The sequence below is a fragment of the Budorcas taxicolor genome, chromosome 17 (genome assembly GCF_023091745.1).
Source record: "Budorcas taxicolor isolate Tak-1 chromosome 17, Takin1.1, whole genome shotgun sequence".
Lineage (NCBI taxonomy): Eukaryota > Metazoa > Chordata > Mammalia > Artiodactyla > Bovidae > Budorcas > Budorcas taxicolor.
Genome location: NC_068926.1, coordinates 71,469,014 through 71,537,121, shown reverse-complemented (window position 1 = coordinate 71,537,121; position 68,108 = coordinate 71,469,014). Strand labels below are relative to the sequence as shown.

Genomic DNA, 68,108 nt, shown 5'->3' with positions numbered 1-68,108 from the left:
ACCGTGGTTCAGCCCCGGGCTGGGGAAGATCTCTTAGAGGAGGGAAAGGCAACCGGACCCAGTGTTCTTGCTGGAATCGCATGGACGGGGGGCCCGGCGGGCTAGTCCACAGCTGCAAAACGCTCAGACACAACGGAAGCAGCCCCCTCTCACCCAGGCCCTTTCCCTCCCTTCACAAAAACGCTCAAAACACCGTCATTAAAAAAAAAAAGCCGTATCTCACCCTCGAATAAACTGTTCTCTCCTTCCTGTCACTCCAACCAGATCTCACGTTGGCCCTTCTGTCCCCCTACTCAATTCACTCTGGCCACCATACCCTGAACTCCTACCAGGGACCAGCTCAGCCCACTTTAACGCTTTCCCGAGTTCCACGTGCGCTTGTGAGCTGACCCGCTGCGACATTAACTGCCGGCCCGCACTCTGACCTCGGGTGACCTGCTCCTTTCTGCATCTCCTCCAACTCCCCTGAACGTTCTGTCTCACCGCTTTCCACCTCTCGCCTCTCTGCGTCCTGTCTCTGGGTGATCTCTTCTACGCCCGTGGACTCAGCAATCACTATGTGCTTATTAGAACTCCGACTCACTCTCTCTAGTCCCAGTTCTAAAGCTTAGGCCCCAGACCCAAGTTTCCATCTGTTCACAGGGATCTGTCTTGGGAAGACCCACAAGCATCTAAATTTCCAAAGTTGCTTCTTCACTCATGGCTCCTGCTTCCTAAATGGTGTCACCATTAAGCCAAGGCTCAGGAAGGAAGCCTACTCATCTGGAACATCCCGGTCTTCCATACGCCATTTCAGTGAACACAAGTCTCGTTGATTTTTGTTTCCACAGTGTCTTCTGGATTTAGCCTCCCCCTCTCCTTAGACTAGGGCTTTGTCGTGTCTCAGTTGATGCTGCAGACTGGGGGCCTTTACTTCTAGTTGCTCACCCTGCTTGCCCTCTGCACAGACCCGTGATCTATCTAATTAATAGATCCGAGCACATTAATCCTCTTCTCTTAAAACTTCCGTAGCAGTGACCAAGGGACACCCTGAATATTTATATTCCTAGCTCCCTATTAGAATGAAGGCACCTCGTTTTCAATTACTGTATCTTGCTGCAAATACATATACTTTCTAAAGCACATTAGTAATCTGCATCAAAAAATATGCATCAAGAAAGGTTATCAGACGGCAGATGGCAGAGTAGAAAGATGTGTGCTCATCTCCCCTGCAAGAGTTGCTTAACTAGCTGTTAAACAACCGTCAACAGGAGCATGCTGGAACCCCCCAAAAAAGAGACCCCACGTCAAAAGACAAGAAGCTGCAGTGAGATGGTGAGAGGGGCACAGTCATGGTAAAAATCACATCCCACACCCACCGAGGGGCGACCGCACACTGGAAAACAGTAACAGCAAAGAAGTTCTCCCCCTGCTGTGAAAGCTCTGAACCCCACATCAGGCTTCCCAGCCCGGGATCCAACAAGGGGACTGGGGATCCCCAAGGAATCCAACCCTGCAGGCCAGCAGGATTTGACCGTAGGACGTCCACAGGACTGCAGGAAACAGACTCCAGTCTCAGAGGGCACAATCAAAACCTTGCCCACACCGAGCCCCGGCAGAAAGGAGTGGCGACCCCGCAGGAGGCTGAGCCAAAACCACCTGCTGGTGTTGGAGGGCCTCCTGTGCAGGCGCGGGCGAACAGGAGCTCAGCCGGGGGACAGGGCCCTGGCCGCAGCAGCCTGGGAAGGTCCCCCCTTGGCATAAGCCCTCTTGGAGGTCGCCATTAACCTTACCGTAGAGCCCTGCAGACCCCAGGGCTGGGTCTCTCAGGCCAAACAATGCCCAAGGAGGGAGCACAGCCCCTCCCATCAGCGGATAATTGGACTAAAGCTTCACTGAGCAAGGCCCTGCCCACCAGAGCAAGACCCAGTTTTTCCCATTGCCAGTCCCTCCCATCAGGAAGCTTACAGAAGCCTCTGAGCCTCCTCCATCAGAGGCCAGACAGAAGAAGCAAGAAAAACCACAGTCCCACAGTGGCTAAAACAAAAGCCACAGTATAGAAAATTAACCAGGATGAGAAAGAAAGTTAAGTCCCGGATGAAGGAACAAGGCAAAACTCCAGAAAAACAATTAAATGAAAGGGAGACAGGCAACCTTCCAGAAACGAATTCAGAATAACGATTGTGAAGATGATCCAGGATCTCGGGAAAACAACGGGGCAGATGCAGGCGACGTTTACCAAAGACCAAGATGAACTAAAGAACAACCACGGGTGAACAGGACACCAGAAGGGATCTGCAGCAGCGGGACTGAGGCAGAGAATGGGAAACGGCCTGGAGGACAGGGTGGTGGAGATCACCGCCACAGAACAGAGCACAGAAGAAAGAACGCAAATGAACCAAGACCCCTAAGAGGCCTCGGGGACGACATTACACGCGCCAGCATTCGCTCTACAGGGATCCCACAAGGAGAACAGAAAGGCCCGGAAAAATATTTGGAGAGATAATAGCTGAAAAACTTCCCTAACGTGGGAAAGGAAATGGTCATCCAAGTCCAGGAAGCACAGAGAGTCCCAGGCAGAATGAACCCAAGGGGGAGCACGCTGAGCCGTGCAGAAATCAGACTGACAAAAATGAACGACGGAGATAAAAAGCATGAAAAGAAACGAAGGAAAATGACAAACAACGTACAAGGGAACTCCCATCAGGCCGTCAGCGGATTTCTCAACAGAAGCTCGACAAGCCAAAAGCGAATGGCACAAGATGCTTAAAGTGGTAAAAGGGAAGAACCTGCAACCAAGAATACTCTTTCCAGCAAGACTCCCATTCAGGTTGATGGAGACATCAAAAGCTTTCCAGACGAGCAAAAGTTAAGAGAATTCAGCACCACCAAACCAGCTTCCAACAAATACTAAAGGAGCTTCTCTAGGGAGAGAACAACCTACAACAGACCCTGAACAATTACGAAACAGTAATGAGGTCACATACATCCATAATCACCTTAAATGTAAACGGGTTAAACACACCAACGAAAAGACACAGGCTGGCTGGGTGAACACAGCATGTGCGTGTATCCACTTTCACTCACCACAGCTCTCTGCTGACACCCCCCAGGTCAGTTCAGCTCAGTTGCTCAGTCGTGTCCGACTCTTTGCGACCCCAGGAATCGCAGCACACCAGGCCTCCCTGTCCATCATCAACTCCCGGAGTTCACTCAGACTCACGTCCATGGAGTCCGTGATGCCATCCAGCCATCTCGTCCTCTGTCGTCCCCTTCTCCTCCTGCCCCCAATCCCTCCCAGCATCAGGGTCTTTTCCAATGAGTCAACTCTTTGCATGAGGTGGCCAAAGTACTGGAGTTTCAGCTTTAGCATCATTCCTTCCAAAGAAATCCCAGGGCTGATCTCCTTCAGAATGGACTGGTTGGATCTCCTTGCAGTCCGAGGGACTCTCAAGAGTCTTCTCCAACATCACAGTTCAAAAGCATCAATTCTTCGGCGCTCAGCCTTCTTCACAGTCCGATTCTCACATCCATACATGACCACTGGAAAAACCATAGCCTTGACTAGACGGACCTTTACTGGCAAAGTAATGTCTCTGCTTTTGAATATGCTGTCTAGGTTGGTCATAACTTTCCTTCCAAGGAGTAAGCGTCTTTTAATTTCATGGCTGCAGTCACCATCTGCAGTGATTTTGGAGACCAGAAAAATAAAGTCTGACACTGTTTCTACGGTTTCCCCATCTATTTCCCATGAAGTGATGGGACCGGATGCCATGATCTTCGTTTTCTGAATGTTGAGCTTTAAGCCAACTTTTTCACTCTCCTCTTTCACTTTCCTCAAGAGGCTTTTTAGCTCCTCTTCACTTTCTGACACCCCCCCCCCAACTTGTACGTAGTTATTTTTTATGGTTAGGTTAATCATGTTTCCATTATGGCTTGCAGCTGTAATTATTTTTTGTCTGACTGTTGATTATGGAAACTGAGAAACATCTCTTACTGTTGTGATTATGCAACTGTTACGTAACACTATTGTATCATGATGGGTCAACAGAAAAATAATATAAGTCTAGATCACCCAAACTACCGTTTCATAGAAAACCTTGTAGCCATGTTTTAAAATCCTGCATAACAGAATTATTTGGTATTTTTTGAAAAATAGAGATGCCCAGGCACTGCCTTTCTCTCCGGAGCTCCAGATACACTTTGTAAGAAACGCTGCGGGAAGAAGGAACCCCTATGGACCGTTGAGCAGAGCCTTTTATTGGGCGGTCGCTCTCGGGCAGAACTCCCGGGGTAAAGGGAGTCTGCGGGGAAGAAGGAGTCTGCGGAGTCTGCGAGGTGTGAGGGGTGGGGAAGGGGTTTTATAGCCCGGCCGGGGCTCCCATATAAGGAAGAAAACGTGGGCTCAGCGGTGATTGGTGTCCAAGGGCTCCGTGTCAGCTCCTGATTGGACGGCGAGGGCTTCGTGTCGGCTCCTGATTGGTCGGCTTGGTTGCCGGCCCGTCTCCGGGGCTTGTCTGCAGCGCCCTCTGCCGGGACATGTCCCGACATGCCCAGGCATGCCTCAGCACGCCTGACCTTTCCCTGACCTTTCATCCTGACCTCGCCCTGACCTTTCACACTTCTCAGGAGCAGCCGTGTTTAAACCAGCCGGACTCTGTGATGAGCCTTCACGTTTATCCTGTTTGCCCCACTTCTTCTATTTCATATTCAGTGCTCCCATTTCATCTAGTTTATGTTTCCGATTTTCCCGTCTTCGTGTGTGTGTGTGTGTGTTCTTTCTCAAGTCTTTATCTAGTAGAGAAGCTTCTGTATGTATATATAGATAAAAATATGCATAATATATATGTTTTAGAACACTTCCAAATGTTTGCCTGACTAAAAAATTTATGACAGTTTGATTCCATTTGTTTGAACTTAGTGTGAATAGAATGCTAGATTTCTAATATAAAAAAATAGGCAACAAGCCACAAAGGTTTACTGTATAGCGCAGGGAACTATCGTCAGTATCTTGTAATAACCTATAGTGGAAAATAATTTCAAGAATAATATATGTATATATGTACAACTGAATCACCTTGCTGTGCACCGGAAACATTGTAAGTCAACTATATGTCAATAAAATAAAGAAAAAAAGGTTATTATATGAATACAAACCCGGTACCATGCCGTGTACAGGAGAGAATATGAAAGAAACACAGCGTGATCCCCGTCCTCAAAGAGCTTTTACTCTTTTTGGAGACAAAACAAACCCAAGGCACTATTAAGTACCTCTGCTGAGATACAAACTCTAAATGCCAGAGGAGCTCAAGCAGAGAGGAGGGAGCGCGAGGCGGAGCTTCTGGCGGGGACCTCAGAAAGAAGGCTTCCCGAGGACCTGAGGGGAGGGGAGGGAGCCACAGAAGGCACGGACGCTCCCAGGCGGAGAGGGCAGAGCGTTTGCCAACAGGAAGAAGCCTGGGCTAGCGGCAACGGGAGGTGTTGCTGGGGACCAGTGAGACCAACCCGGAGAGAAGAAGGGCGTCAGAAAACAGAGGCCCTCGAAGGTCAAGGAAATAGGAGTCTGACCAGATAAACCAAGCAGTAACTTTTTTGAGTGCTCTAACAATACAGAAACGGTCATATACAAAAGCTATAATAATACAGAAGCTCCCTTTTGACACACACACACACACACACACACTCTTTCAATGCAGCAGCGCTTTGACAGACACTACTATCCTCGTTTTGCAGATGAAGAAAGTGAGACATAGAGCCGTTCAGCAATGTGCTTGGGGCCACACAACTGTGTGCAAGCCCTGAGCACTATAGGCAAACGTAAAGGAGGCCACTCCTGCTTCCAGAGAGCTCAGCGTCCAGAGATCAGGCGCCAATGATTATCTCAGAAACAGGCACGCACACAGCAATGTGCTAGGTGCTGTAACAAATATACGACCACGTGGGAGTGAAAGTATTAGGGTAAAAGCAAAAGGCGCTGTCAGAGAAAAGCACCGACATCGGAGAAACTAGGAAATCAGCCTCCTGGCTACTACGGTCACCCAGGCAAAATCCAGCGGGTGGAGAGACGACGGTGGATGCGGTAAGACTGGGAAAGAGGCAGAGGAGAAAACCTTCTACAGCAGAAACGGCTAACGCAGGAGACGCAATCGGACGCAGCTTTGTGCCTGGAAAGCTGAGAGGACAGCCGTCAGAGGCGAGGAACTCATCTCAAGGCGGCACCGAGTGGGAGACGAAGCAGGACTGGGAGGCCGTGCTCGGCCTTGGGACGGAAAGATCTGCTTAAGCGCCATTTCACTTCTCCTCGCTGTGCCGGGTCTCGGTTGCGGCGAGGGCTTTCCCCCAGGATGGTGAGCAGGGGCTGCTCGCTGGCTGTGGCGCCCAGGCTCGTGCGGCAGCAGCCTCTCTTGCTGTGGACTCTGGGCCCGAGGGTGCGCAGGCTCCAGCAGCTGCAGCCCCCGGGCTCTAAAGCACGGGCTCAATAGCTGTGCCCCTCGACTTAGCCGCTCTGTGGCACGTGGGATCTTCCCAGATCAGGTGTCAAACCCGGGTCCCCGGCACTGGCAGGCAAATTCTTTACCGCTGAGCCGCCCGGCGAGCCCAATACACTAAGGCTTGGAAACAGAATTTTTTTTTTTTTTTTACATTGTTAGCACGCAGCCCTAAGTTGTACATAATGAAAGAATTTCAAATATTTCAGTAAACTCTCTGCCAGGAGGATGGCCTCTGTGTTTTATTTCCTCCTCACGTTTTGCTAGTCTCTATCATCAGTTCTGTCTTGCATCATCCTTCTACAGAAATGAGGCAGAACATAATAAAGCTGAAACTCACAAGAATTTATCTATCCAAAACCGATCCCCGAAACGCTGTTTGCTCATCGCTTCTCTGGAACTTTTCCATCAGAGTTGCTTTCATGATCAATCTACAGTCCAGACTTTATCATCACACTCTGTTAAAACCTCATCATCCAATAATTAAGCTCTTGTTGTTTTTTCAAAAATAAAATCCACTCTCAAAAAAAAAAAAAAAACCCTTATCAGCACTAAAGTTGTTCCAGAAGCTGTAACACAGGCTCTGTAGGCAACATCCACAGGGGCTTTCCAAATATTCCAAGGAGTGGCCCCATCGCTGTGGGGAAGCGATATCCCTACGGAGAGTGGGACATCATACTGCTGATTATTTCACAGACCCGCTTTTCGTTTAATTCTTGAAGTAGCCACAGAAGCAAGTATTATCATCTTATGCTAAAGAGTAAGAGAAGGTCCAGACAGGAACAGAGACGCAGGCGTGCAGAACAGACTCCGGACACGACGGGGGAAGGAGAGGGAGAGACAGACGAGAGAGCCGCGTGGGAACATGCACACGGCCACACGCAACACAGCTGGCTGACGGGGAGCTGCTGCGCAACGCAGGCACAGCCCCGCGCTCTGCCGCACCCGGAGGGGTGGGAGGCAGGGGGAGGCTCAAGAGGGAGCGGACACATGTATAATCCTGGCTCACTCACGCTGCTGAAGAGACTACCGTAAAGCAACGACCCTCCAATTGTTGTTTTAAAAAAGTGAAAAGAAGGTTCAGAAAAGTTACTTTCTCAAGGTTATAAAACTAATGCATAGCAGAGTTGGGAATTTTAAAACTTACGATTTCACCACTGTACCACGTTGCTTTTGATAAAATAACCCAACGTATGGGGACATGATTAAACAGCATCGTTACTGCACAATCTTATCTTGTATGGCCATGATTGCAATAGCCTTTTAATTTCATTTGTTTCCCCATCATTTTCTGTCTTTACTGATTTGGGAAAATACGGACAACCAGCCATGAAAAATCTGTCACAGATCTCAAATTAAGTCTACCTCATAAAAATATAGAACATTAGAAACAGAAATATCTTTAAATCATCAGGCCTGTCTCCTGATGATATGGTTTTAAGTACATTACAAGCCAGGTCAACAGGCAAATAGTGTTCCCTTCTCCTTGGGATAATGCGATCTGCTGAAGGCGCTCGTGTATCTGCCAGCAGGGGCTTTATTCATGAACCCTCTGCTGAACACAGAAATTTGTATTTATCCCTCCTTTAAACTCTACTCCTTCAACACTGGAAGACCATACACATTTATATATAGCAGCTGATTATACTATCTTAACCTGGGTTGGAAGCCTGGCAGGCTTGAATTATTTAAGAGAAAAATATTTCCACTTGTCCTGCCAGACACATGGATCAAAGTTCATTTAAGTGCTGCAATCACCTCCTCGTTTTGCAGGGCTTCTCTCTCTTCAGGTGGCTAAGCAGCCTGCAGTCTTCCTTTCGGCGGATAACTTTCAGGCTGGTCTGACCCTTCCGGTTTTTACAACTTCATGCATTTTCTCCCGTGAATACAGTAAAAGGTTTCATGGCTAGAATCTATCTTCAGCACATGTCTCTAGGACGCTATCTTCCCGCACACTGGTGCAGCGTGACTGTTTATCTACCCTGGTGCCCCAGGCAGACCGGCTACTCTGTAATGGGCACCTTTTTCTGCTTGCAGTCCTGCTTTACCCCCTTCTTGGATCGACCTTCCTGTGTCCTCCACACCTCCTTCTGGCTCAGACGCTTGTTCCCCACCCTCTGGACCTGTGTGGCCCTTTTGGTAATGTTATTGCCAACATGGTAAACACAGCTACTGTTTATTAAGCACTAACCATGTGCTGTCTCTGGAGCCTCAGGTCTGTAATACAAACTGCCCAGCTTTTCCTCAACACTCCTCTGTGACACAGTGACATCCTCTGTGAAGTGTGTCACTTAGAGGCCTGGCACACAGCAGGCACTGGATAAACAGGCACCTTCTTAGATTAGAAGAGCAAGCACCATAGGGCTTATCCGTGTTTGACTCCAGTGCCTGGTCCAGTTGTCTGGCTTACTCAATACACGTTTATGAAGCGAACCAATGAAGAGAACAGATGTTGACTGTCTGTATGAGCCTTGTGAGACAAGCTGTGCAGCTTGCCGTGGACAGCCAAAACTTAACTCTTTGGAGTCCAGACAGGAAAAGCACCCAGTTAAGTAAACAGAGATGGGGCTGGGGAGCCCAGAAGCACTCCCCAGAGGTTCAGAAGGACGCATGGTCTCGAGTTCAGGAAGCTCTTGCTGGCTAGTGACGGGAGAGGCCGGTATTGAACACGGCCTCCTGCGGAACGCTCCAGGCGCAAGCCGGCACCAGGTGGGCTCCCACAGGGAGAGGGCGTCGTCAAATCAACTCCCTTGACCAGGGAGAAACTTAGGACTCTAAGAAAGCCTCCTGATGACGAAGGGGGTGCTTCATGTCTTAGAGAATGGAAGCCTAAACCTGCAGCACACACAGGTCCAAAGGTGTGCCTCTGGGGCACTGGGATTTGGCAGGGGCAGGAAGTGGTCTGTGTTGGAGTCTGTCAGCAGCTAGCAGGGCCCAGCGAGCAGAATGAGACTCAAGCCCTCGGCAGTGGTAGGTTTAAAAGGAGGCAGTACACTGGCATGCCAGAAAGAGACTGGATCTAAGAAACAAAACCTAAACTCAGTTCCTGAACTGGAGCGCAAGTGTGTTTAGTGCCCCAACCGTGGCAGGCTGGCTATCTGACTTGGGACAGTAATTATCCAGGCGGGGCCAGCAGCAAGCCTGGAGCCTAAGGCGGGCCTCAGATTCCGGGACTAAGGACAGAACTCGCACTGCGAGCCCTTTGCAATGGGTAAGAGGACACAGCACAGCCTCCCCGAGTACGAAACCGACCTGGCTTCAGCGCTGAGGGCTTTTAGATACCAGCTGTCTGTAGATGGCAAGGTGCAGAACACGAGCCTGTTTGGTCTGGATTAACAGATATCTTTCCGTCCATATTCACTCGCGTTGGCCTTGGGCTGTGCGCAGCTGTGAGCCTGCGCAGGCTCTCAATCCCCACACAGTGATTCTGCCCTAACTGATCGCCAGACACAACCACTTTCCAGTTGAAATCACTCTTCACAACCACAAGTTAGTTGTTTCATCCTGATTCTGGGACCAAAATCCTATTCAGTCACTATTAGGTGCCAGGATCTAAGTCCACACTACTAGCAACTAAAGTGGTCCCTTTCCAATTGAAACCAACCAAGCCGAACAAATACTCTCTGACAAACACGGCTTCTGCTGCTACTACGCGCGTTACTGAAATCTCCCCGTCGCCCGGCTCTTCAGCAGCAGGTTCCTCCTGACTTTCACTTCTTCAGACACCAAACCATCTTACTGGTCTACAGTCTGTTTGCGGCTCTCTGGATTTGATATCCCTAGGGGGTTTTGTTTGGTTGTTTGTGTTTTGGTTCATGTTAAAGCAATATGTCCAAATCCCGGACTATCTGGTCCAACTGCCCATCTGATGACGGACTTTCTTCTGCAACACCCCCACCAAGTGGCCGTGGGGACCGCGCTTGAACACTCAGAGCAGCTGAGCACTCACTGCCTCCAGAGGCAGGCAACTGCATCCTGACGCCCCGCTGGAAGTAACTGGGCCTGAAGCGCACCTCCCGGTGTTTCTATGCGTCGCCTCCAGCGCCTCTCCGTAGGGCCATTCGGAACAAATGTAAACCTCTTACACACGGCCCACTTCAGAGATCTGACTCAAGTGACAGTATCATTCCTGTGTTTGCTTTGCTGGATAAATGTTCCCTGTGCCTTCAACCATTTGCTGCTATGAGATGGTCTCACCGGCATCATCTCTCTCTTTTCTGGCTGTGCTCAAGATGGTCTATATGCCACACACGTAGCCCAGAGCCAGACAGATTGCAGGTGTGTTCTGGACACTGACCCTCTCATAATGCAGCCTTCTGAAGACTAAATCAGCTTCTCTGCAGCTACAACACTCAGTCGACTCACGCTGAGTTTATGAACAGCCAAATACCCCTAAATGCCACACATATTGCTGCCGAGCTCACCGCATATTCATGTCACTGTTTTAGGGAAAGCGGGAGGTTGAAAGGAAGGTTCGTTTAAGCAGAAGGTTCATTTTACCATGTTGAAGCTTCATGAAGTTTGGGTCCCAAAAATTCAGCCCAGGATTTTGCATTGTGCTTAGCTTGCTAGCCCAAGTGATTAGACAAGCTAATGATGGGCCGTGGACTAGGCTTCAGCTTAGGCTAGTCAACTCCGATTTCACGGCTTCCCTCAGAATGCCGCCTTCCTCAAAGTTACTCATCTTTTAAATGTATGCTTTTGATTCCCAGAAGAACCGGCAGAAAGAGTATAAATGATTCAATACAAAGATACTACCACCACTGAAAAATACCCCGAAGATGAGCACCCAGGACATTAAGGGTGGTAAATTTATGATTTTCCATGGGAATATTATACCTGAACACCTTTTCCTTAATTACAAATATCTTGAAAAAATACTCCTGTATAGATTTTCAAAGATATTTCCACTTCACTTATTTGATTATTTCAATTCAAAGAAAGTAGAGTGGGTACTGTCATACTCATTTACAGACGCAGAAACAGACCTAGAAAGCTCATGACTTGTCCTGGGGGAGCCAGGACTGAACCCCAAGCCCTGGGATTTCTGGTCTAATGCAGTTCCCCCGGGGCCATGGCGCTCTAACACAAGAGGGTCCCGGTCCTGGCCTCAGGGCACCACTAGCCAGGAGCGTGCCTCTAGCTGCATGTGCGCCACCCGCCCTTGCCATTTGGATTAAAAAGGGGGGGCCTCAGTGAAAAGCTGTCACAACAGTTAAGAGATCCCAAACTCTAGCCACCATAAAATGTATGAGAATTAGTCCAATACCTTTAACTTTAGAGATCAGGAAGAGATATCAGGTAATTTATCTAGAGCTGCCGTTACCTAATAGCAAAACCAGGATTAGAATCTATTTATATACCCAATTCAACGTTCTTTCTATTACACCATATTGTTTCTCAAGACACACGTAGGCAGCTGTCTGTTACCTTCGCATATGAAGTCTTCTCAATCCTGTCCGACTCTTTACAGTCCTGTGGGCCGTAGCCTGTCAGGCTCCTCTGTCAATGGGATTCTCCAGCCAAGAATACTGGAGTGGGTTGTCACGCCCTCCTCCAGGGCATCTTCCCGACCCAGAGATGGAACCTGTGTCTCTAACATCTCCTGCGCTGGCAGGCGGGTTCTTCCCCTCCAGCACCACCGGGGAAGCCACAGGGATCTGTGTGTTACCTATAGCTGGGACATTTCTGAAGATGAGGCCTGACGTGTGTTACGTACAACTCGAGAAAGTGATGGCTAAAGATCCTGCCAAACTCCTAATCTAATCCAGGGGACTGTGGGTGAGGAGACAATCAAAGAGGGATTGACCGTGACACGTCGGGCTTGCAGCCTCCCAGCAAGCAGAGCTGTGCTGCAGGAAGCAGCCCCTGAAGGCGGACTTCCTCCTCTCAGCCATGCTGTCACACAAATCGCTCCAGGACTTGGACAGACGTGTGCACCCACCCAGGACTTGTGTCGGAGACGACCAGGGTGTAAAGGCAGCGGAAAAGGAGACAGTTATGAAGCGGCCACAGCTATGGGTGGTCTTTTTAAAAAGCAGGCTAAATATTTAGCTACAAAAGGACCCTGTGACTATAAAAACACTTATATTTATATGGTGTTTAATTTACTTCAACAATCATTTGTTGAGCACCAATTATACACAAAGCACTTTATTTCCAAAGGCATGTCATACTGCTATCCTCAAGAAACTTCATAGCTTCAATAATATGGAAACACAGAAGTGTTTGCTCCACAGCAACCCTGAGGAGCCAGGAGAGGATTTGTTGGAGAGGAGACACCTGAATTGAATCTTAGGGTCTGGGTGAGAATTTTCTGGGTGAAGAAAAAGCCGAGCAAAGACAGAGGCATGAAACGGGGCAGTGTTTGTGCAACTAGAAACAGTCTGATGGGGCTGGAGCCCAAAGTATGGGCAGGGAAGAGTTATAGCATGAAACGAGGCCAAGTCAGGGGGCCTGGTGCCACGCCATCTTGGACTTTGGCCTAAACTAATGAAGTGCCGCTGAAGAACAGATCACTCTGGGAACCAAGGCTAAGGAGGAATTTGAAGTTGGGAGGCAGGAAGACTGATCATGAGTTGGTTGAAGTAATTCAGATGATGAGAGCCTGTGCATGGATGTGTAAGTAGCAATAAGAATGTGTAAGACGGAGGAGATGGGTCATATTCCAGAAAACAATGAGGGGTGAGGGGTGAGGTCTCCTGATTCAAATATTCATCTTAGGATTTTTTCTCACACCTGACACTCCTGTCACCAGAGCTTCCTTCCGTAGGATCTCCCTTCCGTAGGATCTCCCCCGCTAAATGGAGGTGATCACTGCATTTTAATGTTGCTCAGCTAACATCAAGATGGATTCTGCAAGAGTAAAGAAGGCCTTGCAGGGATGGGCAGGGCTAGTCATGAAGGAAGAAGCAATGGATTCAAAGCAGAAACAAAGAACAAAAGTTTAAGCTGCTCGAAAGGAGACGATGAAACTCCATCAGTCAGTTCAGTCGCTCAGTCGTGTCTGACTCTTCGCGACCCTGTGAACCTATGACCAGGCCTCCCTGTCCATCACCATCTCCCAGAGCTTGTTCAAACTCATGTCCATTGAGTCGGTGATGCCATCCAACCATCTCAGCCTCTGTCATCCCCTTCTCCTCCTGCCTTCAATCTTCCCCAGCATCAGGGTCTTTTCCAATGAGTCAGTTCTTTGCATCAGGTGGCTCAAGTATTGGAGCTTGAGCACCAGTCCTTCCAATGAATATCCAGGACTGATTTCCTTTAGGGGTCACTGGTTGGATCTCCTTGTAGTCCAAGAGAAGTCTTCTCCAGCACTGCAGTTCAAAAGCATCGATTCTTTGGCGCTGAGCTTTCTTTACGGTCCAACTCTCACATCCATACATGACGGGAAACACCATGAAAACTCCATACGTCACCATATTGCCTGGGCTGGCCCTGCTCTGCTACAAAATCCATTTTCAGGCAACTTGGGTGCACTATGCCAAAACTCTTTCATGCGAGCCACTTAAGTCTACACAAGGATAGTAGTAATATTAACAATAAAATACACCCTAGCAAAGAAGAAGAGCTATAATTTCTGAGCTAAGGAACACCATATAGGGACAAGCTAGCCCAGACATTGAGCCTTTAGAATTGTGTCCCTTAAAGCCTTTCCCCCTTGACTGACTACAAGTGAATTATTGGCGCCTGTACTTTTACTTCCAGTAAGTATCATGTTTAATTTGGAAATCTGACAAATACCACGAGCTCCTGCCCCACAGTTCACAGTAATACTGAGAAAATCAAATGGGACGAAAAGAGGCAAAAGCTCTTCGTGCTATAAAGTGCTAAATGAGGTCTCAAGCAGCCCCTTTGGTTCACAGGGGAAAAGAGGCAGATGGGGTCCCCATGTCATGGGGTCCCCATGTCGAGGTCTGCTCACCCGTGATGATCATAAAATCCTTCAGACCTGTCAAATGTTGATGAGCACAGTCCACAGTACCTTAAGTACCTTCCCTAAGAATTAAAATTAGTGTACACTATGAATTTAAAAGCAACACCTAAAACAAACCGATACATTTTAAACACATCGGCTTTCTATCAAACCAGCCTCTATACTGAAGCTCTGTCATAAACATGCATGTAAATAAATTTATATGTGACTAGATTGTTAGACTCATATTTTATTAGAATTAGAAAAGGCTTAGTTTCTACAGACTGTATTCCCAGATTTCTTCCCTTCCCCATCTTTCTTACAACAGGAAGACTGAGGTGATGGCAGAACCCAGACTAAACCACAAACTTCCTGACTCCTGGTATAAGGCTCTTTTTTCCTCTATAAAATGACACTTCAAACAAAAAATATAGCAAAACCCAGATTTTCAAAATGTTAGTATCACATGCTTTGAATCTTCGAAGAACTATATGTCAGCAAATGATCCCTATTCCATCCTTCCTGTTCATGTTGTATACAACTACTGAATTATTACATATCCATAAACCAAACCATATCGCCACAGAAAGTACTGGTCTTCATAACAAGGAAGAGTCCCTCATTGTCGTATGCTTGCAAGCAGTTAAAACCTTTGGGATTTGGCTGGATTTGCAAAGAGAAACCAGGGCGGAGCCTATTGTCGTTTTTACTCATTACCAAAGAAGAATCTAGTCAAGCGGCTTATTATTTAGAATGAAAATAAATTGGGTAAATAAAAAAAAATTAACATAATTTTTAAAATCCTTCTCAAATACATGTTTCATATTTGTGAAACTCTGGTTTCTAATGACCTAGGGTGAATGACCTGTCACCAAACAATAGGGCAAGATGGATTAAGCAATTTAACTATAATACACAGTTTCTCCTTCTGCTTCAAGGTCCAGCTCAAATGTCATCACTTTAATGAATCTGTCCTTGATCCCTTCAGAATTAATTTTTCAGCAGTCAAAGCCCCGAAGACACAAAAGTAGATCAGACCCAGTTCCTGCCTAGAGCTCAGAAATAATTACATAACAGTGTTTGATGAATGCTCTAATAGAGGTATCCACAAAGGGTTAGTAGAGTCTAACTTCTGGAGCAACTGGAGGAGACTTAACAGGAGGGGATATGTAAGCTTTGTCTTGGAGGATGGGTAAGAGGTCACAAAACAGAAGATGGCAGGTCATTCTAAGCAGGAAGATAATAAAAGACAGGGTATGAAGGATGTCAAGATGTTAGTTTTAGAAGGACAACTAAGGATAGACATCAGCGCTAAGGAGTTAAGTTAGGAGACTGGCAGCCGTTCAAGCAAAAGATGACGCGGTTGCAGGCATGAGGTGGGAGAGGGAAAGAGTTTAACAAAAGGCAGGAGACAAATTTAGCAGAACTTGATTGTATGGGAGCAAGAACGTGGAGGAGCTGGGGATGACTCCCAAAGGCTTGGCAAATGAGTGGGCAGTGAGGCCATTAACTAAACTAGGAAATACCACAATAGGAGATAAGAGCAGGCGGAAGAAGGGAGGCTCAAATTCCCTCTGAGCCATTCTGAGCTGGCAATAAGGCCTCTACTTTGAGGTCTTGAATTATTTCCCTTTCTATGCCAGAAAGCACCCTTTCCTGTGAGCTCCAAGGCATCTTGGGTTTTTCATACCGAATTATTCAAATCTGCTGTGTTGGGACTGCCCTGGTGCTCCACTGGCTAAGACTGCGCTCCCGACACAGGGCGCTCCAGTTCGTTCCCAGGCTTCCCAGACAGTGCTGGTGAAGAACCCACCTGCCAGCGCAAGGCATACAACACTCTGTAGGGAGTCAGTCCCTGGGTCAGGAAGATCATCCGGAGGAGGAAATGGTAACGCACTCCAGTGTTCTTGCCTGGAGAATCCCATGGACAGAGGAGCCTGGCGGGCTGCAGTCCATGGAGTTCCAGAGTCCGACATCGTCTTTCGGCTAAACCGTGACCAGCACAGGGAAGTAGCTCTTGCTGGCCACGAGCCACAGCCGAGTTCAGGCGCGGCAACTACAGGCAGCCCCAGCTGCCACCCAAGACCCGGGGCGGCCAAACAAGTGAGTCGTGGCTTGTTTGTTTTTAATCTGCTGTATTTACAGAGTCTGTCCCTACCCGAAACCATGGAGGAAAGGTGCCAGGTCTCACTGATCTGTGCAATGCCCTCATCTAGGAGCCTTACGCACTGCTGCTGCTGCTGCTGAGTCGCTTCAGTCGTGTCCGACTCTGTGCGACCCCATAGACGGCAGCCCACCAGGCTCCCCTGCCCCTGGGACTCTCCAGGCAAGAACACTAGAGTGGGTTGCCATGTCCTTCTCCAATGCATGAAAGTGAAAAGTGAAAGTGAAGTCGCTCAGTTGTGTCCGACTCTTAGCGACGCCATGGACTGCGGCCAGCCCACCAGGCTCCTCCATCCATGGGATTTTCCAGGCAAGAGTACTGGAGTGGGGTGCCATTGCCTTCTCCGCCTTACACACTGCCAGCCCTCAAAGGCTGCATTCATGAAAGCCATCTCCATCAGATACTGGAAACTGACCGTGAACAGGCATCGGATCAACGCCCACACCTGCGCGACGGGCTTCTGCAGCGTCCCTCCAGCCCGGCCCCACGGCGCCCGCTCTGGGCCCCCCTACCCCGTTCTCCCCATCTCCTTTGACGGGCCAACAACCCCGCGAGGATTCTGTCCGCGTCCAGGGTGGCCAGGCCTGCGAGTGGCTGAGCAGACCGTCCCTGCAGGCGCCTGCCCCATCGGGCCGCACTGCCCGGCTCTCGGGTGGGCCGGACTCAAGGGCTCCTCACGTCCTGGGGGACTCACCCTGGCCTCTGGGAGGCAGTCCGGACCCCCCTCCCCATCTCACCCAGGGAGCCCGTGGGGACACCCACCCGTCCGCACCTCGCCGACCGCACCCGCTCCGTGGTGACTGGACCCGGAAGGCACAAGGGTCCCTGTGTGGGGGAGCGCGGCCTGGCCCCCACCCCGCCTAACTCCAGACACCAGGCCTCGGAGGGGGCGGCGCGGCCTCCAGCCCAGGCTCCCCTCCCCCGGGGCACTCAGCCCGTGTCCAGGGCGCTGGGCCGGAGTCCAGGCGCGGCAGGAAGGTCCATTCACCTTCCTGGTCACCGTGCGCGACGCCCCGGGCGCTGATTGGCACCCAGCAGGGGCGTGAGCGGGGGAGCGGGGTCCTCGGAGTCCTCCCGGGCGGCGGGCGCATGTGCCGCCTCCTCCGCCTCCTCCCCCCGGGGCGAAGGGCAGCAGGCACGCTAGGGCTGGACAAACGTGCGGACCTCAGCCATGGCCGGGTCCGGGTTTGAATCGCTGGAGCGGTGCTTGGAAAAACATCTGCCACTCGGAGAACTGCAGGAGGTCAAACGCCTTCTCTATGGCAAAGAGACCAGGTGCGTGAGCCCAGACGGGCCAGGCAGGGAGCTTGGGGTGGGGGTCGGGGGCCCCTGGGGCCAGCGGGTGTGGATCTGGGGGACCACACGGGGGGCTTCCGGGTCTGAAGGGCTCTGCAGGGGCGGTGGTGAATCCTGGATTGGCGAGCTGAGACCCTGAGTTCTATAGATGGGACCTCAGCTGCACAGCCCAGTGTGACCCTTAGAAGCCTGGAGGGAAGGACAGTTTTGCTCTTTTGTGCTTTCCCTGTGATCACCCAGCTTTCTTTCCAGCTTCCAGTGACCCGCTCCTTCCCCGGCACCAGGCCTGTCCTCTGGCTGGCTGTCTAGGTCAGCACCTCCAGCCAGAGCCCCCATCAGGCCCACTGGAGGTCCTGCCCCCCAGCTCCTCCTTCCTGCAGTGACCAGCCTCTGGCAGGTCCTGGGATGGAGAGGCCTCTGAATCTGGTTGGCGAAGGGACCTTTCCCACTGGCAGGTCCCAGGAGTTAGTTCCCATGCTCGGAGCTAACTCCCAGCCTGCTGTGGGCATCGCTGGGACTTTCCAAGGGCAGTGCACTCTTGGACGCCGGCCGTGCAGGGCTGGAAGACACTTGCCCTTCTGCTCCTGTTTCTCTTTGGTCCACTTTTCTCAAAGCAACCAGAAGATGTAACTCATATCCTGTTTAAAACTCTATAAGGGATTCCCACGGCCCTTAGAATGAAATCCAAACTCTGACCCTACGCAACTCCTGACCAGATATCCTTCCACTTTCTTGCCTGTTTGTGGGCTCCCCCCATCCAGCCACACCACACGCTCTCTGACCTCGTAGCAGTGACCTTGAAGTGCCTGGTCAGCTCCCCTGAAACTGGAGGGGGTTAATTGGATCAGAGGGTCCCAGCCACCAGCTCATGTGGCGTTCTGGCAGGGGTGGGGACCGGACCTCAGAGCCCCAGGTGTTTTCACAGGTAGTGGATAGTAAAGGGGGAGCTTTTGGGGTTAGCGTGGTGCAGAACTGTGTCCAGAGGGCTCTTCATACTCAAAGAGGGGTGCCTGGGACTGCCTACCCTCAAGGCCCCTCCAGTGGGCTGATGCTGGATTACTGCTTTCCATGCCACCAGTGAAGGCTCACGATGGGGGAAACCTCTGAGAACTGGGGCTCCTAAGGAAAGTGCCCTGAAGCAGGGAGTATTTAAAGGTGAGGCAGGCAAGTTCCCCTGGGAAAAGGCAGAGCTTGCGGGTGTCAGAGAGAGTGCTGGGAATAGAGAAGTTTCCCGCGTAGGTGACAGGCCAGGACCTGTTCTAGAGCTCAGGGTAAAGGACTGCCTTGGAAGAAGGACTCTGTGCACACATTGGGATCACTCCAGAGTAAGGAAGGATTGGCGTGGAAGCCAAATTCCGTTTATCAGTGACCACCAGGCCCCTTCCTGGGGCTTGGCTCACAGCAACTGAGTCAGTGGTTCCCCTTTCCATTCTTTCTATTTTCCCTCTTCTTGGTTCTGTTCCAGCCTGTGTTAAGCCCCTCCAAGCTTCACTCTGGGGTTTTAACCGTTTGTACTTACTATTGGGTGGGGTTTGGCTATGAACAGATTGCGAAGTGAAGGTGGAAAATTACTCATTTAGAAGTTCGTCTGTTCGTGGAACTTTCCTGGAGGCCCAGTGGTTAAGAACCACCTCCAGTGCAGAGGGGGTGGGTTCAGCTTCTGGTTGGGGACCTAAGATCCTGCACGAAAAGTGAAAGTTTTAACCGCTCAGTTGTGTCTGGCTCTTTGCGACCCCAAGGACTGTAAACTCTGTACATGGAATTCCCCAGGCAAAAATCCTGGAGTGGGTAGCCATTCGCTTCTCCAGGAGATCTTCCCGACCCAGGGATCCAAGCCAGGTCTCCTGCATTGCGGGTGAATTATTTACTGTCCAAGCCACCAGGGAGACCCCAAGATCCCACTTGCTTAGCGGCCAAAAAACCAAAACACAAAAGAGAAGCAACATTGTAACAAATTCAATCAAGACTTTAAAAAAATTATCCACATAAAAAAATGTATTTAACAAAGTCTTTTGTTCATTTCTCATGGGCCGACTTGGGTATGGCTGCCTCTGTGGGGGCCTGATGGAGTCCTCCCCTAGACTCCGCCTTCGCTCCACGCAAGACCGGCTCCTCTCTGAGTGCTCACTGCCCCCAAGACAAAGGTGACGCTTGGCAAGTGTTTACTAAGTGAGTGAGCTAAATCGGCCTTTGCTTGTGCCAGACAGATGAAATCCCCAAAGAACATCAAGGCACGGTTCAAGACAGCCAGAACCAAGAAGCATTTATTCATTCAACAAACATTTATTGAGCATTCATTTTTGTCTCAGGCACCAGAGGTCCTAGGATGAGTTAGCCACGGTTCCTGCCCTCAAGGGGCTTCCGTCTTTTGCAGGTTGTCCTGCGCTGCAAGGAGGCATGCAAGGGGAGCTGAGGGGTGTACATGGATGGGGTTGGGGCAAGCGGGGGAGGCTTCTGGGGCGCCAGGCTTCAGCTGTGTCCTGAAAGAGACTGCGGAGTTGGTCCAGAGACAGGAAGGGGCTCCGCTGCTCCGGGCCAAGGCGCAGACAGCAGGGGACAGGCCCGTCTGGGGGCTGTGGGTGTAGAATACTGTGGGGGCTCGCCCAGGAGAGGAGGCGGGAGTAGTCGGGGTGGATCCTGGGGGCTCCTCCTCTGCAGAGGAGGCAGGATTGTCCTGGTGGTGCTGGGAGCCTTCAGAGCATTTGCAAAGGGCAGGTGGATGGTGGGGAGGCCTAAACCGGGCAGAGTGCCTGGGGGCAGAGAGGAGGAAGGGTTCCAGAAGTCTCAACAGGCGGTGCGGCAGCCAGCCTGGCAGAGGGGGTGTGGGCCCTTGGGTGGCCCGTGTGGGTTCACCTGATGAGGCGCAGCTGGAGGGCAGGCTGGCGCGGCGGGGGTGCTCTGACAAATGGCCGTACGCCGCGTGGCTTCAACCAAGGAATTGTATCCCCGTGGTTCTGAAGACCAGGAGCACAAACGGCAGGGTGTTGGCCGGGGCACGGTCTTCCAAAGGTTCTGGGCAGCGTCCTCCCAAGGCTTTTCTGGTTTCTGGCGGCTTCTGGCATTCCTGGGCCCGTGGCGGCATCATGCCGGCCTCTGCCTCTGATTCCACACTCTTTTCTGCCCGTGTCTCTCCTCTGGGCCTTCCTTTAAAAACCCAGCACTGGCTTATTCGGGCTCCCCCAGGTAATACCAAGTGATCTTATCTTGAGATCTTTAATGCCGTCTGCAAAGACCCTGTTTTTCCCAAAAAGTTCCCAGTCACGAGTTCTGGGTGTTAGGATGTTGGGCGTATCTTTCCTGGTGGGAGGGGTGCACAGGTCAGCCCACAGCCGGTTACAAAGACTCCAGAGAGGTGGTGGGGGCTGGCTTGGGGTTGTCCTAGAGACGGTCATTGCAGGTGAATGGGTGGGTGCAGAGAAGTCTGAGGGGCCGAGGAAGTGGGAGACTCCAGAGGCAAGGATGTGAGGTTGCAGGACCCGAGGGCCAGTACCGAGGAGGCAGCTCAGACTGGGGACAGACTGTCGGGCGACTCAAGGAGGTCTGGAAGGGTGGGGACCACAGGGAGTACAGGTGGCTTTAGCAGTCAGAAGGCTGCTGCTGCTGCTGCTAAGTCACTTCAGTCGTGTCCCACTCTGTGCGACCCCATAGACGGCAGCCCACCAGGCTCCCCCGTCCCTGGGATTCTGGTGCTTCCTAAACAGGAGAGGAGAGACTCAAACAGCTGTCATCGCGAACTGTGGTCGGTCTGCGGGAGATAGGGAACGGCGCCCAACGGGTGTACAGCGCCAAGCGGGTGTACAGCGCCAAGCGGAAGAGTGGAGCGCACAGAAGGGCACCTTTGTGCGTGTGACACACACGGGAAAATGCTGGAAAGAAGCGGCAGACGTTGTTGAGGGGCTGTCTCCAGGCTCCGGGAGGGAGGGGAACTCGTTTGACATTCTCTACCGTTTGAGTTTTCTTTTTTCCCCTCCCCATGAGCCTGTGTTTCTTTTGTAACAAAGCTCTGGTTTAATTATTTAAAATGCAGATCCATTAGAGGGGAAGGAGAAGTTCCAGAAGCCAGAGGTTGCCAAGGAAGCAGGGGCTGGGCTCCCTTGGGCAAGGCCTGCCTTGACCCCAACTGGAAAGGGGTCTGTGGGGCCAGGACAGGAAGTGATGGGCTTTCCTTCTTGGAGTCGTAAGTGAAGCCCTCAGGGTGGGGGCCTCAGCCACCGGGTGAGGGGCAGAGAGCCTGCTGCAGGCACCAAGGGAGGGCTGAGGGCAGCAGAGAGCCCACGTGTGAGGTCCTGGTCCGTTGGCTGGGCTCCGTCCGCCGCGGCTGTCTGTCGCCCCACCGCCTCCGTGAGCCGAGCCCCTTGGTGGAACCAGGACACGGTTGGGGGGTGCATCTTGAGGGCCAGGTGGGCTCTCCAGGAGGAAGTGGGGCAGGGCCGGGTAGGCCAGGATAACAGGAGGGTAGGGAAAGCCTCCAGGAGGTGGCCCCGGGCCTCGGGGCCGGGTGTCCCCAGGGAGCTGGGGTGGGGCGGGCCGGCCAGAGGCTGCAGGACCAGCTTACACCTAGGGGGCTTGTGGACCTCCAGCGAGCTTTCCCAGCCGATGTCCTCCTCCTGGCTGAGGACAGGACGCTTGCCTGGCCCCCCGCTGCAACGGTGACTTGTCCTGGGGGGCGGGGACAAGTCTCTGAGGCCCCCACGGCAACAGGAGACATGGTGTGGGCTTTGCAGCTATTTCTAAACTGTCGCAGTGCACGGAGCCCTGACGAGTTTGAAAAGCAGGCTGACTGTCAGGGCGGAACCCAGCTCTGAGCTGTCAGGGAGCCGTCACAGAAAGCGCCTGGCAGGGGGCGGTGGCAGGGGGGCTCGGGCTGACAAGGCTGTGATTTTGAAAGAAACGTCGTTAAGAAAGGGATTCAAAGTGGGAGAGGAGTATTATTAGATAACGGCTGTCAGGCAATTTTCTGAGGCATTCTCAGGGTATTTCGTAACCCTCTCGCCCCCTAGATGGTCAGCTCTTCCTGGGCCCTCTCCTGCAGGTTCCACCCCTGGGTGGGGGCACGGAGCGGGCGTCAGCGTTTGCCCTTTGGCCCGTGGTCACTTTGGTGGGAGGTTTTATCAATAATCCACTTGCCTCTGTTAATAAACCACACACCGGGATGAGCCCTTCAGCCTTTGGTCTGGATGCCCGGGCCCCACCTCGCCTGTCCGGCACCGGGCTGGGAGCTGCCCTCTCCGCTGGGGGTCCTGGCAGGGCAGGGGTCCCCAGATGCTCGTGACCCTCCATCCTGCTATCAGTCCTGGCCTCCTGCTCGCCTGTCTCCTTACAACCTGCTGTGACCCCCCAGCTCACAGAGCCCTCTGACTCCAGTCCACAGATGTTTGGGGGACTCCGTCCCCTCTCACCTATGCTGAGACTTTAATCCCCACCCCTGATTTCAGCAGCTTGAACATCAACCTCTTGCCTAGGTTCCCTGCCGCCTCGTCCCCCTGCCCTCTGTGGGGCCTAACCACTTGGCCTGCCGGCTCCAGAATCCGGGTGAAGCCATTCTCCACCCGCCAGGGCCCTTGGGGGTGGGGTGGTCTCCCGTCCTGCAGCCCCGCCCCAGCTTCCCACACGTGGTCGCGGCCCTGGCCAGCTCCTGAGCCTTCCTGCCGGGACGCCGCATGCACCCCTTCTCGGCTGGAGGAGCGACTGCGGGTGTCGTCAGGTGCTGCGGACCCACTCAGCTCATCTGCCCTCTGCCTTCCTGCGTCTAGGAAGCTCGACCTGCCCAGCGCGGCTCTCGAGGCCGCCTCCAGAGGGGACTTCGAGCTGCAGGGCTATGCGTTCGAGGCCGCCGCGGAGCAGCAGAGAAGGCCCCGGACCGTGCGTGTGGGGCTCGTTCAGAACAGGACCCCGCTCCCCGCGGACACACCCGTGGTGAAGCAGGTAGGCCTCTCCCGCCTGTAAGACTTGGCCACGGTCCCCGCTGGCCGACCAGCTGCCCTGCCCTGGTGTGGCGCCCCCCCCCACTGGCCCTCCAACCATGTCCCTTGCTTTTCTCTTTCTTTGGCCCCTACCGCTTTCTCCGCCTCCCTCTCCTGGGATGGAGCTCAAGTTGCCAGGGAGGAGGCCACCCTCGGGCTCCTGCGCTCTCTGTTGGAACCCTGCCTCTTGGGCTCCGGCCAGCGCACATGTCTGTCCAGCCCGTGTGCCTCTGCCTGGCTCCTTGGTGTGGGAGTCACCCGCACAGCCTCCATCGGGTTGCAAATCTGTCTCCTTGGCCAGTCCAGGTTGTCAGGAGGTCATGGCGGGGCAGAGACGTGGTCCTTACCTCCCCACCCACCTCCAGCACCTAGGAATGTGCTCCCAGCCCAGCCTCTGCAGGGCCCTGTAGGGGCGATACCCGGTGTCTCTGGGTTTCAGCCTGGCCCCACCAGGTTCCGCTGGTCTGTCTCTAAACAAAAACACTTCCAAATGTCTCCTGGGAGTCAGACAGCGGGCTGAGGACACGGATAATTTGAGGATGCCTCTCCTAAGGAGCTCGTTGGGTCATGAGATGGGAAAGCCCAGGGGAGCGGCGCTGCTGTCGGGGTGCACGTAGGCTGGGGGGCAGCCCAGGTACCCCGATTCTCGCCCCCACCATGGACGACACGTGAGAACACACGCTGGGCAGGTCTGGTCGGGGGGAGGGAGGATGTTCTGGTAGAGGACGCAGCTGGGCATCCTTGGAAGGTCAGGAACATGCGGGGACAGAGCTGGCAGGACTGGGCATCCCCACAGCTGCAGACGCAGGGTGTCCTGAGTGACCGGGGTCCCAGGGCTGGGGGCCAAAGGGGGAGGTGACCCAGAGGACGGCTCTGGTGTGTGCTGGGCCCCTCTCTCAGCAAGCAGCTCCCATCTCAGCAATGCCACGAGGCGGGCAGCCTTCTCCCTATTCTCCAGACAGGGAAAACCCAGGCTCAGCGAGGCGGCGTCCAGTGCCTGAGGGACCCCAGGGCCTCTGCCCCTCCACCTTTGCCCATGGCTTCGGGCCTGAGGACTGTCCCCCATCCCAGAACCTCCCACCCCGCGCGTCTTCCTGGAGCGGGCCCGGTGGGGGATGGGCGTTAAAGTTGGCCTTAACCAGTAGAACCCGAGGAGAAGGAAATGGCAGCCCACTCCGGTGCTCTTGCCTGGAGAATCCCAGGGACGGGGGAGCCTGGAGGGCTGCCGTCTGTGGGGTCACCCAGGGTCGGACGCAGCTGACGCGACTTAGCAGCAGCAGTAGAACCCGATGGGCTCTCACGCTCGCTGTTTGACTTGCCAGGTCGCCGCCCTACACAGACGCATGGAGGCCGTCGTGGAGGTGGCTGCCATGTGTGGAGTCAACATCATCTGCTTCCAGGAGGCGTGGAGTAAGTCCCTCTCCCGACTTTCTCTGCCGCTTGCAAAACCGCACTGTCTTACCTCCACGTCGCCGAGAGCATCTGCTGCTGCTGCTGCTGCTAAGTCGCTTCAGTCGTGTCCGACCCTGTTCTGCTTTCTGTCCCCGCGCATTTGACGGCTCTGGGGCCTCGTGCCAGTGGAATCCTGCAGTGTTTGGCCCTTGGTGTCTGGCTGGTCTCGCTGAGCGTCGTGTTTCAAGGCCCGTCCCTGTTGTTGCGAGTGTCAGACTGCCCTTCCTTTCCGTGGCCGCATAATATCCCATTGTTTGGATGGATCCCGTTCACTTACTCTTTCTCCCACCCCCGTCTTATCTTTAGTGGCTTGAATAATCCTTGGTGCATGACAGGTGCTAGAAATATTTGTTGGGTGGTTTAACCAACTTCTTCTCTTTCTTGGAAAACTCCCACTCATCCATCAAGGCTTAATGTGGACACCCTCTCCTTTGGGGGGTCCTGGGGGCTCCCCTGCACAGAACTGAGCACCCCACCAGGTTCCCATTGAGGGTCCCATCTTGGCTGGCATCTCCTGAGGGTAGGGCAGTTTACCACATAGTAAACCCAAGCCCCTGACCCCTCACAGGAGCACTATCCGCCCTCCTGATAACATCTGGCCTTATCATATGATTTCACTTCAATTCAACAACCTTACTGACCCTAGGTCTAACAACAAATATACTTAAAATATACCAATGATGACGGGGCGGGGTCTAAGCCCAGAGCGTGCCTTGAGGAGCGCTGGTTCAGTGAATGGGGGACCCCCTTTTCCCTCTGATTTGCAAAATGTGGTTAGAACTTTGCAGCCAGCCTCCCCCAACCTGCCTTCCACATGCGGCTTTTGAAAGTTTGTTTACACTACAGGGGTTGTGAAAACAGGAAAAGAAACCATTCAGATGGAAATGGAGAAATGTGGAGAGCTTAGCAGCCTGAAACGAAATCGGAAAGGGAGGTCTTATCCTCTTGGGGCCCTTGAGTCTCTCCTAATGCTCTGAAAGCTGCGAGTGAGCGGTCATTAGGGATCTTTCTTTGTTATCAACAGCGTTCTTGTTGGCTTCCTTAAAATAGCTCATCCGTCTTCACCCAAGGAGCCTGGGGAGTCTTGAGCCCGATGCCGAGGCCCCCGGGGCTGCTGCTGGCAGAGTCCGCTGCCCACTTCGCTGCCTCCGTGGGCCACGTCCCGGGTGGCCGAGATGGTTGTGGTGCCACCGTCATCCCAGGTTGCCAGGGACTGGAAGGGACTGGGGAGCCTGGTGCCCCGCTTCCTCCTCTGTGGGATGAAGAGTCACGCTCACTTCACAAGGGTATCGGGACAGGCTGCCTCTCATCAGGCCTGGCACCGTGCTGGGCACGCAGCCCGGGTTTGGGAAAGACTGTGACGACTTAAAAAAAAAGTGCACCACGTGAGAGTTAAGTTTTATTGGGGGCAATATGAGGACTGCAGCCCAGGAGACAGCCCCTCAGACAGCTCTGAGAAGCTGCTCCGAAGGGGTAGCGGGGGAAGGTGAGTCTCTGTGTGATTTTGGTTACAGGGGAGCGCACGCGTGTGTGTTTCTGGTAGAAAGTTTCTGCTGATCTCGTGAAGCTTCTGTTCAGGGGGAACAGTCGTCACCACGAAGGATTCTCGTGCTTTTCTAGACACGAGGGCATACAGGAGCTGGCTCGTAACATCAGCCTCTGAGAACACCTACCTCCCTGAAGACCTGTCCTGCCAGTTTCCCGGGGCAGAGTGCCCCGTTTCTGCTCTGACAGTGAACTCCTGCAGGGGGTGCTGGGGGTCAGCAGCTGCCACAGCACAGTCATCTACTGCTTGCAGAGGTACATGGCAAGCCCTCCATGCAGGTGCCAATTTGTGGTCGCCAGTTGATGACAGTGAGGCCACACACGCCCTGTGCAGCAACCAGGTAAAGGCCTCCTCGGCCACATCCCACAGCTTTCCCACAAACCTTCGCTGGAGGCCGGTCGGTTTCAGAGCTGTCCAGTGGCATTAACACTGTGCAAATGCCAAGTAAATAGTTGCCTCTGTGTGGCAACCTCAAGTTCTGCTTTTTCGGAATGTTGTGGCTTTTTTTTTTCTCAAACATTTTCCACCCTCAGCTGGTGGGGGAACCCACAGGTACAGAGGGCCAACTCTGCACGGAATTGGTCCGAAGAAGGAATTCAGTGCTCCAAGTCACGAAGGAAAAGACAGCAGCTCGGCAGGAAGTGGGCAAAGGGTGCGGAAGACATCACCTGGAGGATGAGTCCAGAAGAGCCAGTGACCACGCGGCCGGGGCTCCAGCTCGCAGGGAACCAGGAGAGCGCCAGCAGACCAGCGGACGTGGAAGCGAGCGTGCGAGGTGGCGGAGCACGCTCGGCCGGAGTGCGCGCCTCCCTGGTGCCTACCCGCTGCCGGCCCCCTCCACCCCCACAGGGGAAACCTCCGCTGAGAATCTGGTGCCCTGGCATTCTTTGAATCGTTACCGCACGCGTGTGTACCTGCTTTTTCTCTTTTTTAAAGCACACAAACCTCAGTGAGTTATGAACCTTCCTGTTGAGCTGGCCCTCTCGATGGTGGGGCATCATCTATCCAGAGAGGACAGAAAGCATGCTTTTATCCCCGGAGAGCACTCAGCCCATCCAGCATGTCCCAGACTTCTGCTGGGGCCATTACACGAACGGCTGTCCTCGTTCCTGAAGAGGCCTCAGCCCCCGGGAGGAGGAGCATTCCTACGGACGTGGGAGGGGACGCTCGGACACCGTCTCCAAGAAGCCTCGGCTGTGCTCGTAGCAACCTGCAGGTCGGCCAGCAGTTTCTGGCTGTACCTTGTACAGAATTGTTCCACATATGGTTTAGCCGCTAAATCGTGTCTGACTCTCGCAACCGCATGGACTGTAGCCCCCAGGCTCCTCTGTCCATGGGACTTTCCAGGCAAGAGTCCTAGAGTGGATTCCCATCTCCTTCTCCAAGCGGATCTTCCCGACCCAGGGATCGAACCCGCATGCCCCACATTGGCAGGCGGATTCTTCACTGCTGAGCCACCAGGGGCTCCCTCTGTGTGTGTGTGGTTGACCTTTCAGTAGCATAGACATAGCATAAAGTGACCATTTTAACCATTTTTTGGTGGGTTCAGTTCCGTAACATTCAGCGCACGCACATTGTCGTGTAACCATCGCCACCGTCCGGATGCAGAGCCTTCTCACCTGCCCACTGATGCTCCAGCCCCTTGAACAGCAGCCCGTCTTTCTGCGCGCCCCCCAGGCCCGGCACCCGTCCCTCCACTCTCTGTCTCCGTGAACCTGCCTGTCCTGGGCGCCCCATGTGAGTGGACCCGTGCAGCGCTTGTCCTTCTCTGTCTCCCTTATTTCACCACACGCAACGTCTTCAGATTCATGGGGTTGCAAAGAGTCGGACACGACTGAGCGACTGAACTGAACTAATGTCTTCAGGGTCCACCCATGTTGGAGCAAGTGTCAGAATTTCCTGCCTTTTTAAGGCTGAATAAGGTGGCTCAGCAGTAAAGAATCCGCCTGCCAACGCAGGATACGTGCGTTCGAGCCCTGGGTCGGGAGGATCCCCTGGAGAAGGAAATGGCCACCCATTTCAGTATCCTTGGCTGGGAGAATCCCCATGGACAGAGGAGGCTGGCGGGCTACGGTCCACGGGGTCACAAAGGGTCGGACGCGCCTGAGCACACAGCACAGTATCCCACCGAGTGGGTGGACCGCCGTCCAGCCATTCGTCCGCGGGTGGACACAAGTCGTTTCCGTCTTCCACCAAGTGGGTGGACCGCCGTCCAGCCATTCGTCTGCTGGTGGACCCGGGTCGTTTCCATCTTTCGGCCGCTGTGAGCCTGGGTGTGCAAGCGTTTGTTCAGCTTTCTGCTGCAAGTGTGTCTAAGACCGTAGGCAGGATGGCTGGCCTCATCCCCTAGAAGCCGGGAAAGGGGAGGGTCTGCCCGTCGTCCATAGCCGGGGGTGGGCTCAGAAGGCAGGCCCCCCACACCAGGCCGAGGGGCCCCCTTCGGAGGCCCTGAGCCTGGGTGTGACTCTGGCCTTTCTCCTCTCCACAGCGATGCCCTTTGCTTTCTGTACAAGAGAGAAGCTTCCGTGGACGGAATTTGCCGAGTCGGCGGAGGACGGGCCCACCATCAAGTTCTGTCAAGAGGTAGGACGTTAAGCGGCCTTCAGCCGGCAAGCCAGCCCTGGGGGCGGCAGACACGTGCGGGTCAGAGCGTGGCCGCCCCGGCCGGGATGGTCCTGCCCCAAGGCCAGTGCGCCCTCCTGGCTCTGGTTTTGCAGATAAGAGTAGATAAGACTATTTATTGCCCTTTTTTTTCCTCAAGTGTCCTTTCACTTGAAATCAGTTTCAGAGCCGGAGGGGCCCTTCATGCCTTTTTAGAAAATGACATTAATGAATTCATGTTATTCGTGGCTGCGCTAGGCCTCCGTTGCTGCGTTGAGGTGAGTGGGGGCTCCCTCGAGCTGGGCCCCCCGGGCCCCAGGGGTGCCAGCTCCGGCGGTGGCCATTCCCGCTGCTGTCTGGAGCGTGGCCTCTGTAGGGAACTAGGTTTAAGGAAGGTTGAGAAGTGCTTGCAAACGAGACTCTCAACCAGGGCTAAACATTCTTGCAAACGAGGTGTTCAGCTAAGAATCCTGTTTGTTCCCGTGGGAAAAGAACATTTCTTGCACACAAGGATGTTTCTCTGATTCCTCAAAAGGAGCAGACCCTGGGACAAAACGGATTCTAAGTTGATAAGGAAGTTCCCCAAAACACAGTCTTCGCTGCAGTAAATAAGTCCAGGTAAAGGTCATCTCGCCCTGCCCCTGCGCTCTGTATGGTCTCTGAATCACAGTGCTTGGCAGCTTGCCCTGCAGGTTGTTGTGCAAGGGATATAAAATAAAGCAGCTGTAAGAAGCAAGGGTTAAAATATAAAGATTCAAACCACTCTGCAGTGTTGGTGTTTCATTCCGTCGCCAGCAGGCCTCACTAGTCGGGGTGCACAGGTTCAGTTGCTCTGTGGCAGGTGGGATCTTCCCCAACCGGGGATCGATCCCGTGTTCCCCGCATTGGCAGGCCGATTCTTCCCCGCTGGACCCTCCAGAGAAGTTCCCCGTCGTGGCTTTTTAAGTGAGGGAGCTGCAGCCCGCAGAGGCGGCCTGGGGGTGACCCGCCCAGAGCAGGGTCTGCAGCCGGCAAGGGGCAGCCCTGGCACCTGGGGACTAGGGTCAAGCCTGCGTCCCTGGCCGGAGCCCTGTACCCCACTTGCTGGGGCCTGACAGGTGTGGCCCGTCTCATCAGTGTAGAAACCGGGCCTCATTTTTCTTTATTTAAACCTCATAGTGTGTTCCAAGATTCTGTTTCTACGCATTGTCCAGGAAGGGCGGCTGTGTGGAGGCAGAGAACAGGTCGGTGGCTGCCAGGGGCTAAGCGGGGAGAAGGGGTGAGCAGGGATGCTCACGGGGACGGGGTTTCCGCTTGGGGCGTCGAAAACTTTCTAAAATTAGCTTGTGGTGTCGGTTGTGCAACTCTGAGTGTACTGGAAACCACGGACTGCCACCCTTTGAAGCGATGGACTCTGTGCTCCTTGAACTGTCTTCATGGAGCGGCCACCCCCAAAACCCCCATGACGTCCCTCATGGTGGCTTATGCTCACTCTCACCTCGGAAAACTCCCGTCATTCCTACGGAAACTTCGGGGCTTTTGGAGCAGCGCTGTGACCACAGTGATCCTGTCAATACCGAGCCGTGACTCCAAGCAGCCCTCTTCTCAGGCTGCAGGGGGACGCCTCCCAGCCACTGGGTCGGTTCTGTGCCTCAGACAAGAAGATGACAAGGACGGGGCGGGAAGTGATCGCAGACAGCGTGCCTGAACCAGGACGGGAGGAAGAAAGGGCAGAAGGAGGATGGGAGTGCGCTGGTCCAGGGCACCCGTGTCCACATCGAGGGCCCCAGGGCCACGGCCGCCCCTGCGTGGCTCCTGGCATCCTGTGGTACCGTCACCATCCTGTCGCTGAGGTCGGGGGTAGCAACGGGCTGAGCACAGATGACCGGCTGGGGCTGCTCCTCCTGGCCCCCAGATCCTGCAGGTCTCATTTGAGACAAAAGGAATCTGGTATCCAAGAGTTACATTTGGTTGGGTTCTGGGTTTCTGGGTTTTTTTGGGTAGATGAGACATATGATTTTTTTTTCTTTTTTCTTTTTTTTGGCTGTGCCAAGAGGCATGTAGAATCTTAGTTCCTCAACCAGAGGTTGAACCTGTGCCCCTGCAGTGGAAGTGCAGTCTTAACCACTGTGCTGCCAGAGAAAGCCCTGGTTTTCTTCTTTTTATTGCGCTAAAAGGGCTTCCCAGGTGGCTTGGTGGTAAATAATCTGCCTGCCAGTGCAGGAGAGGAGGGTTGGATCCCTGGGTTGGGAAGATCCCCCGGAGGAGGAAATGGCAACCCGCACCAGTACTCTTGCCTGGGTGCTGTCAGGGACGAGGAGCCTGGCGGGCTGCAGTCCGCACGGTGGCAGAGTGTGTGGCGTGCCTGAGCGCGCACACTGCGGCAGAAACCACGTCACCGGTCACCTCAAGCACTCCTAGGCATCCCGGTCAGGGGTGGTGAGTGCCTTCACAGCGTTGCGTGACAGGCCTCCGGAAGTCGTCGTCTTGCAGGCCCAAAACCCTCCAGCCACGTATCAACCCCGCTCCACCTCCAGCTGCGGGCACCTGATCCGCTTGGTCTCTGTGAATTCGACTGCTTTCGATGCCCCACCTGAGTGCACGTCTGCAGTGTCGGTCCTTTTGCACCTGGCTGGTTTCACTTGGCATGACGTCCTCAGTTTCATCCACGTCAGAGACCACAGCCATTTCATCCATGGGCCAGGACCGCCTTCCTTCTTAAGGCTGGACAACACTCCGTTCAGTCCATCCTAAAGGAAATCAACCCTGAATGTTTGTTGCAAGGACTGATGCTGAAGCTCCAATATTCTGTCGACCCGATGCAAAAAGCCAGCTTATCAGAAAAGACCCTGATGCTGGGAAAGATCGAAGGCAGGAAGAGAAGGGGGCAGCGGCAGAGGATGAGCTGGTTGGATGGCATCACCGACCCGATGGGCATGAGTTTGAGCAAGCTCCGGGAGGTAGTGAAGGACAGGGGAGCCTAGTAGGCTACAGCCCAGGGGGTCACAAAGAGTTGGACACAACTGAGCAGCTGAAGAAAATGACAGAATTCTGCACTGCAAGCAGGCGTGAAGCCACTCAGTCGTGTCCGAGTCCTTGTGACCCCAGGCACTGCAGCCCGCCAGGCTCCTCCGTGCATGGGATTTTCCAGGCAAGAGCACTGGAGAGGGGTGCCTTTGCCTTCTCCAACTGGGTGCGCACGCCACGCTTTATCTGGTGGGGTTGCCCCCTCCCTTGGCTGGCGTGAGCCGCACTGCTGGGGGCACGGGTGAGCACTCTCACTCTCCCGCTCAGCTGCCAGCCCTGTGGCGCTTGCGTTTAACTCCGTGAGGAACCCAACATCATTTATACTCCTGCTGGCATTTTATGAAGGTTCCCGTTTCCCCACACCCTTGTCAACGCTCCTTATCTGCTTTTTTCGTTTTGTCTCGTTATTGCCTCCGGGTCTGAAGGTCTGTGGGAAGTGGCGTGAAGGCTTGCTTTTGTTTTATTTGTACTGCGGGTTCTGTGATCTTTGTCGAGGGGTCACAGGGTTGGAAAAAGTAAGACTTTGCTCTCTGCACCCTTTAGAATTAGGAAATCAGCCTTAGCCACACTAGAAAGGTCCCCAGGGCTATGTTCAGTGTTTCAGAAATCCTGATATAACCCATATACTGCTGATATAAGCCCAGGCTCATGGAAATGTCAAGTGATTTGATTCTGACTAGAACTGTTTAAGTGTAGACTGCTTAAGAATCGGGAGAGTGGGATTTCTGTGACGGTCCAGAGGTCCAGGCTCTGCACTCCCCCTGCCGGGGGCAGAGCTCAGCCCCTGCTTGGGGAGCTCATATCCTGCACACCAGCTGATCCCAGGCCAATATTACGTACAACCAGCGACTACCCGTAAAAGTATAAACCACAACAGAACAGAGAATGCAAAAACGCAGCCAGTGGGAGACTGAAGCGCTCTCTCCTAGATCTTGGATCAAGGAGAAATCAAGGATGGATTACAGCATGTCTGGGAGAAGAAGATTATATGAACATGTCATATTCAAGCAACGCAAACTGATGGCATCGAATCGTGCCATTTGAAAAAAACATCTAAAATCAGAATAAAGTATCTCGCCTGTTGGCGCAGACGACGTCGTTCGGTCACTAAGTTGTGTCCCACCGTTTGTAACGTGGCACACAGTAAATGACGTGAAGAAATGGTTCTTCTCGCTTGTAGGACGCATTTCAGGTCTTTGGGGAGATCCAGAAGTGGGATCGGGGGTCGGGGGTCATTCTGGGTTTACTTTTGGGGGCGTGGCCCTACTGTTCCCCACAGCAGCTGCACCGGCCGTCCACTCCCAGCGGGGGTGCCCGAGGACGAGGCCGGTTCCTGTGTAGCTAAGCTTGGGCATCAGAACAGCGCTGGCATTTGGTCTTTAAAAGGACGAGCGTGGAGAGAGCGCGGAGCCCAGACGTTATCTAGGAGGACCCTCTAATCCTTCCGTAAAAACGTCCGATGCGCGATTTGAAAGGAGGGTGGCGCCACGTCTGTTTTTCCAGCTGGCGAGGAAGCACGGCATGGTGGTGGTGTCCCCCGTCCTGGAGCGAGACTCGGCCCATGGGGACGTCCTGTGGAACACGGCTGTGGTCATCGCCAGCTCCGGAGCGGTCCTGGGCAAGACGAGGAAGAACCATATCCCCAGAGTGGGCGACTTCAACGAGGTGAGCCACCCCGCCTGGGCCCGTGAGCAGCCCGGCCGCCGCATGGTGTGACTTCCCTGTGTCGCCCTGCGTCACGCGGGCGGCTGGGGTACAGTGGGCATCCCGGGCGAGTCCTCACGTGTCTTTAGCACAGAGGGCTATGTTCTTGCATATATTAATATTTTTAAAAATATAACCCGAGTTGGCCTCCTGGAATTCTTCTTGAAAGTAAGGAGCATGTTTTCAGGTCTACTATGACCTGCTTTTCTGGATATTCATTCTGCTCAGTTTTTTGAGAGTTTGATATTGAAACTCCAGCTAAAAATTTGTTTACTTTAAAAAAAAATTGTAAACTGTATGTCACTCTGTCCTCTATTTTCCAAGTCTCCCGTCAGTGTGTTATCACACTTCCATAATTTAAAAAAGAAAGAGGGAAAAGAAAAGCAGCGCATGAGTTAAAACCAGAACCGACCGTGCACACGCATGAAGCGATTGCTGGGCCCTGCAGGCCCTGAGCGCCTCGTCCGTCAAGGTCTAGTCCCTGTTTGGGGGTGGGTGGATCCTTGTCTGGGGCTCCCCCGGGGTCCGAGTGTCAGGTGGCCGTGAGGGCTGCACGTCTGAGCACAGGTGTGTAGGCTGGGGCTTCGGCCCGTGCTCAGGGCCTAACTGGTTGGCTGTCCTAACTGGTTAACGCCCATCGTGGGTGGAGGGAGGTGGACGTTGGCTGTCGGGAAATGGACCTCACCTAATGCCTGAGATCTGAAGTCTGAACTGGGTCTGCAGTAAGTACAGCTGTTCAGGGTGTGACGCCCTCTGCCCTCCCCAGCTGCTCCCAGGCCGGTCGGGCAGACGTGAAGGGGTGTGCAGAGCTGGCCGAGGCCCCCAGAGGAGAAAGAAGCACCCAGCGTGCCCCAGGGACCGCTGGAGGCGGGGGGCAGTGAGACGTGCCCCCGAGCCTGCTCACTCTGGGCTTAACCCTGAGCTCCCCGCAGAGAGCGACTGGCTTGTCTCGGCGCACCAGGACCTGCTCGCATGTCCACGCGGTGCACACATCCTGGCTGCTGCCCAGCTCGGCCGAATTTTGAGGTTAACGGGAGGAGGCAGAGGCAGGGAGCAGACCTGCGTGGGACCCTGGCCGGCACCCCGAGGGGGCTGGCGGAGTTGCCAGGACTGTGTCCTGCCTACCGGCCGTGGGAGACGTCCTTGACCCCAGGCAGTGTGTCCAGGGAGGCCCATGGAACAGGTCACTCCCTGGGAGGAATTCCAGTCTCAGATCGGCCTTGGTCGGTGGCTCAGATCACACATGATGGCGTGTGCCCCCACCTCAAGCCAGCGGGGTACAGATGGCTGGTGAGGATGTTGACCCCACGCCTCAGCCCCTAGTGGTGCTGGGATGAAACCTCACCCAGTTTATCCTTGACAGACTGCGGGGAGAAGCTCTGGGGGCTTTCTGCCGCGTCACCGCAGGTCTGCGGGCAAGTGCTCCAGCCGTGGTGCTTTCCCCTCGGGCGAGCTTGCTTGTGTTGTGCCTGGTTTCAGGTTTGGGTTTTTTTTTTTTTATTTTTAGTTTAAGTGGTCTGAAATTTTGGAGTTTAGAGTCATACCAGGAGTGTCCCTTCGGGAGGACGGGCGATGTTTTCATTTTTCTGTCAAGCCTAAGGAAAGGGAAGCTTGGCGGCTCTGAGCATCCGTCCGCGGCCCTCTGTCTTCCAGTCCACATACTACATGGAGGGAAACCTGGGCCACCCCGTGTTCCAGACCCAGTTCGGGCGGATCGCCGTCAACATCTGCTACGGGCGGCACCACCCCCTCAACTGGCTGATGTTCAGCATCAACGGGGCCGAAATCATCTTCAACCCCTCCGCCACCATCGGAGCGCTCAGGTCACTGGGCCTAAGGGGCTCGGCGGGGGCCCGGGGCCAGGTTTCGGGGCGCAGAGGCGGGTTGGGTGAAGAGCAGGCAGGTGCCCACCGGGATGTGCAACATCCTCGAGCCCCGGGGCAGTGAGTGCTAGGGTCAGCCAACTTAGGCGTCCGTTACAGTCCCCGCCTTGAAGAGCTGAGGGGTCTCCCCAGGTGGTGCTATGGTCACGAACCCACCTGCCGATGCAAGAGACGCAGGAGATGCAGGTTCGGTCCCTGGGTCAGGAAGACCATCCCCCTGGAGGAGGGCAGGGGAACCCACCCCAGTATCCTTGCCTGGAGAATCCCCACGGACAGAGGCGGCTGGCGGGCTGCAGTCCCCAGGGGTCGCCCAGACTCGGACACGCCATACTGAACAGCAGTGCCCTGCTGCGAAACACCGTCCTTGGCTGCGGCGAGGTCTCGGGCAGGGCCCGCTGGCAGGATTCGGGAAAGCTCCCCTTCTAAGGGCCGGAGCATCGGGGGTTGCCCGAGCAGCTTTGGCTCCCCTCCCGTCCGCGTGGGCGGGCGACGACGGAGGGGTCCGAGCTGAGAGGGTCCTTGAGAGATCAGTCAAGGGTCTCTGCCACCTGCGTTTACCCAGCCACGTGGTGTTAGCCTTATCCCTGAGCAGACAAAGCTGCTGTCACAGGGCGGGGGGTGGGCTCCAGGGCCTCCCCGGGGCGCTCACTGGGCTGCAGTGACCGGCACCAGCGCCCTTTCCTAGCTTCGCCCTCCCCAGCAGCGCGTGGTTTCCAGCTTTGCCTCATCAAGAAGCAGGAGAGCTCCGGGCATCTGTGCGAATGCCTCCCTCCCCAGCTCGCTTCCCCCAGAGCATTCCGGGGTCTGCCGTGTCATCGGGGCGGGGGGGGGGTGGCGGGTGTGGGGAGGGGGAGTGTCCATCCCCAATGGAGGGGGGCAGCTCGCGGGCAGCCTGCAGTCCCCTGGGGGCCCACCCTGTCACTCCTGCCCTCGCTCGCCACAAGATTTCCGAAATTTAAATATGGGGACATAGCTGTCATTTCACCTCGAACTTGCTGCTGAAAGTGGGGCCCCCTCCCTCAGCGCGCTGATCTGCACGGCTGTCCCTTACAGAACGACCCCGTGCTGTCTGTGTCTGGGGGAGGGGGCGCTCTTGGGCACAAGGGGGCGGTCACGTCTGGGGTCTCCTCCCCACCCCTAGAGAGGCAGCGGGCAGCGTGGCCACTGTGACAATGTCCCCTGAGAGTCGTGAGGAAGAGTGGGTCCTGGTCGTCCAGCCAGCAAGCCTGGACAGACGGCCCGGGCCACGCCGCGGAGCAGCCACGTGTTAACACAGCGAGCGGCATCACCCAGAGGGGTCCCTGAAGCCAGTGCCCCCCGGTGCACAGCCGCGCGCAGGCTGGGAGGGACGCAGCCGTGGCCTGGACTCAGAGGTCACCTCTCTGTCCGAGCACTTCTGGGCTTTTATCAGCCCCAGTTAAGCAAACAGAAGCTGCTCAACATAAAACAGGTGTGATGGCTTGTGACCTTGGCTTGTGAACTGCTGTCCATCTTCCTTCCTTGGACACCAGTGGTCCCACCCACTCGTGCCCTCCAGGGAGGGTGTGTTTCTGCTGGCAACTGAAGTGCTGAAGGGTCTTTTGGAAGCCCCGTGTCTGAGCAGCTCCCATAGCGTTCACCCCGCTCAGCCGCTCAGTCATGTCCGACTCCGTGCAACCCCGTGGACTGTAGCCCACCAGGCCCCTCTGTCCATGGGATTCTCCAGGCAAGAAGACTGCAGTGGGCTGCCATTTCCTCTTCCAGGGCATCTTCCCGCCGGAACCGTGTCTCCCGTATCTCCTTCCCACTGAGTCATGGGGAAGCCCTTACACCCTGACCAGATAGTTACAGCCTGAAAACCTTAGCTTGAGGGCACTTTGGTGAGAGCAGAGGAAAGCTTCCTGAGTGAAGTTGCTCAGGGCCATGCGATGGACAACAGGGAAAAGCTGGAAGGAAGAGAGCGCTCACGGTCAGCTCCTCTCCCCCAGCGGATATCGCCCAGCCGTTCTGGGGCTAACACAGCTCCATGATCCCCGCCTGTGAGCGGAAAGGACGTTTCCAGGCTGGGCTCAGAACCCTGCCGAGACTCTTCTTGCCGAGGATGGCCGTAGAGTGTGGAAAACGGTACAGCAGGCGGTTCACTAGGACGGGGGGACGCAGGGTGAGTTTCCTAAAATACTGAAGGGTTGTTTGCGGAATCGATGCTGAGGGTTTACAAGCAGGAGGCCCAGCAAAGAGCCACCAGCTGCACAGCAGCCTCGGCTCGCAACTTCTAGAAGCACCCATCCCCTTCTCTGACATCTCCCACCTCCTGTATCAGCACCCCTCCCCACACACACACGCCCGTGCGCGTGCAAACACGTGTGTCGTCGCGGGAGTGGGCAAGGTGTCCGCACGTAGGGTCCCCCAGTTCCGAGCACCCAATGGAGGCACAGTGCGGTTTGATGAACCGAGTCACCGTGAGCCCTGCAGCCGAGTGGTCAGAGGTTTCCGCCCTCCCACCCTTCCCTACTGTGGCTGATTTCAGGGGCCGGTGCACCGCGCCCGCCCGGCCTGGCCCGGCCCGGCTCTCAGGAGCCTCCAGCCTCGTCTGAGAGCCTCGGTGTCCTGCCGGCCGGGGGTTGGGTCCTGGCCCCTCACCCTCCCTGGAGAACTGCAAGATGCGTGCTTCCCGGCGCCTGCTCCACACCTGTCTATTTAATTCCCGAAAATGTCAGCGACGGGCGTGTTTCTGTAAAAATCCTTTCTTACAAGTTTTGTCAGCTCAGCCGAGCAGCTGGGGGGAGAAAAACAGGAAAATGAGTCCCTCCGTCAAGGCTGGAATTCTTTTTCCCCCTCCAGACTCGTGAATGCTGCTGAGAATTAGGCTTGTGACAAGCACCCACCCACCCCTCCACCTACTCCCCGGTCTCAGCCAGGTGCACACTGACAGGAAGGCTCTGGGGCCCTCCGCTCCCAGGCACCCCGTGCTTCTGAGTGGGCTTGCAGCTCTGCACCCAGAACCCCGACGGCACTATTCCTCAGACCACCAGTGGCCAGCAGGCCTGCTGAATTCCATGGCACATTTTGCTGGTGGGCTGCGGACGGACAGGTGTCCGCAGGAGCAGTTTCCCACGGAGCCCCCCCACCCCTGCAGGCGCTGGACCCGGGGAGCTCAGCTGTGCCCGCGTGGGGATGTCCCCGTCCTGTGCCCGTAGGAGAACCAGGGTGGGGGGCTCTGCTTCGAGGCTCAGGGTTCAGAAGAGGGAAATGGGGGGGCAGCTCAGGGGAGGTGATGCCCGCCTTCAGCCTGAATTCCTCTCAGGTTTACTATTTGCTGGCCTTGAAATCTTGCCCCGCAGAGACAGATGGCTTTGCAAAGCGGCATGACAGGGCTCCCCCTGGTACCTCCAGTGGTAAAGAACCCACCAGCTGAGGGTTCGACGCCCCCCTACCCCGGGTCTGAAAAATTCCCCTGGAGGAGGAAACGGCAACCCACCCTAGTACTCTTGCCTGGGAAATCCCGTGAACAGAGGAGCCCGATGGGCTACAGTCCATGGGGTCGCAGAGTGTCGGATATGACTCGTACTACAAGGGTAGGGGCTGGGGGGCACACAGGCCCCCAGGCCCCCAGCTCCCTGCTGATGTTTACTGGCCTGGGGGGCGGTTCCTGACCCCACCTGGGAGGAGGGAATGAGGCAGAAGCAGCAGCTAAGGGGGTCCTGCCAGGTAGCACCCCCTAACCCGCCAGACGCTTCAGCTGCCGAAGAAGGGGACGGATGTTTCCTGAAGCTGTGAGCTGATGCTTGTCTGCACAGCCTCCCTTTGGGGAAGCTTCAGAAAAGGAAACTTAGGGCGAGGATTTCCCTTTTTTTTTTGACCGCACCCATGGCCTGTGGGATCTTAGCTCTCCGACCGGGGATTGAACCCATGCACTCGGCAGTGGGAGAGTCTTAACCGCTGTGCTGCCTGGGGGGCCCCAGGGCGAGGCTTTGATCCAGGGCTGCCGCTGGTGCGTCGGGCGCCCTCCACACGGCTGCTTTGGCCCGAGCCGGGGACGAGCTGGCCTGTTGGTGGTGGGTGTGGGGTCGCCCGTGGGCGCCGTGAGCCCCGCGGCAAGACTGGCACCTCGGCCGCATCTCAGGGCCGAGCGTCCGCTGAGTCAAAGGCTGGGCGGTCGGCAAGCTGGCTCCTCTCCTTCCCCTCGCGCAGTGAGTCCCTGTGGCCCATCGAGGCCAGGAACGCAGCCATCGCCAACCACTGCTTCACCTGCGCCATCAACCGCGTGGGCCAGGTGAGTCCCTGAGGCCCAGCCTCCGGGGACAGCCCCGGCAGGGGAGGGGATCGAGGGATGAGGCAGGAAGCCCAGCCGCTCCCCCGGCAGAAGCCAGGCGGGAGGAGCGGCAGTGGCGGGGGCCCAGGAGGGGACCCCGGGGTCGCATCCCCTCTGGGCACACACGCCCCACACCCCGGGGTCCCGGCACGGGGAGCCTGGCCGGGCCTGTCTCCGCGAAAGCTGGCACTGCTCACGCCCTCTTGAGCTTGCAGCTGAAGTCATTTTCAAAGGCTCTCAGCCCATGACCACCACCCAGTACCAGCTTTCTTCCCGTCCTCCCCCAAACCTTGACCTCAGGCACCGAAAGATTTGAGTACAAACACCGGGTATTTATTACGTAACAAATCCTCTTCCGCATTCTTGCTAATCAGATGTCAGACTCTACTCAGAGCATCTGATCAGCCTGAGATAACCCTGAGTGGGTCCACAGGAAAGAAACTTGGTGTTTTAACCAGCCCGTACGTGGCGCCCCCTCCTGGCTGGACGCGCAGTCGTGGGGAAGGCATCGAGAGCGGGTATCCCTGCTGCCTGCGCTGACCCCAGGCTGGGCGTTGTGAAGCCCCAGATGCCCTCCACGGCCCCAGAGAGCCAGTCTCCACAACGGCTTTCTCTTCTCCCAGCAGACGATAAGCTGCCGAAGGCAAAATCGGGGTCTTTCCCCTAGGGCTGGTCAGATGCCCGGCTCGCCGGGGGGCTGGGACTCGGGGGGCACAGTTCCATCAGGCCGGTCCACATGGCTGTGACTGTCCTGGGTCCCTCGCCCCGGCTGACTCTGATGAGCGTCCAGCCAACGCCCCCTAGAGGTGTGTCTTGTGTGTGCAGGCTAAGCCGCTTCCGTCTCGTCTCTGCGACCCCGTGGACTGCAGCCCGCCAGGCTCCCCCGTCCCTGGGCTTCTCCAGGCAGGAACACGGGAGTGGGCTGCCATTTCCTCCTCCAGGAGACCTTCCCGACCCAGGGACCGAACCCGCGTCTCTTGCGTCTTCTGGCGCTGGCAGGAGGGTTCTGCACTCCTAGCGCCAAGTGTCTTACCTCGGTTTCATTTCCAGGAGCACTTCCCAAACGAGTTCACCTCTGGGGATGGCAAGAAAGGTGCGTCCAGCTGACTTTCCGTGGGGCTGATTTGGGCAGGGGAGAACCTGGCTGTCCCTTCTCCATCTGCTGTCTCCCAGCAGGACCCACCCCACAGACCGTGTCTGCACACCTGCCCCCTGCCTCTCTCGCGTGGACCCCAGATGAGAATGGAGTAGGGACTGGGGTGGAGATGGGCCAAGCCGTGGGGGTGCCCTCTGTGAGCTCCCTGAAATAGGGGTGCATATCCCACCCTGCAGACCACACCCCTCACCCCCCAGCTGTCCAGGTGCCCCCGGAGCCCAGCATGGCTGCCTTGGGTTCCTACCCACAGCTTGTTTGGCTCTGCGGGCAGGGCTGGAATCCGCCACGCCCGGCCCCTCCTCTCTGGCCTGGAATGTGGGAGGGGGCCACCCCCATCTCCAAGGAGGTGTCTGGGAAGCAGAGCGGGGCTGAGCAGGCGTGCCTCCCACAGCAGTATTTCCTGAAAGAGCTCAGATCCCCCCACTCGAGGCCTGGGAGACCGGAGCCTCTGGCCCCGCGGAGGGTCTGCCGGCCCTGGGTGGCACCCGCACACTCCCCGCACACCTTCAGGGTGGCCGGCACCCCGCTTTACTGGTGAGGGGCCCGAGGCCCGGAGGGGGGTGAGGGCGACACGGCTGGGCGGGGCCGAGCTCACCGTGGGGGCCACGTGACTCCCTTGGGCCGCGGTGGCTGATGCTGGGAACCAACACCTCTGCCAGGGAGGCCGTAGACCGGTTCCCGGGGTCGGGACCCCCTGGTGGTCCAGGGGCTGAGACTCCGCATTCCTGCTGCGGGAACTGGGTTCAACCCCCGGCCAGGGGACAGGATCCAGCATGCCGCAACTACAGAAATAAGCAAACAAACTATACGCGTATATGTGTGCGTATCAGAAAAACAGCATTTTAATCTCAGTTTAAAGATCCCACGTGCAGCACCTAAGACCCAGCACACCCAAACACATAATAGAAATAAATCAAAAATAATAAAAAGAAAGGTTCCCGAGGCAGAGGGGAGGGCGTTGAGGGCGACTTGCAGCCAGCGGCCAGGCGTCCAGGCCTGACGGGGGAGGCAGGTCCTCGGGGCTGCAGCAGCTGCTGGGTAGAGTGTGGGGGCCCTCGTCCTGGGCATCTCCCCCACGTGGGTGCAGAGACCACCCGCGTCTGCATGCGCTCACGGGCCTTGCGGTTGCTGCCCCGCAGCTCACCGGGACTTCGGCTACTTTTACGGCTCGAGCTACGTGGCGGCCCCGGACGGCAGCCGCACCCCCGGGCTCTCCCGCACCCGGGATGGGCTCCTGGTCGCCGAGCTGGACCTCAACCTGTGCCGGCAGGTGAACGACATCTGGGGCTTCAAGGTGGGTGTCCAGGCCCCTGCTCCTCCGTGCGGCCCGGCCCGCTCCCAGCACCAGGACTGCGTCGCTCCGGGTGGCCTGAGGGCCAGCCGTGTGGGCCCCCTCCCCGAGCTGCACAGAAGGCCGGAGGCTGGGGCCTGGGAGGGGAACCACGGGGTCAAACACTGCCGGGGCAGCAGGCCTCGATAAATTCCCCACTCATCTGATTTATTAGATTCTGGGCGCCTCCAAGCAGGTTCATCTCAATTTCATCTGTCCAGAGAGTAGAGTGGCTTGGCCTCACTAATCCTCTTTTCCTTCCCAGGCACTTGCACTTACCACAAGATGAATGCGTGTGTCTGGCTCTGCCCGTGGCCAGGCCCCAAGGCTGGGCCCGGACAATGGAGGGAAGTGGGTCGAGGAGGGAAGTGGGCCTTGGCGGTGCCGCTGCCTTGCGAGCCACGTCAGCTCCCTGCCTTATGCGCCCGCTTGTAAAACAGGAGGCCTGGGCCTGACACCCCGTAAGGAAGGTGGCGGGTCTCCAAGGCTTGTAAGTGCCCGCCTCCCAGAGTGGGATGCTTGCGGCCTGGGACCCCCCCCACCCCGGAATACAGCGCGTCAGGCACACAGCTGGAGTGTCGCCGTGTTAGCCTCCCGGGGTGTTTCCACCAACTCCGCACCTGCTTCTCAGCGCAGACGTCACATCGTCATGATGGGATGCCGGCCCAGCGCTCCTGGGCGGGGGCGGGGGCGGGGGTGGGGGTGGGGTGGGGCGGGGGTGGTGCCGGGGGCCAGCCAGACGTGGGCTCCAGGCCCGAGACTCCTGTTTCTGTGAGCATGGGTCCTTGGGCACATTCCCTGAGTCCCAGGGGACTGAGCAACAGGGCGCTGCCCACGCGAAGGTCTCCCGTCTCTCGTCCTCCTGGGAAGCTTAGATTAATGCCGGATTCCGCACGGATGGGAAGCGGGAGCCAGAGAGCTGAATGGCTTCTCATTAGTAACACTCTGAAAGCGGAAGCCATCCGTGCCTGTGATGACGGGCCCCCGCTCCTGTCAGAGCCTTGGGAGGGAGGGGGCGGTGGGAAGGACGGGGTGTGAGCGCCCTGGGTGGGTTTTCCTGCCGCGCCCCCAGCCTCTCCCCAGCCGCTGTGTCCAGGATGAGACGCCGCGTGCAGTGGGTGGCCCTCCAGAGCCAGGCCGCCGGGGTGTGGATCCCGGGGACCCACTCCTGCCAGTGATCGGCCGCAGGTCAACCCCTCTCGGGTGGAGGCGCGGGGGGCAGGACTGCCCTCCGCCCCCTGCCTGGGAGCCCGCCACGCCTTCTGGTGGAAGATCACAGAGGTGCTCCAGCAGGAGGGGCCGGGGGCGTGGGTCACGTCGGCCTCAGTGATCCTCGCCACCGCCTGGAATCGGGGTCGGAGGGGTCACACCGGGGTTGGGGCGGGGGTGGCGTCTCCGAATCCCAGCCTGAGACCATCCCGGCCTCCAGCCCGCCTTCCGGTCGCATTTCTGTCCCACAGCTGCCTTCTAGTGGCAGCAGGAGAGGTGCGCGAACGAGGGCGGTTGGAATGAAACGGGAACCACTCCAAGTCCCGCTGTTTTCGCTTTCAGATGACGGGCAGATACGAGATGTACGCTCGGGAACTTGCCGAAGCTGTCCAACCCGACTACACCCCCAGGATTGTGAAAGAGTAGCGGCCGGCCCTCAGCCCGCGCCCGCCAGGGAGGGCACCTCTGCCCGCAGCAGACGGGCCAGGGCGCCAGGCTCTGCTGTGTCTGGGCTCTCCCTGCGGACTCCCCGGTGGCACTGCTGTGCCCGGGCCGGCGGGGAGGCTGGTCGGGTGAGGCGGGCTGGCGCAGGAGCACCGGGTTTCCTTCTCCGGGGATGAAAGCGTTTGGGGGCTGGGTGGAGAGGAGTGTTTCACAGCACGGTGGGTGTGCCAGAGCCGCTGAATCTGGTCACTCTGGTCACTTTGAGGTGGTGAAACTTTGTTGGGTGAATTATATAATGCAAGTAAAAGATGATCCCAGGCGCTGATTGTGCGGGATGCTTTGAAGCGAGACCGATGGGGGACTTGCCTGGTGGTCCAGTGGCTGAGACTCCACGCTTCCACTGTAGGGCGGGGCCGGGTTCAACCCCTGCTCGGGGAACTGAGATCCCACGTGCTGCCATTGGACAGTCCACGTGCCACAACAAAGATGGAAAATCTCGCTGGAAGGCCCAGCACAGCCGAATAAGAAAAGAAGTGAGGGACCTCCCTGGTGGCTCACCTGCCAGTGCAGGAGATGTGTGCTTCACCCCCGACCCGGCCAGGAAGACCCCACATGCCGTGGGGGAGCAAAGCCTGCGGGCCACAGCTGCTCAGCCTGAGCTCCAGGGCCTGGGAACCGCGGCTGCTGAAGCCCACGCTCTGCAGCCAGAGAGCCTTCCATTTAGGCTGGCAGCGACTTCTGCAGACAGGGGGACAGCCATTGGAAGCTGTCACCTTGGCCAGGCTGCTGTCTCTGTTTACCCAATCAGACGCTAATCTGTGAAGGTATTTCGCCAGTGTGATTTAAGCCTGTAGGCAGTTAACCAAGCGAGTGAGATTATCCTAGATAATCTGGGTAGGCCTGATTTAATCCGGCCAAAGGCCCTGCAGAGCAGAGCTGGGACTCCCAGACCAGGAGGGAATTCTGGGCGTGGACCTCAGCCTCTGCTCAGCCCCAAAGTTTGAAATAAGTCCTGCTGACCTTCTTACTACTTCTGTCCAGGTGTCCCCGGGAAGTGACTTTTCTAGGGACAGGTGCGTGCAGTGACCACAGTGCTCTACAAGGGTGAGTGGACCAGGAGGCCGAGAGGGAGGCCGGGCCCGTGAGGAGGCTCTCCCGTGCTGAAGGGCTCCAGGTGCCCACGGACAGACGGCAGGGCGTGCAGAGGGTCCACCGAGCGCCTTGACGCCTGCTCCTTGTTGATGAGCTTTAGTGATGGAAGGTGCACCCTCGTCAGGCTGCAGGAGGCCCCGAAAGCCAAGAACACCACCCAGATGAGTTTCAAGGGCCACAGCAGTGCACCCAAAGTGCCTGATCGGATGGGAGCAGCACTTCCGTGACCCTAACAAGTGTCCACCGCGGATAGTCCCGAGAGCTGGTGGGAGGTGTGATGGAATTGGGGGGGTGCTGTGCAGGGCCAAGCCCTGGACACAGCGCCCTCCTTCCCTGCAGGAGAAACGGGCCGGCCCTTGGCCAGGATCACCTCTCTGCGTGCAGGGGCAGCCTCCGCATCAGAAAGTGCTGTGTCCTTCGTGCAGGGTCCACGGTGGCGGGGGCGCTGCTCTGCCCAGCCCAGGGATGGGCCCAGGTGGCCGTTGGATGGCGCTGAGGTGCGGTCACCAGGCTTGTCCCAGTGGGCCCTATCAGGGTGGACAGACTCTCGCCTTGCGCCTCGACATGAGTGACCTGGACAGTCTGACATCGTATTTTACCAGCGGCAGAGCCGGTAAAAGCACAGCAAGGCTTACCGGGTGGACTGGCCTGGGCCTCTAGGCCCTGAGCGGAGGACCCATGCCTACTTCCAGCTTGGGGCTGTGCAGCTTTGGGTGAACAGCTTGGCCACAGGTGGACCCATCAGATTTCAGCTTAGTCGTCCCACCAGCGAACAAGACCCCGGCGTTTGGGGAGCTGGAGGTCACTGTGGAGCCAGTGGTGTTGCTTTCGTGGGAGCAGCTGGCGCTCTAGGTCCCCAGAGGATCAGCAGCCAACCATCCGCTTGCTTGCTCAGTTGCCCCACGGCACTTGGGATCTTAAAAGTTTCCTGACCAAACCTGCGGGCCCTGCATCGGAAGGTGGGTTCTCAGCCACTGGACCACCAGGCAAGTCCTGAGTGATGACCTCAGGATGCTGGACCAGGGCTTACCCAAAGGTCAGCGTCATTCAGGGAAGACCAGGGTTCCACAGAAATGAACTGTGCAGCAAAGCAGTTTGGGGAGCCCCTGAGTGAACGGGGTCCCCGCGCCATAGGATCAGAGCCTTTTCTGCACCTCCTAACTGCCTGGGCACGCCTTGCTAGCCGAGCTGCCCTGGTCAGGGCACCGTCATATAGACAGAGCTTCGCACCCTTGGCTCTCAGCACAGGGCTTTAGAGTCGACGGTCTCTGGAAGGTTCCGCACTCTGGCCTCCTGGATCCCCAGTGATCCTTTGCGCTCGGTTTTGAGCTGTCCCCTCCTTAGCACCTCTGGTCACGTCGTGAGGACGCCCGGGCGGCCGGTGGCCAGCACACCTACATGTGAGCTTGGGAGCGACCGTCCCAAGGAGGCTGGGATCACAGAGGCGGGCGGGGGGGCTGCCAGCGTCTTGGAGTGAGGACCATGTTTATTGAGAATGGCTCATTACAAACGAGATAACACGTATAAAAATCCCTGTGATGCATAAGATCCCTTTTGCCCCTAGGTGGCTGGGGAGACAGCCAGCGGTCCAGGGCGCCCCCTCCATGTGTGGCCAAGGGGTCACGGGGTCGTGGGCCCCGTTTTCATGATTTGTGTGTGAACAGGACACAACACAGTGAGGTTCGCCTCCGAGACCCCCTCCAGGCAGGTGGCGTCGGCCCCGGGGCCAGGCAGCTCCTGTGAACCTTCCAGACGGGTGACCTCTAACCTGCGGCTTGCCCCGAGAGGCTTGCTCCTCTGACCTGGGGACAGTGTCTCTGATGGACGAAGGCACCATGGACACTGGAGGCTGCTCCCTGGGCAGCCCCCGCCGGCCTGAGTAGCGGGCCTCCCCGAGGGCGGCCGCCCCTTCCTGTCGCTGTCTCCCTGGACACCGCCACCCTCACTGGGGTCACCCGGGCCCCTTCCAGGGGCGCCCAGCCTGCAGCTGCCACGTGTGGTCCTCCCGGCCGTGGGAACCAGAGCTCGGGGCGGGGGCAGGGGGTGGTCTCAGGCTACCCAGGGTTAAGGCAACGGGGACGAGACGGGCCCGCAGGCAGCGCTAGCCTTTGAACCCAGAGCAGCTGCCTGGCCAGAAGTGCCTGCCTCTCGGTCAAGGCTGTCGGGTAGAGGAGCTGTACAGCTGGGTGGTCCTGGGTGGTCCGTAGCCTGGGGAAGCGGCGGAAGCCGCTGCCCAGGCATCAGGCTTCCGGCACCGACGACCAAAACTTAGGTGCTGTAGCTGATGGGTAACCCAGGGCAGGGGCAGGAGGTGTCCCAGCCCCTTTTGGGAATGACCCATTTCCCTTTTTTCTCCAGGGGCGCAGACCCAGGTTCAAGACGCAGCCCCACCACTGTCCTGAGTCAGGTTCTGGCTGTGGCGCGAGGCCTGCCTGCCTGCGGCCCCGGGTCCCCTTGGCTTTGGAAGAGATCCTGGCCTGGCTTATCTGCCCGTGAAAAGAGGTGTCCGTGGTTCCAAAGTACCTGTGACCCCACTATTATTGTCTTGCTTGAGGTTGAGTCTCACCCCACCAAAAGTGAAAACTTCAATCTCAAAAAAACACCCTCCCCCGGCTAAAAAAAAAGACTTAAATCTCACACACACACACACACACACACACACACACACACAGCCTCCCCGGCTAAAAAAGGAAGGAGCAGGAGGCCGCCCCAGTCCATGCGGGGGTCCGCACTGTGCGATCCTGGGTTAGGTTACTCCCTCTGCCGACAGAGACCCCCCCGGCCTTCTCTGCAGAGGGCCAGGAGTGAGCGCTGGGTTGGGGGGAGGCCACAGGCCGCCCCCGGCCACGATCAGGCGTGCAGGCCCAGGGCCCCAGCACCCAACCCTGAGATGTGGGGCTGCCCGCACTGAGGCAGGAGGCGCCGTGGCGGGGGGCGGGGAGTGTCTTTGGGGCCCAGGCCGCTGGCACTGGCCCTCGGGGTGCCAGCGGGAGCCAGGGTCCTGCCCACAGCCCAGGTGTCCACTCCAAGGAGGGCTGCAGGGGCCTGAGGCCTTTCTGCCTGAGGTCCAGCCCTCCCCAGGGGCCTGGCCACCAGCCGCAGGGACTGGGCCCCCCGGGCGGGGGTGGGGGAAGGGGGCAGCGGGCCCAGGGCGCCTGCCTTTTGACCAGATCCCGGGGAGGCTGGAGCTGACACAGCCCTGGGGCCCAGGGTGGCTACACCGATGGTCTCCACACAAACAGACCCGCAGCTCTCTTGGGGCTGGGTCCTGGGTCTGTGGGGAGATGGGCTCTTGCGTCCCCCGCCGGCCCTGCGTCTGGCTTGCAGGCACCAGGGCGCCCGTGGGGGCAGACGTCCCCTGAGCGCAGCGGGAGCCGGCCTCGGGCCCGGAGGACGACGTCAACAGCCAGCAGGGACGCGGCGCCTCGCCTGAGCCCCGGGCCTGGGCCAGCGCCTCTGGAGCGGGCTCCCGCTGTCAGCTGTCCACGTAGACGAAGAGGATGTCCTCGTCTGTGCCGTAGCTGGTCCTGGCCTCCTCGAAGTTGCTGATGCTGGCGCTGCACATTCCTGCTGCGGCAGGAGGACGGGGCGGTCAGCAAGGGGGCATCCTGGCTGACCCCCACCACGCGGGCGCCCTCCCTGCAGCCGCTGCGGCCCCTGTGACCTGTCCCCTGCGCTTTCCCCAATTCAGCAGGAGAAAGGGAGGTCCAGAGGGGAGGGACTCGCTGGAGGCCGCAGGGCTGTGGTCCCTCCCTGTCCCCGGGGCCGTGGGGAGTCCGGGCCGGGGGCGGGGGCCAGGGCCAGGGCTGGGCAGACTTTCTTTTTTCTTTCGGCCACTCTGCGCAGTGTGCGGGCTCTTAGTCCCCTGACCAGGGTCCCCGGACCTCCCTTTCTAGCACGGAGGGCTGGCCTGGGGGCTGGGGGCGCCGGGAACTGCAGCCCTGGGCTGGGCCCTGGGTGGGGGCAGACGGCCGGCCCGGGGCTGGGGGGCAGGGGCCCCGGGAGAAGGCGGTGGGGCCCACCCGCCCCACTCACGGTCAGCGTAGGCCGGGTTGTTGTAGAAGACGCAGCCGGCGGCCCGGCTGTAGCCGCGCAGCACGATGAAGTGGCCCTGGTAGTCGGGTGAGCGGCAGAAACAGCGGGGCCCGCTGGGCGCGAAGCAGCAGTACTTGGGGGGGCTGGAGCAGAGGTCGCAGTGCAGCACCCCTGAGTTCACCAGCACGATGGCCACGTGGCCCTGCGCCAGGTGGGCCTGGATGTCCTGCACGCTCACCCTGCTGTGGGGGGCGGACGGGCGTCAGCCAGTGCCGCTGGGCCCCAGGCCCCTCCTGCAGACCCCTGCCGGGCCCTGGTCTGCCCCGTGTCCTGGAGCCCGGGCTGCGCCTCGCGTCCGCCCTGAGCTCTGTGCAGGGGGCACCCGCCTGCTTTGTCACGGTGGGCGGGGCTCAGTGGGGGACCAAGCATGGACCAGGGGGGTGTCCAGGACACGCTGGGCCCACAGGCCCGTCACAGGGTGACCATACGACTCCAGACAGCACCCCATCTCTGGACCTGCCCCCTCACTGCCCTGGTCTTTTACCCTAAAGGGTGCATCAGTAGCATAAACGGGCGGTTTAACTTACTTCCCCTAATCGGAACCAAGCAAGGGGTTATTTCTCTTTCTGTTTGAGGCTCCTTGTGGCAGAAGGGGCTGCCTGGGAAGGGCTAGTTGGCAACGCCCGCAGGGGAACCCCGGGTCAGCCGGCTGTTCCAGACTCTTAGGCCCTGGCCCCTCCGAGGCCCCCGGGAGGAGGCAAGTCCCAGACAGACCTGAGGTGGGAAGGGCTGGGGGGATTCCCCAGTGCCCGGGCCCCACCATCTTCACTGGGGGTTGGGGGGCCAATGCCCAGCCACGCTGAGCCCTCCTTCCTTCCAGGCCCCTCGGGGGTACGTGTGGGCACCTGGTGGCTGGGCCCAGCTCCAGCCCCGCCGAGTCACAGGGCAGCCTGCTCTGACGCCTTGGTCCAGGGAGGCGTGCCATTTTTCCACTGGGTCTCTGAGAGGAAGCAGCTGGCTGAGCTCCCAGCAGAAGGAATGACCCCAAGGGGGACTTCAGCCACCGGGAAGAGCAGGGTGCAGCTGGAGGGAGGGCCCGGGGTGGGGGTCCCGGGTGCGGGTCAGTGCGTGGCTGGGTGGCTGGGGTGACTGTGGGACTCACTGTGCGGGGGGCAGGGGGGTGGCCGGCCGGGAACGGCCCCCGCCCTCCACGCAGCCGGTCAGGTGCCACCGAGCTAACACCGGCCACCTCACCCTCCGACACGCGCTCACGTGGCCTGGGGACACGTGGAGACCTCCCTGTGCCCAGAGGGTTATGTGCCTGGGTCACGTGACCATGAAGACAGAAATCCAGGAGGATGGGAGACCCAAGGAGAGACCAGCCCGGGTCTGGGAGCCGGACGCCTGCTGGGCGCAGTGCCTGCAGCAGGCTGGGGAGGAAGCTGCTTGCGTCTGGGCAAGTCTCCTGCCCCCCCCACCCCCGCCCCGTGTGGAGGAGAAGAGGGAGACCTATTAAGGTCAGGCAGCCGGGAGGAGGTCTGGCCAGGCCTCCCTGACAGCTGACACCCAGGCCTCCCTGCCAGCCTCTTGCCGCGCCAGTGCGCTCCCCAGGCCGTGCCCCTGCCACCGGGATCCGTGTGCTCTGCTGCACGGCCAGCACTCCCCGAGCAGCCCGAGGGCTGGCCAGATCTGTCTTGCTCACCTGTCCTCTGTGCCTGCTCAGGGTCCACCCTAGGCCAGAGTTTGTGTAGCCTAGGTCACATAGCCCCCCACCTGTTCCCATTTTATGGATGGAAAAACTAAGGCTCAGGGGGCGGGGGCGGGTACAAGTCAGTGCCCATGGCCAGCAAGGTGGGAAAGCTCAGGCCTGCCCCTTCCCAAGGGGGGCCTCCCCCCACCAGCCCTGGGGTAGCAGGTGCATGAGGAAGGGCGGCAGGGGTGGGGGCGACACACGGACTCACCACTTCTCCACCAGCACCTTGCAAGTCTTGGCTTGTGCAAAGAGCTGGTTCACCCGGGTCTCCTCTGTGTCAAAGTGCTTCCTGTAAAAGGACTGCAAGGGCAAAGCAGCTGCAGAGGCCGCCGGCCCCGGCTGCCCTCACACCCACCCCCCAGGGAGGACATAAACAGCACAGGGGTCGGGAGTGGACATGGGCCCGGCCTGCGGGCGGCGGAACCGCCCGAGGCTGGCGAGGGTGCTCGGGAGACGGGCGGGTGGCAGGCTTGGGCCAGCACCCTGGGGGTGGGCGGGAGTCTGGACGCCACCCACTCGACTCAGCTGGCACGTGTTAGCAAAGGACACAGTCTGTTTGGCGCAGGGGCCTTCGGGGCGCCAGGGCCCCCACGGGGGAGGCAAAGGAGAACTGCTCTGGGCCTTTCCTCCACCTCGAGGCCACGCTGACCACACCAGATCTGCCAGCCTTTCCCCCTGGCCTGGATAGTTCAAAGGAGAGCTAGGTGGATGGGCACTGGCCGCGGGGTAGTGAGCCTGTCGCCCACGAGGCCAGCAGGCACTCTCTGCTCGGCCCAGGCTGGAGGCAGGCCTGGCTCTAAGGGTGGCAGAGTGCACTGGGGTCTCAATGAGGCTTTACGGGCATTCTATTTTTGTTGTTATTTGTGTTTTTTGGGTTTTTTTTGAGTTATCTTCTTGACCGTTCCACACGGCTCCTGGGATCTTAGTTCTCCGGCCAGGGATGGAACCCACGCCCTCTGCGTTGGAAGCGCCGAGTCTGAGCCACTGGACCTCCAAGGAGGTCCCTGGCAGCCTTCCTTTTTTATAAAAACGAAAGACAGTAGATTTTTTTTTCCTTCTAGAACACCAGGGACCCAACTTGGAGCTGGCTGTCCCCGTACGAAAGAGGAAAACCAACAAATGACGGCCGGAGGAAGACAGGTGCCCGAGGCCCGGCCGGCTGGAGCTGCGGCAGAGGGCAGGACTGTGAAGGTCGCCGGGGCGCCTCTGCAAGTTGGCAGGTGCGTCCAGGACAGGTGGGGGTGGGGGTGTCTGGGCTGCTGGGCCCCGGCGGCTGGTCTGGCCGCGCGTGTCAGTCTGGGGCCCGGTCCCGCGCCCGGAAGGCCGCTGCCGGCGCACCTGGTTCTTGTAGCCCTTGTCCACGCCCAGGGTCTGGGTGCAGAAGCGGTGCCGCACACCAAAGCGGCGCATCAGGTAGGCCAGGTCGATGGTCCAGATGCTCCTGGTGAGCCGCAGCTCCTGCAGGGCCCTCGCGAACTCAGCCTCGTCCAGCTGGCCCAGGTACCTGCGGGCACAGTGCCCGCTGAGCCTCGGGGCAGCCTCCCCGAGGGCCTGCTGTGTGAGCCTGTGCCCCCGCGAGGCTCCGCCCTGCATCGTGAACTCCTAGGTCCTGACCGCACACTGCCCGGGGCCTCCCGGGCACCACGCAGGTCCCCGTCCGGGGCCTGGACTCTGCGCCTGGCGTCCCTCATGGGCCGTGTGACTCTGGGCTAGTTGCCAGCCTCTCCAGCCTCATCTCAGGACCTTCTAAGTGAAGCACATCTCCTCACCGGTTCCCTGAGCGTTAGGCACGGAACACCTGTCTTGCCTGGACTTCCAGGAAGGGGAGTGGGAGGCTGCCCTGCCCAGTGACCCCGTCTCCCAAGAGTCCAAGGTCGGGGGGCTGCAGGAGGGCCCTGCGTCTCGGCCGTGGGGGTCAGTCTGCGGGGCAGGCCCGGGCACCTGTGACTTCCCGGCCGTTCCAGACTCTGGGCGTCCTCTGGAGGCAGACCTGGGGGGCCTGGCCCACCGCCGCGGGCTTCTGCAGGTGGGGCGGAGCCTGGGTGGATGCTGGGCCTCCCCGAAGCCCCAGCTGGAGACAGCCACCTGGATGACGAGTCCCACCCAGGGCTCTCCCCCTGCGCCGCCCCCATCAGAGGGCCGGCCCGGCACACTCACCGGAGCACCATCCTGGAGCAGGCCAGGCCGCAGTCCCAGTGAAAGAGCTGCTGGATGACGGGCACCGGCAGCTGCACGAAGTCCCCTGCGCGGGAGGGGCGCGGGGGTCACGGGCGGGAGGGGCGGGAGGGGCGGGAGGGGGGACACGGGCGGGAGGGGCGCGGGGGGGGGTCACAGGCGGGAGGGGCGGGAGGGGGGACATGGGTGGCAGGGGCGCGGGGGGGTCACGGGCGGGAGGGGCGCGTGGGGGGTCACGGGCGGGAGGGGCGCTGGGGGGGTCACAGGCAGGAGGAGGATGGTGGGGGGTCACGGGTGGCAGGGGCGGGAGGGGGGTCACGGGTGGCAGGGGCGGGAGGGGGTCATGGACTCTTGGCGCAGTGCCCGCCACCCACGCCCACTGGAGCTGCCGCCGCTGGCGCCCACTCAGGTCCCAAGGGGCCACTCGAGGACGGTCCACAGCCTTACTGGGCCCCTCAGCCCGTTCTCCTTGCCACAACAGAGGTCTCCCCAAGTGCCGGTCTGGGCGGGTCAGCCCTGTGCACAGGCCTTCGGTGGGGTGGCCCCCACACCCCCTAGGACAAGGCCCGCGTGGCTACCGCACCGGGGCCCACAGCTGCCAGCCGCCCCTCGCCCTCCCCGGGCTGCAGCCTTCACATGCCCCCTCCCTCCCGCCTGGACTGGCTCAGCCCCCCAGGCCACGGAGCCAAATCCTGTCTGCAGACTTCTCTACGACGCTGCCCACATGGTGCACAGCTCCCCGTCCCGGGCACCACGCCCCTCCGTGGCCCCTCTCTGGAGCCCCTGTGTCGGGGGGCTCCCGGAGGCATTCGGCAGACATTCCTGTCTCAATTCCCAAGGCTGCTGACTCCACAGCTCCCAGGGTTACAAGGAGGGAGCAGTCACCTATCAGCCAGGGCCATGCTACCCGGGGCAGAGCAGCAAGGGCCTGGCCTGGGCGCTCAGATTTGGGCTCTCCTGCTGGCTTGGGCTGCTGACTTCCACGTGTGGGCTGGGTCTGGCCATCCCTCAAGTGGGGACTTTGGTCTGATTTCCCTTTCGGTCAACAAACATTTCCCTAGAGCCCCATGAGTGCCCGGCCTGCGGACTGGCGACTCGGTGGGGAGTGGCTGGGCGGACAGCCCACACGGGCGGCTGAGGAAAACCAGGGGCCGGGCCAGGGACCGTGTGGGACGCGCCGTAAGACCAGAGAGCGGGGCCGTGGCAGGCCCGCTGGCTCAGGGCCTGGGGGGCCCTCCTGTCCTGGGGTCCCGGGAATCTGCTCAGAGCTCAGAGCTAAAGAACCGGCCATGACACTCTGCTCGTTCAGGACGCCCTTTCGGCTGCCGTGGTCTCCCCCTCTGGGGTCTCCAGGCGACGCTCCTGAACGCACAACCGGCCCGCGCAGAGCTGACCCCCAGCACCCTTCCCCATCCCACCCCTACGTGGACCAACCAGCAGGGTGCCCAGGAGCCCTGTGGTCCATCCTGGCCTTGCGACCTGCGACCTCCTGTCGCCTGCAGGGGTCCCAAGCTCCTGCCCTCCCGTCCACACCCTCCCCGGCCTCAAGGCCTGGCTCAGAGGCCAGCACCTCCCGGGCCTCCCTGGACGGCAGGCTGGCCGTGCCCCGTCGCTCATCAGCACTCCGCCGGCCCGGGCCCCCGCGTGGACCCCTGCCCTTCTGGACTGTCCACGCCCTCTCCGGGGCAGGGGCCAGGACTGTGCCTTGCCTGCACTGCTGTGACCTCTCTCCTCTCCCGCCTCACCCACAGGGCCCACAGAAAGCAGGGTGGCACTACTGAGAGCAGGCGGCTTGCTCCCTGGGGCAAGAATGTCCCTGGCGCCCCTTCACGGGTGAGGCCGGGAGCCCCGCCTTCCATCTGGCTGGGGCGCTGAGGCCAGTCGGGGGTCAGGCTGCGCTCTCTCCGTCCCCCGGCCCCAGGAGGCCCTAAAAGGAGCCCAGGCCACCTCTCTGGGCCTTGCAACAACCGCCTCTGCCCACTGCTGCGGACTAGGCCCCGCGGGCCCCGACCTGCCCGACTTCTGCCTGTCCCCCGCGCCCCCAGTCCCTCTCCGGTCCACAGCAGCCGCAGGGGTCCCTCCACAGTCTTCCGCGGCCCTCAGGAGACAGTTCTTACCCCTTGCGAAGCCCTGCTGGGCCTGCCCCACTCGCCCCGGGGGAGCGCTCTTACCCTCGGGATTCAAGTCTGCCCCTTTTCGTCACTCAGGTCCTGGCTCAAAGTCCCCCCCGCCCCATGATAGGCGTTTACTGACTGCCTTTGGGAGCAGGGGCTCCTCCACAGTACTCGGCAAAAGTGACACCACCACAGGAAAAGCCTGCCTGTCTCCCTGCTAGACTGGAAGCGGCCCCAGGGCAGAGGACTGGCTCATCTTATTCCCTGCTTTTCCCAGTGCCTGGTGACTGACGCTCCAGAAACCGCTGCTGGAAAGAAAATGAGCTCCCGAGTGCCCACTACGGTGTGCTAGGCCTGGGCACCCTAGATCACGGGACCAAGCCCTGCCGTCCAGGTGTTCACGTCCCAAAGTAATGCCCCGCCGAAGGCTGAGCAGGGGCAGAGGCCTCCACAGGCTGCTGCCGCCCTTCCAGAGCCCCTCCCGCAGCTGCACGCTGCCTCCTCGGTTTCTCTCCACGGGCTGTTTGCTCCCCAGCCTTGGCTCCTGCAGATCCCTCCGTCCAGAAGGCTGTCTCCCATCTCTGAACATGCAAACGCCTCGGTCCCTTCCCCTCCACCTGGAGGACCGGAGCTGGTGTCTATCTGCCCACCAGACCCGTGGGGAACTCCTCAGTGGCAGGCACGCAGCGTTTGCCTCCTCCCAGCCCAGAGACCTCGCCAGACACACTTCAGTGGTGAATGGAAGGCGGTTATCTTTTTTTTTTCCTTTCCCTCGAGCGGCCTGAGCCTCCGGGTCACTGCAGGACTCCCCCTCCCCCAGGCTTCCAGACTATGGTCCTCTGTCCACGGCTCCTCCTGACTCTGCGCCCGGGCTCTGGCACTGGCTGGCCGGGCACCTGTGGCCAGGCTCCGACTCTTGTCTCTGCCTCCCCAGCTGTGAAACGTGGCACCGCCCGCCGCTGGCTGGGGCCCTCAGGAACTCTGCCCCACCTCTTCTCACCCTTATCTCATACGCTTTGATCCTGCCCACACCCCTGAGGCGCCTGAACACCCACCTCGGGGCCACCCCCAATCCAGGCACAAGCAAGTCAGCCAACCCAATAAGGGCAGGTCTTCCAAGCCCAAAGCTGCTGCCAGGCACCTGGAGCCACAGCCCGTCCCACCTGAGGGCCAGGGTCTGCCTGGAAGGGGCTGGCCTGGCTTCAGCTGGCAGCTGTCCTCAAGGAAGGAAGGCAGTTTCCTGGCCCTGAATACTTAAGCTCTTGGTCGGCTCATCTGCAGAAGTGCAAGTGACAATAGGAACCAGCTTCACCCAAGTCGTTATGAGGATTAATGAGGCCCTGCATGTAAACAACTCGGGCAGAGTGCCTGCTCAGAGAAGGCGCCCTGGAAATGTGAGTCATTACCCCACGGAGGCTCCTCTGGAAAGGCAAGTGTCTGGTCCAAGATCTCAGAGTGGGACAACCGGAGGAGAAGACAGCAAACCCCGGGGACAGCCCTGGACCCAAATCCTTGCTGCAGCCACAGTTGTGCCCCATGGATGCCTCAGGGCTGGGGTCTCCCACGTGTGGGCACCTCACTGTCGAGTTCACCGGCCCTTTCTTGTCAACTGTATGTTGCAGAGGGGATGGGGAACCACTGCTCGCCCTCTCCCACTCAGAAAAGCACACGGAGGCTGGCCGCTGATTTATCAGTCTGCGCCCCCTTCCCCACCCCCCAGCAAAGGAACTCAGGCGCCTGGGAAGGCGGGACTAGAGAAGGAAGACTCCGTAGCAAGACAACAGGCAGGAGTCTGGGAGGCCAGGGGCAGGCTGTCCCTCACTGCCCTGCCAGTTGCCTGCCCCTTCTAAGGCCTCAGTTACCGGAGAGCGGACAGGCTCTCCCCAAAGCAGCTCCAAAGAGGACTTTTCGCTCCAGGGAAAGGTGACCCCTCCCCCCGCCCCGGCCGCTCAACCAGGACCCTCCTTCCCGCCATGACCGCAAGCGAGAGATGCCCAGGGGTGTCCCTGCTCAGGGAGTTATCGGGAAAAACAAACAAACCCCAACTGACCGCAGCCGGCCCGGCGGGACCCGCCGGAGCGCACACCTGCCCAGGTTTTGCTCAGAGCTCAACAGCCGGGGCCGCGGCGGCGGTCGGCCCAAGGTCGCGCGGCCGGACCCTGCCCGGCGCTCAGGCGCGGTTCCCCCCCATACTCGATTCCCGGGTTGAGGGCTGCCCCCCAACCCCGATCCCCGGGGTCCTGCCCCGCGCCCACCGCGATCCCCGGGGTGAGGGCCGCCCCCCGATCCCCGGAGTCCTGCCCCGCGCCCACCGCGATCCCCGGGGTCAGGGCCCCCCAACCCCGATCCCCGGGGTCCTGCCCCGCGCCCACCGCGATCCCCGGGGTCAGGGCCGCCCCCCGATCCCCGGGGTCCTGCCCCGCGCCCACCGCGATCCCCGGGGTCAGGGCCGCCCCCCGATCCCCGGGGTCCTGCCCCGCGCCCACCGCGATCCCCGGGGTCAGGGCCGCCCCCCGATCCCCGGAGTCCTGCCCCGCGCCCACCGCGATCCCCGGGGTCAGGGCCGCCCCCCGATCCCCGGGGTCCTGCCCCGCGCCCACCGCGATCCCCGGGGTGACGGGGGGACCACACTGACCGGGCTCGAGCGGCGGCCCCGCTGCCTCCGCGTCCACCTCCGTCCTCATGACCCGGGCGGCGCGGGGCTCCCATGGCCCCGGCCCGGCGCGGGCTGCAGCTCTGGCGTCGACTGGGGACGAGAGCGCGCGGCCGGCGCGCGCCGGCTTCCCGGGCCGCCCGCACCAGCGCCCCGGGGGGAGAAGGGGCGGGAGGCGGCGGCGGCCCCAGGCCCCGCCCCGGCCCCAGGCCCCGCCCCGGCCCCGCCCCAGGCCCCGCCCCGGCCCGCCGCCGGCTCCCGCGCCCGCAGCCCCCCGGCCCGCTCCTGCGGGTCCCCGCTGTCCCTGTCCGCACGCCGGGGGCACTCGCCTCGCTCGGGGCACCGCCTCCCCGGCGCCGTCGGCTTCCCAGGCTTGCCCTGTGGGGGCAGGGCCCGGCCCCGGGCCCCCGCCGCCCGCCTCGCCGTCCAGCCCGCGTCTGGCGTCGGGGGCTGGGGACCGCGAGTCCCCCCCGGCCCGGGCCGGCCCGCGGGTCGCTGTTTCCGGCGGCACCTGGGTCCGGTCATCAGCCCCGCTCTTCCCCGGGCCCGGAACTACTGTACCCGAGCTCGGGTTCCCCAGCCGGCGCGATAAGGATGAACGCGAAGGCGAGAGGCCTCGCCCGCCGCCCCTCGGGTAAAGGAAGGGGGCGGGCCCTGCGCGAGGCATGTTGGGAACGCGTGGTATTCTGGGAGCGCGCGGCCCGCCATTCGCGCCCTCACGCCCTCGCGGTCGCCGGAGTTCCGTCTACCCTGCCGCCTCTGAAAGAGGAGCCCGGAGCCGGTGAGGACAGGGCCGGGGGTGCGGGGAGGGCGCGGGCTAGGCCGAGGTCCCGCGGGGGGCCCGGGGGGCTGGAGGGGGACGCGCCGCCGAGGAGCCCTGCGGTGCTCGTGGAGGGAGAGACGCGGGAAGCTGGGCCACCCAGACCCCCAGCGGCGCCTCACAAGCGCCTGGAGGTGCGTTCGTTAGCTTTTTCCCCGAAGTACTTGCTCTTCGGTTTCCGAACCTCTCCAGGCCGGTGTTTCTCGAAGTATCCAGGCAGTGGTCTTGAGATCGTTCCTGGTTGGTGGCCACCTTCCCCCCAGATCCCTACTTGGCTGGTTTCTTTTCAAAGCCCTTGGCACCTCTGCCTCCCCACCCCTTCCAGGACCTGATCCCCTGACGCTGGAAACACAAGTTATCCCATTTCCTTGCTTCTGTCTAAATCGTGTTGCAGGCATTTTGTAACTCCGGCTGCCCTTCCGTGGGATAGTCTCTGTGCTGCCCCGGTTCCCCCAGCTGCGGTTCAGCGTCGTCCTCACCAACGGAACCTGTTTTTTCCTAACCTCTCCTGGTCCTTTTCTTCTCTTCCGACCTCCCGCTGCCTGTCAACCGGAAAAATACCGCCACCTAAAAGCTGAGAATTAGGTTTATTCGGTGGGGATCATGAGGACTCCGAGCCCGGAAGACAGGATTTCAGGCGACCCCTGGGAGAGAGAAATGTTGGGTGGGGTGGAGTCAGGCTACAAAGAAGTTTGCAGCAAGGGGCAGGTAATCTGAATATTAAAAGATGACTGTTGAGTAATGGAGACCAGATCTCCTGCCTGAAGAGATTTAACACTTTTCTGTTCTTTGGGAAGATGCAAGAGTCCGGGCTTCCTGAAATCTTTTCTTTCGTATGCATCTCAGCTGTCTGGGGCCAGTCCCTGCTTTTCGGCTGTTTCACAGCCTAATTCCTCCCTTACCCTAAAGCTAAGGTACGAGGGACCGCCTCTTGTGCTTGTCACACCCCCCCAGCTCCTCAGCGCTTACAGGAAGTAACGGACAGCTGCCAAAAAGCCAGTATGGTTTTTACGTGGGCTTAAAAATTTGCATTTGGAAGGCTGGAATGCCAAATGGCTGCGACGTGGCTTGATTACTGGAGAGCAGAAAGCGTTTCATTTTACAGAAGTTTTCGTTTTATACACCCATCTTGGGATTGAAAAAAATCCACTTGCTTTTTTTCTCTCTTAATTAGATCAAGTCAGGGTTTTCCCTGGTTATATTTTCCCTCCAGGGTGAGCGTTTCCCACTTGTAGCACGTCGTCACCTTGTGAACACTTGGATATTTTCTCTTTAGCTTAATGGTGAAGTAAGTAGACGGTCAGAGTGCTTAATGGGTTGAATTAAACGCACAGCCCCTTCTGAGCTTCCCAGATGGCACTAGTGATTAAAAAGACCTCCTGCCAGTGCAGGAGATGTAAGAGACGTGGGCTCCATCCCTGGGTGGGGAAGATCCCCTGGAGAAGGGCATGGCAGCCCACTCCAGTATTGTTGCCTGGAGAATCCCATGGACAGAGGAACCTGGTGGGCTACAGTCCATGGGGTCGCAGAGAGTCAGAAAAGCGACTTAACATGCACACTCAAGAGACCTGTGGTGGAAGGAAGATGGGAGACAGCTTTCACTCCCGTTAGCTTTCCCCCTGTTGAGCCCCCGTTCCTCCCCACTCACATCCTGCACGTGTTTGCCAGATAGCTCCTTCAAGCTCAGAATTCAGCTAAAAAAACACTAGTGCACCTCTGGCAGCTTTGCTGAGTTTTCCAGAGTGTCAGCCTTGAGGGGCTGTGGTGTTTGCACATGCGTTCTTGGGCTTCGGAAGATGAGCTAACTGCTGTCTCTCTGCCGCCGCAGAACTCTTCCTGCCGGGATGTCTATCGGAGTGCCGATCAAAGTCCTCCACGAGGCCGAGGGCCACATCGTGACGTGTGAGACGAACACTGGCGAGGTGTATCGGGGCAAGCTCATCGAGGCGGAGGACAACATGAACTGCCAGGTGCCCTGCTCTGCGCGGGGCCGGGGCGCGGGCGGCTGGGGCTCCTTGAGGTTCTTGGTCAGCGGTGGTTCACCGAGTGCCTGAGCTGTGCCAGGCCCTGTTAGAGGTACCAGAGAGGCGGGCATCAGTGAGAGCCACTTGGAGGCTGAGAATATGAAACCTAGAATCTGACTGTTTAGATTGCTCGTCCTTTGCTTCTCCCAGTCCCGTGGTCGTCTTCCCACGGACTTTGGGCCCATTTAAGAGCAGCAGCACAGCCTTCCGGAGGAGGCAGTGGCGCCCCCTCCAGTGCTCTTGCCTGGAAAATCCTATGGACGGGGAGCCTGGTGGGCTGCCGTCTGTGGGGTCGCACAGAGTCGGACATGACTGAAGCGACTCAGCAGCAGCAGCACAGCCTTCAGTGGAGCCATCGGGCTCAGCTCCCCCGACCCCGCACAGCGTGTTTGCACAATGCTTTGCAGTTAGCAGAATCTTCCACTCACATACTGTGGGTCTCTGCCATTTTCCTAGCAGAAGCACCTCGTGTGACTGCGCTTAGAGCAAATACTTGGCCAAGCAAGCAGGTTTGGGTGATAGTTTTATCCATAAAATGGAAAGAATAAGATTACGGGCCTCGCCTGCTGACTGTCGCTCTGCTAAGACGCGCTGGACCCACTGCTTGGTGCGGTTCCCTTCCCACGGCGCGTGAGTTCATATGGCATCACTGTACAGAGTGTGGGACGCAGTTTCTGTTGAGGAGCTTGGGCTTTGGAATCTGATGTGGGTTTGAATTTCAGCTGGCTTTGGAATGTTAATTACCTGTTTGTTCATCTGTAAAAGGCGGATAGAGTTAACTCGGCAAGAGGTTGACTGGGGGAGCTGACAGCTGCAGAGGGTCAAGGGGCAGGGGCAGGAGAGCTTTCGGTGTAGGGCGCGGGTCTGACCCGGAGGAGCGGGTGGCGACTGGGAGAGCCTCCAACGGCAGCCCTGCCCTGGGGAAGTCTCAGCTCAGCCAACGTTGCTCATCACCCAAACTAGTGTACATTATGAAGAATATTACTCACCCAGTAAAATGGTGTGGAGGAGTATTTGATGTGGTAAAATGCCACTGGCACAAGTGGGGAGATACAGGACTCCATAGTGTTCCCAGTTTTATGAAAACGAGAACCAGGCTATAAATGATACATTAAAATGCTTTAAAAAGATTTTGAGGAAGGCTCACGTGAGTAGTTGCTTTTCAGTGAGAAGTTATATGTGATTGAAAGTGAAAGTGAAGTCGCTCAGTTGTGTCCGGCTCTTTGCGACCCCATGGACTGTAGCCCACCAGGCTCCTCCCTCCATGGGATTCTCCAGGCAAGAGTACTGGAGTGGGGTGCCATTTTCCATTTAAAAATTTTTAAAAATATTTTTCTCATTTTGAAATGACAATCGTGTGTTAAGTTTGTGATCATCAAAGCACAGTAAACATTACCTTTTTTAAAAAACAAAAGTAAGGGCCAAGTCCAGAATTTCACTATACTTAAAGCAGCGTGATTCCCAGACGTTTTGCCGGGGAAGGTGATGGTTAATGGATTCCGCGGAAGTGATGCTCTGCGGGTGTTGGCATGCTCACCCCTTCGGTGACAGGTCAGTGTGGGCTGTTATCTTGGCCGTAGGAGCCCCCCGCGGTGTTCTCTGAGCTCTCCTGGGGAGCAGGCTGCGGTCCTAGCCCCCTTCACGCGTGCCCGGTGTGCACGCGTGCCCGCGCTCCCTCCCGCTGTGCTGTTAAGCCAGGCACCCCAGCGTGGGGTCCGTTCTTTCACCTGCAGCGCCTCCGGTTTTTCGGGCGTGCAGGCTGTCCCTCATGGCCCAGCCCCGGACCCCTCAGTGCGTGTAGCAGTTGCTCCAAGCTTGCTTTTTCACGCCACTGATGACTTGGTGAAGACTAGAGGCTGGTTGTTTTGTTAGGCTGTGCTTTGATTGGGGCTTCTCTGACGTTTTCTCATTTGGGTTATGCTTTTGGGGGTGTTGTGATTTTTGTGTCCTGAGGTGAACCTGATCTTCTGGTTGAGGTGTTGTGTGTTCCCTTCGGGGCCTGTTCCTTTTCCTTTTGTGACTGATGAGCGTTTCCTGGGGAGGTTCTTTAATAAATACCTTGTAACGTTCTGTTTCCCAGCGGTCTCCCAGTGGCCAGCCCTGCCTCGTGCCCGGTGAAGGTTCTTGCTTGAATCTTGGTGGTGGTATAACCGCTGCAAGGGCGCTTTCCTTCTGCCACGGGACTTCCTGCGTTCTCTGGGTCTGCTCTGTGGGCCTCTCCGTGTATCCCCGTGTTTGCTCTCCACGTGGGCTCACGCTATCTGTGTGTTTGTGGCGGGGTTATGACCCGTTGCCGTCATCGTTGCCCCTGATGTGAGCAGGGTTCAGCCCGGACACGTGCCGGTTGTGAGAGCAGTCAGTCTGAGTGTCGCTGATCTTCCAGAACGGCCTGTCTGGGTGCTCAGGGTGGGCTGGAGGAGAGGCGGCCTGCGGCAGAGAGCCCCCGAGCAGACTGCAGGCCGGCTCCGAGTGCATCTGCCCCTTCTGCAGGCTGGGGCTCCAGCAGAGGCCGGGGCGGGGCAGTTAGCACTCGAAGGGAAGAGCAGGTCGGGGTAAGGAGATGACAGGTGCCAGGAAGCAGGGAACAGCGCTCCGCTGTGCGACGTGGGCTTGACCCGCTGTGGACAGACTGTGCTCCCTTTCCACCCAGAAGGCTGGCAGAGTGAGCTGCCCTGCTGTTAGACGTGGTGCCTGTCGGGATTGGCACGGGCACGTTTCTGTTGCCTTCCCACGACCGGCCAGTCTCCTGGCTGGATTCGCGGCCCTCGGGGCGCCTTTGCAGCCCGATGCGGGGGTGCGCGAGGCTAGGCCAGGCGGTGCTGCGCCGCTGCGGCTTGTTCACAGCGGCTGACACATGGCACACGCTGACGGGGGGCTGCGGATGGCAGAATTGGGGCTTGGGGGCCAGGCCCAGGTTCCAGGTAGGAGTGTCTGCGTGCTGGCCATTCAGCCTTGGGTTTTCAATCCATTGAAGTGGGAACCCGCGTACTGCGAGGCGCGAAGCGCAGCCCCGCTCCGGTACACACCGCAGGCGCTCTGGAGTCCCCGGCTTCATCTTGTGATGTACGCATCTGCGTTTCTGGTCTCCCCCGCTCCAGCCAGCGCTTGCCTTCACGCCCCCTGCTCTCTGCCGGTGCCCCTGACCTTACTGACGAGGGCGGTTCCCTTGCAGATGTCCAACATCACGGTCACGTACAGAGACGGCCGCGTGGCCCAGCTGGAGCAGGTGTACATCCGGGGCAGCAAGATCCGCTTCCTGATTCTGCCCGACATGCTGAAGAACGCGCCCATGTTGAAGAGCATGAAGAACAAGAACCAGGGCTCGGGCGCCGGCCGGGGCAAGGCGGCCATCCTGAAGGCCCAGGGTAGGTGCTGCGGGTGCGGGGCTGCGCCGGGCAGACGAGCCGGGGCCTGCTAGGGAGGCCCTGTGACTGGGCAGCCGGCTCCACACCGCTGCCCCGCAGTCCTGGGGACCCCCAGGCCCCGCCTTCTCGGTCTTGCCTCACTCGCCCCCACTCAGGACGCGCACGAGATCCACAGCTGCTCCTTAAAGAAAGACGGGCTCAGATGAGAGCCGATGAGTCCGCTGTGGTGACTGCGGGGAGCCTGCCCCGCGCTGCTCGCTGAGCGGAGGCGCGGCCCCTGAAGGGCTGGGGGGTGGGCCCTGTGTGGCTGGGGTGTCTCCTGATGCCCAGCGTGAGCGAGAGAGGTGGTGTGGGGAGGGGCGCTCTCAGACGGGAAGTCAGTTGTCTGGGGCCATCTTTTACCCGTTAAAGGAGGCCGAATGCAATTTTCCTTTGCTACGTTCCAGAAGTGGGACGTGGTCTTCCCAGTGACGCGGCCTGATCGTTTTCCCTGGGTTAGCCCACTCAGTGTTCAGGGTCAGGGTCCTGAAGAGTTCTGCCGTGTTGATCAGCTAGGAAACGAGTGAGTCGTTAGCAGCAGTCTGAGTATCTATCGATACGGAGCCAGAAGGTCCCTGGATGCCCCTCAGGCCTGTAACTGCAGCAGGCCTGTCCCACTTCGGGTGGCCTTGGAGCTCCGAGGGGCCTTTCAGATGCCCTCCAGGAAAGCCGGTCAGGGAGCCTCCTCGCCCCTCCCAGCGGGGACTGGAGCCCTGGCCCTCCGTCCAGGCGAAGGTACGGAGGCTGAGCTGCAGCTGCTGCTCCGCTTCCTCGGGGCTGCCCTCCCGTCTCTGTCGGGGCTCTAGGAGGCGGTGCCCCCAGCTTCTCACAGCCTGCCCTCCCTCCTGGGTCAGCTTCAGGCTCTGAAAGGAGAGTCCAGAGGCCGGCAGGGTATCTTCCCTTCTTCAAAGCCACTGGTCCCTTCTTTGGACCTGAGTCTCAGGACAGCGGTCTTCATCGAGGGGTGGTTTGGGGTTTTCATCTGTGGTTCCCCGGCCCCCATTCAGAAACATTTCACACATGCAGAACAGCTCAGAGAACAAGAATCCTCACCCAGATTTAATAGACGTTAACACTTAACATCTGTTTCGGAATTTTACGTGTGAATTAAATGCATCTGTAGTGTTCTGTTTGCTCACCCTGGGGCAGCTCTGAGAATTCATCTTTTCTCTGGTTCCCAGGCGGGCCCCCCAAACCACCTTCCCTGCGAGGCCCTGCCCCCAGCTTCTGGTGGGGCAGTGCTGGGCCAGGAGACAGGTTCGGGGCGTGCTCTCCAGCTCTGCCTGGCCACCCGCCCCTCCCGGGGGCTCTTTCCCCGTGAGGTGTGGCGGGCGGGCCTGCTGCTGGGCTGGCTCCTCGGTGGTGAGGGTCCGCACCGACCTGCCTCGTCTTTTCTCTCCCCTACCTTTCAGTGGCCGCAAGAGGGAGAGGACGTGGAATGGGACGTGGAAACATCTTCCAGAAGCGAAGATAGATTTTATCTGTGGGACAGAACTTTGCTTTTTTTTTTCTTTTAGGTTATCTGGGTCGGGGTGCGTGCCTATGTATATGTCCTAGGTTATCTGTTGACATCACTTTCTTTAGATGTGGGCAAGATGTTAAACTAAATAAATATGGTGTTTTTTTTCTTTTTGAGAATCTGAGGACTCTGTTCCTTTTGTAGTTTTTTTGCTGTGTTTGCTTGGGCCGCAGCTTAAGCTTTGACACCCTGGGAGGTGTGCTGGGGAAGCGCCAGTTTGAAATAGCGCCGTTACTGATGAGAGCAGGGGCCGCCGTCCCAGCTGGCACTGGCTAAGCGCTTGGAAGGGCTCCGAGGGCGCACAGGTTCCCTTGTTGGCACGCAGTCACGCACGCGGCAGCCTCTTCAGGAGTACTGTCAGCTCAGCTTAAACAACGGGACACACAGGTCCTGCCTGTGGGGAAAGAAAGCAAGACCCAGAGCTTGCAGCCTGCAAGCCCCAGTGACTCAGCACCTAGCAGAAGTAATCTAATACGAGGTCACTCAGAGAGCCCCGTGGCTCCTGCAGCCCTGGCTTCCTAAGCAGTGCTGCGCTGACCCGGGGGGCAGGGTCCTGTGTGTTCATCAGAGCGCTCGGCGTGGACTGGCACGGCGGCGGCTGCTGACGCAGAGACGGGGTGTGCGGCGCCGGTAGCTGACGGCAGCCCCGAACTGGAAAAGCAGCGTGGAGAAGTCGGACACGGGAGAGGGGCCAGCAGGGGCCCTGTGTAGGATGAGCTTCGGCAGAAACTGGAGGCGAGGGGGTCGGTCATCGGCCCTAGAATAGTGCCTGTTGGACAGATGTCCCGGTGCTGGTGGAGGTCCCCTAGCGAGCTTCCGTCCCGAGGTCACAGCACGGCCACGAGGTGGCGGTCCTCGGGTCAGCCCGGCGTGCAGGTCAGTTCCCAGGACTGTCCCCCCAGAGCTCCTCCTATAAGTTCAATGAAGGGTGGCTGGGGGCGGCTTCCAGCGCACTCCCTGTGGAAGGAGGTAATTTGCTTTTGACGAGACCAGGAGTTCATCTGTTTCTGATAAGAAAAGGAACACCTGTTTCTGAAAAGGATCAGGTCCACTGAGATGCGCGAGGAGACGACCGAAGTTCCCGCAGCGCCTCCCCTGGAGATGGGGGCTCCGGAACCTGTTTGGAGCCGCGCCCTTGCGGCCCCCACTCAGCGATGCCGGCTCAGCCTGTCCAAGTCCACGTTCCGAGCCTGGTCTAGAGTGTCTTGCTTTATGTGAGCGTTAAATTTTTTTGGCCGCGCCCCATGGTTCATGGGACCTTGGTTCCCTGAGCAGGGATCGAACCTGGGCCCTCGGCAGCTGAGGCCCAACCACTGGACTGCCGGGGAGTTCCCTGGAAGTTTTATAAAATGATGAAGTTACCCTAAAACAGCTTTATAAACAGTTTTGTGTCCCACACTTTAGGAAAAAAGATCGGTTATTCACGCTGAAAGAGCGGGTGGCTCTGGGAGGTTGGTTGCGCCGCCTCTCCCCCAGCCCTCTCGGCTCCGGGCTGCTTGTCCGTGTTTGCTTCCGTGTCTCCATTTAAGCCTGTTTGTGTGGCTACTCCTTGACCTTTCAGCTTCTCCGTCCTGCCTACTGACGTGTGGTCCCCGTGGCCCGTCTCCCTGATACTGTAATTCTGACCCGATCATAGTCGGTGTTTCTTTTATTAGGGATTAGGGCCCGGGGTTTGATTGCAGCTGAGCCACGTGGTAGATGGGATCACTTTCGTGCAGAACTTTCTCTTTCCTAGAATTAATAATCTTCTTGTTGGGTCGGCCAGGAGTTGGTTTGTGTTTTTCCGTGATGAGTGAGCCTCTTGGCCGACCCAGGACATTCTTCCTTGCTTCGTTTTCTGTCTGCTTGTTGCTAGTCCAACCCCAGACTTGTCTGAAGACGTTAGTCCCCCCAGTCTGGTCAGTCTCTTCTCCATGGACTGGCTTTCCTTTGTGCTTAAGGCCTTGCCGTTACGGGCTTTCCTCTTGAGGTCTCCTGTGGTTTGTAACCTCTTCCTCCCACCTCTGCTGTAGAAGGGGTACGTGTCGGAAAG

The 68,108-nt window shown here is 58.2% G+C and overlaps 3 protein-coding genes across 3 annotated transcripts; 2 read left to right on the top strand and 1 right to left on the bottom strand.

Annotated features, from left to right (window-relative positions):
- The first annotated feature begins 17,717 nt into the window (after positions 1 to 17,717).
- On the top strand, positions 17,718 to 44,409 carry UPB1 (beta-ureidopropionase 1). Its single transcript, XM_052654911.1, has 10 exons — positions 17,718 to 17,821; positions 23,596 to 23,767; positions 25,128 to 25,215; positions 29,292 to 29,386; positions 33,914 to 34,075; positions 35,768 to 35,937; positions 40,168 to 40,249; positions 41,339 to 41,381; positions 42,584 to 42,738; positions 44,326 to 44,409. The coding sequence occupies exons 1-10, from the start codon at positions 17,718 to 17,720 to the stop codon at positions 44,407 to 44,409; spliced, it is 1,155 nt and encodes a 384-aa protein (XP_052510871.1).
- A 4,503-nt stretch (positions 44,410 to 48,912) lies between these two features.
- Positions 48,913 to 58,437, bottom strand: GUCD1 (guanylyl cyclase domain containing 1). Its single transcript, XM_052655105.1, has 6 exons — positions 58,292 to 58,437; positions 53,525 to 53,609; positions 52,706 to 52,871; positions 51,576 to 51,667; positions 49,615 to 49,856; positions 48,913 to 49,146 (listed from the first exon to the last, which is right to left on the bottom strand). Exons 1-6 carry the CDS (start codon positions 58,338 to 58,340, stop codon positions 49,055 to 49,057), a joined length of 726 nt encoding a protein of 241 aa, XP_052511065.1. The 5' UTR covers positions 58,341 to 58,437; the 3' UTR covers positions 48,913 to 49,054.
- A 503-nt stretch (positions 58,438 to 58,940) lies between these two features.
- SNRPD3 (small nuclear ribonucleoprotein D3 polypeptide) lies at positions 58,941 to 66,200 on the top strand. The gene is made up of 4 exons (XM_052655106.1): positions 58,941 to 59,090; positions 60,958 to 61,099; positions 64,326 to 64,518; positions 65,970 to 66,200. Exons 1-4 carry the CDS (start codon positions 58,975 to 58,977, stop codon positions 66,029 to 66,031), a joined length of 513 nt encoding a protein of 170 aa, XP_052511066.1. The 5' UTR covers positions 58,941 to 58,974; the 3' UTR covers positions 66,032 to 66,200.
- Positions 66,201 to 68,108: the final 1,908 nt, after the last annotated feature.

Excerpts from the sequence above, each read along its gene's own strand:
- UPB1 (XM_052654911.1), top strand. The coding sequence starts at position 17,718 with ATGGCCGGGTCCGGGTTTGAATCGCTGGAGCGGTGCTTGGAAAAACAT. Across the intron at positions 34,076-35,767 it reads GAGTGGGCGACTTCAACGAG|TCCACATACTACATGGAGGG; the intron begins GTGAGCCACCCC and ends TCTGTCTTCCAG. Across the intron at positions 41,382-42,583 it reads CTCTGGGGATGGCAAGAAAG|CTCACCGGGACTTCGGCTAC; the intron begins GTGCGTCCAGCT and ends GCTGCCCCGCAG.
- GUCD1 (XM_052655105.1), bottom strand. The coding sequence starts at position 58,340 with ATGAGGACGGAGGTGGACGCGGAGGCAGCGGGGCCGCCGCTCGAGCCC. Across the intron at positions 53,610-58,291 it reads GGGGCCGCCGCTCGAGCCCG|GGGACTTCGTGCAGCTGCCG; the intron begins GTCAGTGTGGTC and ends CCTCCCGCGCAG. Across the intron at positions 52,872-53,524 it reads TGCTCCAGGATGGTGCTCCG|GTACCTGGGCCAGCTGGACG; the intron begins GTGAGTGTGCCG and ends CTGTGCCCGCAG.
- SNRPD3 (XM_052655106.1), top strand. The coding sequence starts at position 58,975 with ATGTTGGGAACGCGTGGTATTCTGGGAGCGCGCGGCCCGCCATTCGCG. Across the intron at positions 59,091-60,957 it reads GAAAGAGGAGCCCGGAGCCG|AACTCTTCCTGCCGGGATGT; the intron begins GTGAGGACAGGG and ends CTGCCGCCGCAG. Across the intron at positions 64,519-65,969 it reads GGCCATCCTGAAGGCCCAGG|TGGCCGCAAGAGGGAGAGGA; the intron begins GTAGGTGCTGCG and ends CCTACCTTTCAG.